A 72,089-nucleotide genomic window follows, 5' to 3' on the forward strand; every position below is an offset into this window, starting at 1 on the left:
AATTAAACTAACATCTCGATATCAACAAAGCATAGTTAAACCTCATCATCATCATCATCTAAGCCTTATCGCAATTAACTGGGGTTGGCTACATGAATCCTATTCCTCCATTCCACTCTATCAAAGGCTGAGTTTCTAATGTCATATTGTGATTCATGTAGGAAAAGCATAACGACACCCATATATATATATATATATATATATATATATATATATATATATATATATATATATATATATATATGATTTAAAATTAAAACTCTAAATTCATAATCGATAAAAGTCATAGTATAAACCCAACATATATCCATCCATAAATTAAAATCAATAAACAACTACAATTGTCCAAAGTTGTAAAATCATTAGGTAATAGGATCACTAAAAATGTATAAATGAGTTGAAGAGGTCTACTCAATGTCAACAAAATCAAATCCCAAATCATCACACACACACACACACACACATGATGTCAACTTATTTCTCTTTTTTCTTTTTTTGGTCACTTGAAAAGCACTCCAATTTCTTTTGCAAGTTAATGAACTACATAGTTAGCTAAAGGTGCAAATAAACCTTTTGAACCACAAGAATCTTGCATCCACATATTTCTCACCAAACACATATTTTATTAGAAAATAATTAGTCGCAAGCTTATTATAAAATTGTAGGTAAAATAAAGTACTTAACTACATTTGGTTTAAATGATTACGAGATGGCCGTGCATCATCATCCAATGCAATATTATTGATTTTTTTTCTCAAGATCAAATATCATCAAATGTCATCGAATATTTCTGGATTACATTCAACGTAAACTAATACTCAAAAATGAAGTGATTCCTTTCACCGACTTCAATCATTTCTTGGGTAATTTGATTAACCCCGTTTTGGTAACCTTAAGATAACCATTTTTTTAACATTTTACGATTATCCATTTTAAGTTGCCAAAGTACATTTAAAAAAAGGGTTAAGAAAACTTGCAAGTGCGTAAAATCCGTAAGCATATTCCCAACCCACTTAAATCAAATAGTGTGATGCAGGACAATTAACCACTTGCTCTAAAAGCTCAAATTGATAGAGCATGGCGAATTAATCCCTTTATCTCATAGCCTAGGCCCCACATCTCATGGGTTAGGACCTCACACGAGCCACAAAACTCACCCGGGCCGCCCACCCTAGTGTGCCCCTACATCCCCCAGGGAACCCCACTCGAGCCCGGTGTGAAAAGCCCCCTGCATTAATCACTCTCGGTGAGGAGTCTCGAACATGAGACCTCCCGCTCTGATATCACTTTGATACAGGACAATTAACTACTTGCTCTAAAAGCTCGAACTGATAGAGCATGGATCCCTTTATCTCATAGCCCATGCCCCACATCTCATCGGTTACGACCTCGGCCGAACCCCCCTTGTGGGCCCCAAATCACATGGGTAACGGCTCACACGGGCCGCCCACCCCGAGTGTGCCCCTGCATCCCACAAGCAACCCCACTCGAGCCCAGTATGCAAATGCCCCTGCATTAAATAGTCTCATAGTTTTAGATTTAAACTGATCATTATTGTTGCACGCTTTAATGGTCTCCAATGACGGCTCCATTACTTCACACAAGTATCCCATAGTTGATCCTCCACTGTCAACCAATCAAAATTATCTAATAAGAGGCTTTAGAGTAGTAATTACATTCATCACTTTATTCAAAATAAAGTCTTAATCTTCCAATTAGAGTCTTAGTAGAATCAAGCGCAAACCATCTCTTACCTGTATAATTGACAGAATTATCAGAAAATTCTTACAAACCTAGTCTTATAGTATCTTCATAGCTCTCTTCTGCATGTGTGCCTTCACATTAGGTCTACAAAAATAGTCAACTATCACCTCTGCATTTGTAATAACCTTTTTTTAATCTATTCATCTTCTTTATCAATATCCTTCAAAATTAAGCAAATTCTGTGAGCAGCGCAGCGCATCTTAGTTTTAAAATGTAATGAAATTTTACAGTTATTAGTATTCTAGAAATTTTAATTAGAGGCACTGTTCGTTATAAAGTACACGACATTTTTCGGACCCATCTCATCAATCATAGAAGAAATCAACCGTTCTAGATAAATATTATTCATGTCTTTCTATATCTCTGAGCATTCAAAAGATTTTTAGAAAATTGATCTCTTTAGACAACCTGCAACTACATTCACAATATGCCTATATGCATACCATTAATGTACATCTTGATAGTTTTCAGAGTTCATCAACTGAAAAAACATAGGTATCAATGTCATTTCTGATATCTTGTACCAATTTGATATAAAGAGCTGACATATCCAACACCATGACCAAAGCATGTTTTAAACATTACAATAAATGATAGCTGAATCAATTACTGAAATGGAATATTGTTCAATATCTATATCTTTGTCACCACTTTATCTACATCTTTATCCTTTAAGGATATTATATTGATCAAAGACGTCTGATGTTCCTAATTTGAAGACCCAAATATTCTTTGAGATATGGAAGATTGGCGAGAAGAAGAATGCATTGAGCATTACTGTCACAATATTCCAAAAACAGTCAGGGAAACTAACATTCTTGGGTCTCATTAAGGCTGGCTTCACAGCAAATAACCTCATTTGATGAAGGCGGATTCAGCTAAGTGTTCAAGGCTACTCTAATAAAGTATCAACAGCCATGATGAAGCAGCTCCTGCACTTGAGCAGCTAGGCATTACTTATGGCGGGAATGAGGGTTAAAAGTTGGCAAGATCAAGCAGTGCAATCTCATCCTATTCATGGGCGCTTGCAAAGTGCCCAAGCAGCAACAGCTAGTGAACCAGTCGATGCAATAAGGGAGCCTAAAAAACAAGCTGCATGGTGAAAAGAGAGCTAGTAATCACGCATGGCATGACAAAATTGGTATACTTCACACAGCATTGCATTTAAGCAAAGCAGCATGCTCCTAGACGATGAAATGGAGATGAGGATACTGGATATCAGGATGACCTGCCTATGCTCGCGGGCATACACATGCTTCTAGAGTGGCGCTACCATTCCTCTGATGCACTGCGCAAAAGGTGACAACTGTTCATTCAGTTTAGTATTGTTAGTGCTTAGTGGCAAGCGACTGAGCATTGACACATTTGGTGGGGTGGGCGGAGATTAGATGCTGGTTTCAGCAGAGAAGGCAGGCCATGAAGAGGAAGAGGAAGAGGAAGAGGAAGAGATGTGCTCTCTGGAAATTACATTGCAACGCATGGATGATCTTCCTTCCATGAGGGCTAACATGTTGCGGGGCCCGGCAAGTTGATGCATGTGTCTGTGGTGACAATGGATATAGCATGATCTTACTTTGTGTATGTTGCTTAGATCTGATTATCGGCACAAGGTAAATGATTACAAAGTGGATAATGGATGGCAGAGCTGTTAACATTAGAAGAAGATGATTATGATAATTCTCCATACTCCTATGTTACTTTTGCACCATTTAGAATTGGTGGTGGCTCACCCTCTACACATATGGCACTGATGTACATCTTATCCTGAACAAACCAAACTGCCGGTCCCAGTGTGGATGGAGATTATATCCAAAATCACACTTATGAAGCAATCCTAACCATCCAATTAATGGCTATCAAATGAATGTTTAAAAGTGAAATAGTGAGTTTGTCTGAATTCGAAGGGGAAAAATAAGGGGTTAAAGTATCTTCTTGGTGCAATTTTTCTATTTTTATCCACCACAACTGGGTCAGCAATTTGGATGATCTGGATTGCCTCACAACTATGCATGTGTACATTTGGAGAGTCATGTGCAAAACTAAGGAATCTAGCCCTGGAAAATATCTAAATTCTGAAGTGTCTTTTCTACATGATTACTGGAACTTCTTTGTTGAACATAACTTTAGATGGCGCTGCCACATTTATAAAACAGCCTTGACTCAATTGCTCACCTTCCCAGCTTCAAACCTAGACAAGCGACTGAGTTAACCATGAGAATGCACAACAAAGTAACATCACCTTCTCTCAAAGTCTTTTGTTTTTTTTAAGGTAACTATTTTTATCAAGGCATCGATGAGCTATCTACTCTAAAAATACAAGCTCAAACCAAACACCTGAATATGCTAAAGCACAACTAACAAGGAATTATAAATGTGGCCCAAATCCCAATACATTACATCCAACTTCACCCTGCTAAAAAACCACATCTGGCAGCTTGCACCGGTTACAAAAGCATCCGCCATTCCTTGCATCTATGTTGTTACCCATCCAAAACTAATGAGGGCACAAGAATCACCTATAGGACTGGCTAGCTCACACAAAAGCATGAATAGAGATCAAACTCTATTGTGTGTGGCTAATCTCATTGGCTTACGTAACTAAAAGTGGATATAGACAGAGTCAACACCCCTCGGTGTTCATCCTGAGCAGTCATACTATGGTCACAAAGGCTAGGGAAAATCTGAACATGCATGTCTCTCTTTTGCTTCAAATTAAGGGTCTGCGCCAGGCCTAAAGCCGATGCATGGCGATGACAACGACGGTGATGATGATGGCAACGGTGATGATAAATCTAGAACATAGATGAGACAATTATCATATGATTCGATACAATTCGTATGATATTCACAATTCATGCAGATTTGAGATTTTGGGCTACAATTTGCATCATGTATGATACTACTCAAATCATACAATTTGATCTGCAAATCGTATAATTTTGACTACCTCGATCTACATATCCCGCATGGATTTATTGCGATGGAGTTGAGTGTTTTCTGCTTTGGGGAAAGAGGGATTTGGTCCCTATCCACGTCGCACGGAGTTTTATGCTGCAGGTTATACACTCTTAGATCAATAGATCCTGACGGTGCATAGAAGTGGTAAGAGGAAACAAAAGCACAAAACCAAAGCTCAAGTTTACCCAGCTTATCATGTTATGTGACTACAACCATGAGGGAAGATGATTGGAGAGTACTCACTATGCAGAATGGTTCTGTAGTACAATCAAAGACCACCTGTAAATAAGTTTTTGTATCCACATAACCCTTCTGCCACTCAAATTCGGTTACATATTGTCTATGTCAGTGACGCTGCCCCAAATCCCTCAGGATCGCCCAGTTGGTGGGATGTCCTCATGGGTAGAGGGTGTACAATAAACCTAGTGTTTGAGTTGTCGGTATCACTACAAGTTTCGCTGGCCGGAGATAAGGATATAATATCGTTATCATCGATAACATCACCGATAACCGGAAATGCAAGGAAAAAGTGGGAAACATGGGAAAAACAGCGGAATTATTTAGTGAAACTTTAGGACATGCCTAAATATACATATTTGCATATTTAGGAATAAAAACAATGTAAAAAAGAATGCATTAAATAATAAGTTTTCATTTAATGGGACCCAAAGGCATGCGTTGCCGTAAAATATCACTCCAATAATTTTTTTAAAAAAATGAGTTTATATAATAAAAATGCAACTTGCATACAATAATTAATACATGTAATAATAAATGAATTCAAAAAGTACACTTTTCTGGCCATATTTCATTCCACATGGAGTGACGAGGTGGCTCGTAGTCATCATCTAGATCCCGTTGCAGTTGGGGCATGGTACTGCTGCCCAATATGTTGGCAGTATTGTTACCAGGTCATCCTCTGCTCATATAATGGTTGATCTGAGATTTAGATATGCTTCAAGTTTTGGATCATGCCCTAAATTTTGTTTTTAATATGGATGGACGGCATAGATTTAGTCACATAATCAAGGTGGCCCCACACTTAGGGGTCCCATGCACCTAGTGGATTTGGGGATCCACCGAAGCCACTCCCATGTTAACTAGGGAACACCATGTTACTCTTACTGTGTGGGGGCCCAATTTTATCATTGTGACAAAGCCACTCCATTCATCTGTTTCAGAACATCATTTTAGTACGTGGTCCCCAAAAATGAGATAGATCCAAATCTCAAGTGGACCACACTAAAGGAAACAGTAGTGATTGAATCCCACTATTAAAAACTTTTTATGAGCCATGATAGTTTTTGATCAAGATGATAATTGTGTTTTTGCTTCATCTGGGTCAGTGTGACCCAATCAAGAGGTTGGATGGTAGAAAGACATTACAGTGGCCCCCATAGAGCACCAAGCCAAGTCGCATACACTACTTCATCGTGAACACACTGATTGGTGTTGCGCATACTGAGGAAACTCTAAGGGGCACACCGTGATTTATGTACTTTATCCACTGTGTCCATCCATTTTACCGTATAATTTTAGGTATTCATGTAAAAAATGAAGCATATCGAAACCTCAAGTGGACCACACCACAGGAAACCATGTGAATTGAACGTATACCGTTGAAAAATTCTTAGAGGCCACATAAGTTTTAGATCAAGCTGATTTTTTATGTTTTACCTTCATCCATGGTTGTATGATCTTATATATAGTATTGATGACGAATAAACATCATTGTGTGCCCTAGAAAGGTTTCAACGGTGGAATCATTATTCCCACTGTTTCCTTTTGTGTGGTCCACTCGAGCTTTGGATATGCTTCGATTTTGGGATTAACCCCTAAAATGACCTAGAAAACGGATGGACGGCATGGATAAGCCACATATAGTCATGGTGGGCCCAAGAGAGTTTACTTAGTATGATATTGTGTACGAGTTACTCGGTATGCAACAAAAAAACCATTATAGGCTTGACACAGATTAGCTAGGGACGTCACCAAGTTTTGTGGACCCCACCATGATATATCTGTTATATCCATGCCGTCTATCCATTTGGCGAGATCATTTTATGGCATAAGCCAAAGAATGACGCAGATGCAAAGCTCAAGTGGACCCCACCAAAGAAAACAGTGGGGATTGAACGCCTACCATTAAAAACTTAATGGGAGCCACAGAAGTTTTCGATCAAGTTGATATTTATGTTTTTCCATTATTCCATGTCTGTGTGAACTTATGAACAAGTTGAATCTCAAATAAATATCATGGTGGGCCCTAGGAAGGTTTCAATGGTGCGCGTCACTGTCCCCGCTGTTTTCTGTGGTGGGGTCCACTTTGACTTTGGATATGCATCATTTTTGGTATCATGACATAAAATGATCTCGCCAAATGGATGGATGGCATATATATATCTATATATATATATATATATGGCGGGGTCCACAAAACCTGGTGACGTCCTTTAGTACGAGATCGTTGCTGAAGCCGTCCGTAGCTTAATCCGCATCCCTATATCATCGAGCCTCGAATTAAAAAGAGGAAGTAATGCAAGGGCATTTTCACATTGGGCTCGAGTGGGGTCGCCTGTTGGATGCAGGGGCACACTCGGGATGGGTGACCCATGCGATTTGGGGCCCACGGGGGAGGTCTCGTGTTCGAGACTCCTTACCAGGGGTGATTAATGCGCATTTTACACTGGGCTCGAGTGGGATAGCCCGTGGGATGCAGGGACACACTCGGGATGGGTGGCCCATGTGATTTGGGGCCCACGGAGGGGGTTCGGCCGAGGTCCTAACCCATGAAATGTGGAGCCTGGGCTATGAGATAAAGGGATTAATTCGCCATACTCTAACAGTTCGAGCTTTTAGAACTAGTGGTTAATTGTCCTGCATCAAATTGGTATCAGAGCGGGAGGTCTCGTGTTCGAGACTCCTCACCCGGGGTGATTAATGCAGAGATGTGGGACCTGGGCTATGAGATAAAGGGATTAATTCGTCATACTCTAACAGTTCGAGCTTTTAGAGCAAGTGGTTAATTGTCCTGCATCAGGAAGGAAAAAAAAAAAAAAACCTTGAAATTTCGTTCGCGAGAGATTCTTGCCGAAGAAAGGGGGTTTTTGAGGGAGGGTTTCAAAACCCTATATCATTCCCAAATCGCGAGGAAATTCCCAAAATCGCTAATTTTTCGTCAAAATTTCAAGCTTCCAATCGAAAAAAGGGAATTTTTGAGGTTTTTCTTACCTCTTTGCATTGTTCAAAGATTGACAAGAGGCATTCTTCCGAGTTGTGAGTTCCGATTAACTAGGTACGCAATTTTTTTATTTTTTTCCTTATTTTTTTCTATTTATCGAAAAAATAGGTTTTTGGCTACAATTTTCCATTCATAGGTAACATGGTTGGTGGCTACGGTCGATATTCTCGGTGATAATACAAAATTATCAACAATATCTCCGATTTTTCGCCGATAATCGAGAGAGAAACGAAAAATTGGGATTTCGGTATCGCTAGACTAGCGACACCGATATTATCGGCGATAATATTGACATTTCGTCGACAACTGGAACACCGAATACACCCATGCACAGATCAGGTAAAACAGATTACAAGACAATGCAACAATAGGGGTAGTGGAATGATCTACTTTAAGAGGACAGGGACCTTTGTAGCTTCTGCCATGTGTTGGCAAGAAATTCACTGTACAAGATTCCCTGGAACCATATGATGTTTCCACTTTAAGCAAGGAGGGATAATGAAGCCCCTTACGCACTGCAGTTTCAGGCAAAGATCTTCTGTCTTTGCAAAAACCTACCTCAGTGATCTCTGCCGTGGTTGTTGCTTACTGCAACAAAGCAACCATTAGACTTGCATTTTCAAGACCCCTTTGAAAGGTAATTGCCAATGTTTCCTAGACAGAAGGTCGCTTCCCAGGCTTTAACTTGGTGCATCAGGTATCGTATTGCTCACCACCATATGGCCTTGTATCACCCCTGCATCAGGTTGTTTCAGACCAACACAGCCCATACAGCAGTATCATCCATGGGCTATACAAGCACATATTGGGCGATAAGGATTGATTTCGAATGATACTTTAAACCTTGGTTGATCCAGTACTTGGTACTGAAACAAGTATACAGTATGCAACTTCCTCCAACACACAGTGCACTAGGAGTGGGATCATGTGGGTTGCTCCAGTTTATAGACTAAGAACATAAAATGTAATTTTATATGCAAATTGATATTGCAATTTTTATATCAAATGATAACTATTATTGTAGATCTTGAATGCATAATGCTACTATAATTTATGCATGCTACTGTAAAAATTAAAGGGGAAAAAAAACTCTACATTCTAGCTATAAATTCACATCACAACTTAAATCAATACATAAGAGCATAGGACCATTATTTGAAGTTGGTAGAAATAGGGACCCAAATCACAAATGACCCATAATTCAGATTGCACAATCTGGAATAAGAAATGAGGTAAACATTGGCTGTTCCCCACTGAAAGTTTTCTGAGCCCCAACATACTGCATTCATACATATCAGCTACCTTTTGTTTTTATCAATTCAATGACATTGAGCCATACAACAGGACCAAAGGATAGTGCAGCTTGTGGATCTAAATAGGCCCACTAGACATTTGAAATTATGCGCAACTCATGCTTTGGTATCAATTCTAGGGGTAATGGCACGTGTGACACACATGGCGCAAGGAGGGGATAGAGAGAATGAAAAGAGATTCAAAGGGGAGAGAAAAGGAGAAATTGCGGAAGGAAAGGTGGAGCTAAATGCAGGTACGAGTTATACAAAGAGAGAGAGAAAGGGAACGGTGGATGACCCATCCTCACTGTTTCTTTTGCTAGCCCACTCGCAACCCAATCTGCCTAAGTTTTAGGCTGACATCCTAACATGACCCAATGCAACAAATGTACATAGTGGATGTCATGTGGTCATCAAGGTCGGCACCACAATAAGAGAGGTTGGTGCGGGCTACATGGATGCAATCTATACCATCTCTCGTGCGATAAAATCTCAACCATTCCCTACCAAGCAACTAAATTTTTATGCTGAATTTACCCTCACATAACCAATGCTATGAAGACAAATTACAAGGGCCAAAATGTCCTAAGCTAGTGGCATTAAATATATAGTAGAGATTATCACATCGAAGCAAGCTCGTAAGAGGTAGAAAAGGTCGCTCTACAATTACTCCAATCAATTCATAAGAAGTTACAAATAAAACAATGCACATCTTGACTTTTAGTAGTGTTTTCAGGTCTCTATCAAGGCTTTGAGAAACTCAAGTCGTTAAAACAAAGCAAACATAATCAATTACAATAGCCACAAGGCACAAGATACAGTATCAACAAATTTGCCATCTGCAGTTTGCTTATGACACTCTTCTTTTTGTGAGGCGAACGACAACATGGTCACTTTTTTAAGTATGACTATCTGTTGGGCTAAGGTAGTTTCAGGGTTGAAGGTAAATCTGGCCAAAAGTGAGATTATTTGGTATAAATCTAGCTCCTGATATCTTTATGCCGAACCCAAATGAGGCAGATTCTATATGCTGGTCGTGGGTGCAATCTGGTCACTTCTCAGTCCAGTCGATATATAAATCTTTAGCAGCTCCTCAGATCCCTTCAACTCCCTCTCATATGGGTCCACTTTGGCAATATGGTGTGCCCCCTAAGGTTGTGGGTTTTGGGTAGAAAGCAAGTTCCGACGATCAACAACCTAAAGAAGAGAGGAATGCCTTTATCAAATGTCTGTTTGCTTTGCTACAAGGCAGAGGAAATAATGGATCATCTCTTTATCCACTGTCCCTATTATAAGGATATTTGGTGGAGCGTTCTCTGGATAGTGGGAATCTCGTGAACTATGCCAAAAGCAATCAAAGACCTTTTCTGTTTGTGGCACAACGAGCACGGAGGAGCCTTAGGGAAAAGAAAGTGGAGGATCATTCTGCTGGCCATGTGTTGGGCCGTGTGGGCTAAAAGGAACAATCATTGTTTCAGGAATCAGAGTTCCTCATCGACTGGGGTGCTCAATAAAGTCCGAGTGTTGTTTAGGGATTGGGCTCCCTAGCTAGTAGGTCCCCTTGGAATTCTGGTTGTTCTGTTTTCAGGGCTTCTCCTTTCAGCCATGGGGCTGATGGTTGTGTTATAGTTTTAGTTTTTTAATGGTTTTTCTTTCTTTTTTCTTGGTTCTTTTCCTTTCTTCTTTTCCTTCTCCTTTTTGTTGTTTCCCTTCTGGTTTCTTTTAATAATATTCTCACCTTTCAAAAAATTAAATTTAAAACAAAAAAAATTAATTAATTAAAAAAAAAAAAAAACAAGAGAAAGAAGTAACGATCCCCAATACACAATAGGAGCTCAAACTGTAAGAAACTTTTTCACAGCTGAAAGTAGATGTAAGCAACTAAAGACCATTTGATCTCAAATTTTTTAACAAAAAGAGTAAATAGTTGAAACTGAACAAAAGGTGGAATCAAATTGATGTAGATAAAAAGTAAGAGGTTAAAAATAATTTCCAAAGGGAGCTATTTGCACCCGATTTTTTCTGCCGCATACACCCCTTTCTTTCTACTTTGGCACCTAGAATGGCATTTCTTGGTACTATTCTAGCACTAGAAGCAGAAAATCAGGACATATGCTGAAAATGTGTTAGTTGTAAATCGCATTTCCAGTTCCAAAATCCCAAAACAAACCTATTTAAAACTACTTGGGGTGTGTTATGGGCAACGCACATGGAGAGGGCGGAAGAGAGGAATCGGGGGAGAGAAAATTGGAGCTAGAGTTTGGGGAGAGAGGAAGTCAATGGTGCGCCAGGCCTTTTGCAGCTAAAATATATATGCCAGGGCTTTCGTGGGTGAAATCTAAGCCTCCTACGAACACCAGCCACATTTCAAGTTCCTAAAATATCTTTTAACTTTACTTCAAATGAATGTGTCCTCAAAATAGTCTAAGTTCTCCATCCAGGAAAACTAATAGCAGGAGCAAAAATGTCGAAGACCTACTAGCATTATATGTAGTAGAGATGATTTGTGAAAGATCCAAAGCAAAAATAACGTACAATGAATCGATGATTGGTAAGAATGCATAGCTATCCTATAAGAACTAGAAGAAAAACAAGGAACTTATCGAGAAGCTGTTTTGTCAATGGCATTGAAACAAAAGATGGGAAAAAATTATCCTACACCAATTGAGAAAACAAATAAACTGGTACCTACCAATTCCCACATCCTCTCAACAAAAGCACCTCCATTTCCCCTAAAACTACAAGCTGCAAAAAGAGAAACATATCCAAAGAACACAAATGTCTGAATGTAAAATAAAATTTAAAAAAGAAAAAAAAAAAAAAAAAAACATGTAAAACATGACCGAGAAAATTCATTGGCTACAAGCTTTTCAAAAAGAGCCCCTTGCAAAAGGCAATAAAACATATATATACACGAGAAACATACCAAATGCAACAGGAGGCCGAGGTAATGTTATTGGAATTGTACATCTACCTGATTGTAACAAACTTGTTGGTACCATGTTTAGCCCAATGGCTCTTCAAATCAATCGGATTCGAGAGGTTATAGCCTTCACCAGCTAGCTTTTCCAACACCTTCTTAAAGGCGCCCAGGCTCATCTTCCGTCCAGCGATCCGTGCGCCCCGTCTTTTGTTGCCCATCGGCAAGGGGTACATCGAGATGCTGGTGGTACAGCAAGCTGATTGCCACCCACCACAACCCCATCGATAGCACTGCTGAGGTGTTCCCGTGCACGAGCATACCGGTATGGGAATACCTGAAATGTCCACATCAATGCCGTTAATCACAAGGCCCATGTTCTTCTTCACGGGCTTTGCATGCGGAACAGAACCATTCGGTTCCTCATTCTGTACTGCAGGGTTTCTCTTATTCTTCTTTGGCTTCGGCGGTTTACAGGCCCGCCCATTGGGCCGTTTCTTCAAAGGCCCATCTTTTTTGCTATCGGCATCTTCGACCTGCACAGGCCGTTCATCCTTCGATGAATCAGGAATCGGCAGATTCTGCAAAGTGTGAGTTCCCGAGCCTTCAGATAAGGGCGGGAAACTGTGGTTCAAGGGTAGTGCATGAAGAAACTTCTCCCTCTGGTGGATCCAGCTGTCTCTAGCAAAATCCATCGGGACCGTTGACGGCGGGATGCCACAATCACGATGAAGGTAGCTTCCATTAACCGTGATGGTGGAATCACGGCCTGAGAACATGGGCTTTTGATCACGTTCCACGACCCTTGACATGAGCTGTAGCCCGAGATTTCCTCTCAACGATTGCTCGTAATACCCCCAATTACGGATGCCCAATCCGCCATCGTCATCCATAGAAGCAGGCTTATAAGAACTGCAGTGAAGACACAAAAACAAGCACAGAAAACAACCGTTGCAGCAACTCAGATCAGCCCATCTTCTGCAATGCTTTTATTTTAACAGTACCTACAAAACCCATGTCGTGGATCAAACAGAAAACTAAGAAAAATGGAGACTCGCCCAAATAAGATGCAGAATGTATGGGAGATCAGCAATGAAGAAAGCAATGGCTCTCTCACAGAACGAATTATATGATACTCTGATGGAGTATGGGAGATCATACTCCCGCAAGTATCCTCGGTCCATGTGCACGCATCGCTGTCCATTGAGAAGACATGCATGTCGAGGCAGACCGTCCCAGCGAAAGGTCGGCACTGAGGGCACAGCAGAGCCCAACAATCACATTGACCCAGTGATCCTAACCATCAGTTCAGTAGCCATCAAATGACCAGTGATGGTCGACCATCCAAATTCAACGGGCAAGTGTCAACCAACGACGGCCCATGATCATCAGGCGTGATCTCCAGGGCACACTTCTATCCACAAGAAAGCCCACAATTTGAACGATTTGGATGCATGCATGAGTATGATCTACCATACTCTGCCGGACTATTAAATAATCCCTCTTCTCAGAAGAAGAGATCTAAAAGACCCAGATGAGAAAAAACATCCAAATCCCAAAAAAAGACAGCAGAAATATGATTGAAACCCCATTTCAGATCGACCCAAAAAAACCCAAATCAAATGCGTTTGAATCGAGCAAAAAGATTTCAGCTTTTTGGGTTTTGAAGGGAGAACTCGAAACAGAGTAATGGAGAAAGAAAAACCAGAAATTACAGAAATTTCTATAGATTTTATGTTTACTAAGGATGGGGGAAAATGGAAATATTATTTTAATCTGAATAGTTTTGAAGAAGAAGGAAATGGAAAAGGACTTTAAAGTGGGACATTTGAGAGAGAGAGAAAGAGACAGAGAGACAGAGAGAGAGAGAGAGAGACTTACTTGAAGAGGAGATCTTTTAGGGTTCTTTTCCTGAGAGAGCGAGAGAGAGAGAGAGAGAGAGAGACAGGGAGAGATGCAAATACACGTTAAAATACTCCCTACTGTATTATATATTTTCTTGAGAAATGAGTAAGATGATAGTTCGCCACCATTTTCAAAATGGTGGTGACTCATCCACCTTACACGTGCACAGATCGTAAGGTGATCTGGATGGTCCACCCGTGGGGAAAGAATTCTGACGAAGTATAGATTGAAAATCACCTTTTATATGACGACTTCGAAGATTAGATTAGTGGCTATTAAATGGACGGCTAGAACGAAATTCCGTGTATGCTATCCGAATTCAGCAGACATGCCACCGATTGAGTGTTTTTGTCCGTTGATAGTGGTCATCAAATGGTTTCGGCATTCAAACAACCGACGGAGTCAGTGAGATTTAAGTTCTATACTACCAAATTTCACTCGATGAAACGATCCGTCCATCCAATTGGTGGCTATCAAATGGACGGTTGAGACATAAGATGGTCAGCAATCTAAATTCAACCCACGAGATCAATGGTCGAGATAGTTCATTGTGATTTGCGATCTAAGCTGCATCCACATCGGCGGCCATGATGTGGTATGGATATGCCATTTGTATGGTGGATGAGTCACCACTGTTTAGAGCTTGAATCCATGACTGTCATATACATTTTAATTTAATAGAAAAACTTTGATGCTCTGGCAGATTGTAACTGATGATGCGCGGGCAGGTGAGAAAGTAAACAGGCCAAATTGTGGGTCCCAGCTCAGATGTATCATGAAACCAACATTCTGTATTTTTCTTAATTATCTGGTTTTCGGATTAGGGGACATTTCTGGACGGTTAAAAATGGTAAAAATCCAACGGTCCTATTTCAACAATCAAGTGTCCACAAATCACAAATTAATTCTGGGACTGACTTGCTAGTAATTTAATACGTTTCATACGAGCAAAATTAATGCCACGTGTGCAATTTCTGAGAACCTGAATATCAAGCGTTACTCTACTAGAGTATCAAATACCAACCCATCTGTTTGGTACAAATATCGGACTCGGATTGCGTAGCGTATCTCACGGCACCGAGGTCGGTGCTGGAAAAAGCCGTGGGCCCACCATGATGGATGTATTCTATCCACGCTGTGCATCCATTTTGCTCCTTCATTTTAGGACATGTCTCGGATATGAGGCAGATCCAAATTTAGAGGCGGGCCACATAATCAGAAACAGTGGTGATTGGACGCCCACCATTAAAAACTTTCCAAGGCCTACCGTCAAACATTTGCCATCCACCTTCTGAATTAAGTCACACGAAGGAAAGAGAGAAATTGAACACAGTAAACGTAGACGCCACCTTTTACCCAGCCTCTTTTCAAAAGGCTACCGAACTTTACTTTCCCAGAGTAAATCATCCTGCACGGACACACTATTTGCTGGTGAAAATACCCTTGCACTCACAACCGAATATAATCGTAGCCATAGGTATTTAGCCACTGTAAATGCAAGGGTATTTCTGTCTATAAATAGTGTGTCCATCAAGAATGGTTTACTTTGAGAAAGTAAAGTTTGGGAGCATTTTGAAAAGATGCCGGTTAAAAGGTAGCATCTACGGTGGTCAATTTCTCAAGTAAAAATATGAATATCAGCTTGATCCAAAACTTTTGTAGCCCTGAGAAGCTTTTAATGGTTAGCGTTTGATCGCCACCGTTCCTTGCAATGTCCATTTGAGATTTGGATCTATTCATTTTTGGGCTTATTCTCTAAATTGAGGAGACAAAATGGGTGGACAATGTGGATGAAACACATAAAATCATTATAGGCTCATAGAGCTCTTCCAACACCATATCATATACTAAGCAATCCTATTACACAAATACCTAGTGGCATTACACCAGTCAACGAGTCAGAGCTAGATTGGATGAGGGTGGATCCAGAATCAATCTGATTATATACAGATCGACATCTTAAGATCCAGACCCCCGTTGGACTTGTATGGTGTATCCAAACCTACCCCGCCAAATCTGTCAACGGTCGGAGTTTAATCGAATTTTCTAACCACTTGTCCAAGTCCTGTCAACGGATCGACATATGCCCTTGCAAAACTTGGAACTAATTTAAAATTCCAATAAAATATATCAAATATCAATTCCATTAAGTTAAATTAATAGTCTAGAAGTAAACTAATACAAAAAGGAAACAAAGTTATGAAACGTTATCAACTCTGACAAAATATCATACACATTTTTCCTAATCAAGTTGAAGAGGCTATAACCATGGTATTTTTAACTTGTGCTCGTACCCGTACACATGGTAGGAGAAGAAACACGTAACATATACATAAAAATGGTGATTAGAAAATTTTGTGTGAAAAAAAATAAAAAAAAACTAAATAAATTTAAAATCTACTTCTTTTTTGGATGTCGTAACCAATCGTATCCACATGTTAAAGCATCCACAACGTCTAGAAGTAAGTAACTATGAGTCTTATCAAGCATTCTACCACTGGTACTAAATATTGATTCCAGTGCAACAGTAGATATTGGAATCATCAAAATGTCATGAACCATTCTTGAAAGTATTGAAAACTTTAGATTGTTGATTCGCCACCAACTTACTATGTTAAACTCTTGGTCGCAAGGAAATAATAGCTATTCCAAATATTGATCTAGTCCCAAAATTTAGAAGAAAGCTTTACTGTCAAGACTTACATGGGAATACCACTTATCAAATCCTCTAAATTTATCTTCAGTATTATAAAAAACACCACTAGATGACGAAAATTTGTTATTACAACTGCTTTCACCAATGACTGAAAATGTTATCATTAATTTATCATAGTCAAAACTTTATACTATGAGAAAAGATCAATCATTATATGTCAAATTTTGCTGATGTATAAATAAACACGACCACCATATATTTGATAGTAGTAGTACTCCATCAACTTCATTTTAAACTGAGGATCAAGAACTAATGTCATTGCCAAAACCAAACTGCATTCATGCCATTATTTATCAAACTTTGATTTTATTTTATTTGGCATTGATATAACATAATCGTAATCACTTTTCTTCTATTCAACTAATTTCAGATGAATTTCATAAACATCAGAAAAGTATATATTAATTGTTGGATATTTAGAATTTAATGTTATTAGTAACTTTATAAAAAACTTTCAAACACTTAGTAATAATTTTTCCCATCTCTCATTTTTCATTGAAGGATTTACTTTGAAGTCACGATTACATTGCTCCAATCAAGAAAATACTTCTCTAAAGTCCAAAACAACCTCAAGCACAAGATATGTGAAATTTCACCTTGTTGGAACATCCATATGTACACTCTTTTTTCCCAACAGTATTACTTAAGCCACTACAAATTAAAACTTTTGCTCCATTGATGGTGATGAATTAATATACTTCACACTTTCTTGTAATTTTTGGAGCACACATACTATCTTCCGTAAGCTATCTTGCACAATTAAATTAAGAATATGAGTAAAACAGCATACATTAAACAACTTCCCAAATTACGAGCAATCCTCAATAAAAAAAATACAAGTCTTCATACTTTTAACCATGGCGTCGTTAGTGGAACATTGTCCATAGTGATAGTGAATAATTTTTTTTATCAATATTTCACTCTAGGACTCTATACATGACAATTCTTTATAGAGTTTCTACATCATGGGGAGTTATGTTGTAAAAGCAGGAATTGTCTTTTGTAATTCCCATGCATCATCAATGAAATGCGAAATTATACAACAATACTTAATATTTTGTTGGTCCGATGTCCACAAGCCAGTAGTAAAGCTAGTTCAGGAAGAGAACTTATCAAAGTACTCGTACTTGCAAACATGCATCGCATTAGCTCTAACTGTGTTGCGAGAAACCAATTTAAACATGAGTTGAATATTTCAAAATGCTCGTGTTCAACCATGTTAAATGGGCACTCATGCTTCATTATCATGCAATAAAGATCCAAATGACTTCATTCTTGATTAAACTTAAAGTTCTTAAAACAATATATTTTTCTGCCTACATTCTTGTTCAATGATATTAATTGTTGAAAAAGATTCATATGTTTTTTTCTCAGACATCTTGTCAAGTGCTTATTCAAATGGCTAGTTCTACTATTACTAACCTCACAAACTTTCCTTTACAATGTTTGCAAATAACCACTTCTTCACCACTTGGGGATTGATGTTTATCAAGGTCATTTCATACTTTAAATGTCAATTTTCATCATCTAAGAGAACTACATTAGCTTAACACCTCAGCAATATTTTTAACAAAAGGTTGATTGGATTCAGACATAATGATCCAACAAATTACTTGCAATCCTAATGCAGCATTAATGAAATAACACAAAAATGAATAAATGAACAATATGCATTATATTTTCTTGGGTTAAGCATAACAAACGAAAAATAACTTCAATAACAATTTCAGGCACAAAAAGTAGTATACTCCAACTCCTCATTCTTAAATTTATTTTGCTCAACAAGCAAGTTAAGGTCACTCTCCTCGCATGGTATTTTTGGATTAGGCTGAGATTTTGCTAAACAAGCCTCTTCCTCATCAATGAGGCGTGACTGAATTCTTTAAACGGATGATGCAAATATCTCTAATGATGTTCTGATATCTCGGAATATTTGTATGGTGTTTTGATTTACTTGTTGTTAAGCATCTATGAATCTCTTAATCGAATCCTCTTGGGTTGTTTTCGGTTGGATCTCATAAGTAAGAGGCCCAAGGAGATAGTTGTTAGAATCCATAATTGGCACACCTCTTTAATTTACGCTCCGATGGTTCCACTAATTAAGATCATACGGGTCATAAGTAGGGTATACTTGATGGTTGTTGATAGATGTTCTCACCCATAGAATCACGCACTGTTTTCTTAACTGGTGGTACATCATATCTTGGTCGACCCTTGATCGTGGTTCCAATTAATTTATGAGACATAGGGCATTTCCTTACATAATGATGTAACAGCCCTTCAACTTATATCTCATCTATTAGAAGTTGATTAGAGTATTCTCGTATCCACTCTTTCATAAACATGATGAAATCCTAATTCTTAACAATAAAAAATCTAATGAAAATAAAATCCTACAATAATATGGAAGAGCAAGTAGATGAAATAAGGAAAGATATTACCGGTAGGAAAGAACTAGATTGAATATCCTACAGACAAAAACAAGCAAATGATGTTAGAAGTGTTAATAAAAAAAAAAAAAAAACTAAAACAGTATAAACCTTAGAAAATTCTGAAATGAGGAAATCCTACAAAAACGATAAGTTAGAGAAATTCAAAAAATAGAAAAACCTAACCTAAAATAGAAATCAAACTAAAAAACCTAGACCCAAGTGTGTTCAACGCCACTCCCCGGCAAAGATGCCAAAAACTTGATTAAACCCAAAGTTAGCAACCTCAAGTGCGGGACTACGATGTAGTAATAACTGGGTGAGACCGAGGTCGAATCCTCAGGGAATGGGGAACATGACCTACAACTAGTTTAATAGTAAAGGTTAGTCTGGGTTTTTAATCAAGTAAGATAAAAGGATTTTGAACAAATAAATAAATAAACGACTAAGGATTTAAGAATCCACTTATAACAATCATAATATCTCATTCATTGATTCAATATATAACTCAATTGGAATCGAAGTCATATCATATCCAATCGGAAGATAATTCGGTTAAACCATTCATGAACACTGATAAGAATATGATTTCAATTGAACGATTCACTTATGAAATACTCAAATATCAATCATAGGGAATTAAAAGCATCTAAAGTACCCTTAAGTAACAATAGATTAATTAATTATACAAATTGAATTTTTCTCTAGTTTGGGCTAAACAATTGTTAAATCAAAGCATTCATTATACCCGAAGTGCATAACAAATCCAGAAATAAACAACTCAAAGGCTTTAAAGTAAATCCAAATCAATTCAATGTACTATCATTATTCAAATAATTATCATTTAATCAAATAAACTAATTACTATAATTGAACTACAAGCTTCATCCCTTAGCCTTAACTTACAGATTAGCCTAACATGGCTAACATCTTAGAATGAAAAACAAAAGAAAAGATAAAAAGACAAACTGGATTTAAGGGATCTAAAAAGAAGGGCGGCTCTATGGAAGCTTCGCCACCCCTAGGTCTTTCTCCCAAGCCCTAATTCATGCTTTGAAAAGCCTAAAATACCCATTTAAATAGAAAAATCTGCACCGACTTGAAACTGACTCTAAATTTATGCATTTTTATTACACTTCAGTCCACTGAACGTTACTTCAATCGCACTGAATTATTTTCTCGATTGTAGATGAATTTTCTCAAAATTATTCCGAAGTCCCTATCTCCCTTAAGTCACACTGAACTTTCCTTCGATAACACCAAACATGGCTTCAGTTGGACCTAAGTATCAAACTGAATTATCTTTGAAAATTACTATTTCTTGCTGGACTACTTTAGGTACTTTTAATCAGACTAAACCAACCTCATGTGGGACTAAACTGTCTTTTATTTATGTTGATGGACTGTGTGATTTTTCAGTCTTTTCTCCATCCTTTGTACTTTATTTTCTTAGATCTTTGATATTTGAAATTTTCAATAATGTCCTAAAAATCTCTAATTCTTCATTAACCATTCTTTTAAACTTTAATCTATCTTTTTAAGTACATTTTGTTCTTTAGGTCCAAAATTACCTTACATGAAGTAAACATATATAATTAGATCAAATTAGCACTTAAATATTGAGAAAGCTTATGCAATATTTAGACATTATCAGGTGAAAACTCGAGTGTTACAGGGGGTGTCGCACATGGGAGATGGGTATTTCTTATGAGCCTACTTACTCAGATTAACATTCATCACATAAATAAAAATCAGAGTAGCACATATCCATACAATGGTTATTAAGAGATAAGTTGAGATAATTAAACCATATAGTAGTTGGGCAAACATCCTAATAAAAGTGTACGAATCCAAAAAGTGCACATAGGGACCACCACAAACCATAAACAATCCCAATGTATAAGATATACAAAAGTCAAAAGTATGCTGAGAATCTATCGACTCAAGCTCTTATAGTTCATCCAAGCTCTACTCAGATACCCTCCAATCACTCAACTCTCCAATCCAATCACTTAACTCTCCACCAAGCTCTACTTGGACATTCTCATGCTTCACACCTCCATCTACCTACATCAATTTTTTTTTTCGAATTTAAATCATGAGTGGTCAACTTAGTGAGAAATTCATCTAAGATTACACATCGACATATTAATCAAGTATAGTTTCGAATAAGAAAGCATATAATACAGTAACATTTGTAATACAATCTTGTTTAAATGCATGAATATATAAATGCACGTCAGCCTGGGGATGTACATCCAACTGGCTTTTGGGGGTAGCCACTAGCAAAAATACCTCTAGATACATGCATCAACAATTACTATACTATAACGCCCTGGTTTTTGGAACGTGAGTATATGACGCATTCTCCAAAAACCTGAGTGTTAGCCTATAAAATTCGGTGTAAATTTGAACCGTTTATCATTAATCAGAGTTAGCAACAAACGAAGCTAGAGTAAACCATGCATTGTATAAAAAAATATTCCAACTATAATAAAAATCCAAATATAGCGTCCATACAGGACTTATACAACCCTCAAATAGCAAAGTTCATTAATTAAAAAAAACAGAAATCTATCATCTAATGATGGAGCTCAAGATGGGCCGCAGGGACTCTGTCTAGCTCCTCAACTACTCGATCTGCTCTAACAACCTATGAACAACATCGGCTCGCTGTATACCTACATCAACTAATATGGTTTGATAGCGTTACTGGCTATCGCAGTTAGGAGCACCCTCTGAGATTATGCACTCATCATTCATAATCCAACATAAATCGCAATATATGAGAAGAGACGTATTAAACAACGCAATTCAAAATCATAATCATATATTCAAAAATAAGCTAGTCAACATAATCTCAACATTAAGGAAACATATTCAGATGGTCAAATATCAATCTTACAAACTCCATAAAATGACTAAAAAATCAAGCTTTAAACCTTACTTCACCCAGAAATCATATCGTACGTGAACACCAGAGATGACTAGAAAATCGCTAAGTGAACACCCGCTCCACCCGAAAATTACAATACGACTGAACACCACAAGATGAAGAGAGAACAACATACAAACATGTACTTCACCTAAAATCATATTGTACATGAACACCGCAAAATGGCTAGGAAATCGCTAAGCGAACACCCGCTCCACCCGAAAATCACAATACGACTGAACACCGCAAGATGAAGAGATAAACAACATATAAACTCTAAACCACCCAAAAATCATATCGTACGTGAACACCGTAAGATGACTAGGAAATCGATAAGCGAACACTCGCTCCACCCGAAAATCACAATATGACTGAACACTGCAAGATGGCTAGAAAATAATAAGATATGCAAATACAACCAACAAGCCACAAAAGGGCACATTAGTCCAAGCCATGTAAGGTAAATATACGGTCCAAGCCATGTAAGGTAAATATACGATCCAAGCCATGTAAAGCAAATAGGGACCGCAAGATGGTGGGTTCATGACAGGTTTCATTCAATACATCACTTAGTCGCAGACGATAAACATATAGTTAATTAACAGTGTATAACTAAAGATAACATGTTATTATCAATCATTTATGTTTGCTATAATTAACAAGATATATTCATTATCTAACATAGGAATCAGGTGTGCAACATATTAATATATTCATATATTCACATAATAAGTTAAGTAACTCAATCAAGTAACTTAGGAGATACTAAATAGGAGGGATTAAGGCATTATCTATGATTAGATTAATGAATTTAAGTGGGAAGCTCAAAGGGTGAGTCATCACCTTGTGAATGAATCACCTGCACTCGATCTAGTGTAGAGTCACGGTGAGATTAGAAGTGGAATTGGAGAGGGTAAACTCCTATATTCAAACAAAGATATTAATGATAATAATTAAATTTCAATTAGAATAACGGTGGAAGTTTTGAGAGGCACATACCCAAATGATTTGGTTCTAACTCGACTTAGCCAATTTCCAAAATCCAATTGAGATGTTGGAAAGCTTCTAATTCCTTCTCGAGAGTAAATCTCGTCTTACAAGCTTGATTTGTGCTTGACTCAGTTTTAAACTAAGTCAACTCAGAACTCTCCTTCCTTCCTTCTTCCTTTCTTCTATTCTTTCTTTTACTCCCTAACACCCTCCTTTTGCTGGAATATCTAGCTAGGCTTGAACCAGGCCCACGTCCGACTTGACACAGTCAGACTCGGTTCCAACCGAGTCGACTCGATTCCAACTCAGCAGCCCCAAGCTTCCTTCTCTCTCTCTTTTCTTCCCTTTCTCTTCTTCCTTTCTCTCTCTCTCTCTCTCTCTCTCTCTCTCTCTTTTATTTCCTTCTTCTTCCTTTCCCTTAGGCTGGAACGTCCAGCAAAACCTCCAACTCGAACCAGGTCCGAGCTCAACTCGACTCGGCAGCGAGTCAGGGCTGCCACTTGAACTCTCTCGTTCTCTCTCTGCCCTTTCTTCTCCTTCTTCTTTCTCTTTTCTTTATTTTGCACTATCCAGCAACTGCTGGACCAGACCAAGAACAAACCCCGACCCAGCCTCTGTTGGCTCAACTTGAGCTCGAGCTTGGCAGTAACTTTTTCCCGGCCCAACTCGGTATGGCAACATAGTTGTACTCTCCTTTTCCTTCTCCTTCTCTTCTTTCCTTTTCTTCCTGGGCTTCTTAGATGGTTAGGCATCCTGAGAAGTAACTGGACTCAGCAGGACGATATGGACATTGTGGCTTGATGTGCGACTCGTTATGTTGGATCGACCCGACTGAAAGTTGCTATCGGAGGGAACGAGCGTCACTCTTTCTGAACTGCAGCAACTCGGGATGGGTCTAGACTCACCAAACTCAAGCTAAGGCTCGGCCCAGATACCCTACACACACAGAAAATGCGAACAAGTCACTCGACTTAGTGTAGCATGTGGACAACGACTCTCACTTCTTTTTTTTTCTTTTGGTTTTCTTTCTTTGGGAAAGGGCTACCCTAAGAGGACTTCTTATAGGCTCTATCGCCCCTATTGTAGCTAGTTTTGAATCAAACTAATCATAGATTAGTTACAGGATCGGGAGTTAATCCGAGCTTAGTTTTGAGATCTTTGTTGCCAAAATTGGCTGATTTCGGCTGCCTAAACTTGCATGATCGTAATCCAACCACATGGGATGGTTTCTGGTAATCTCAGCCATTGTTCAAACGACCCGGATCAATAAATGGGTCCCACCCTGCGCTAATGGGTTTCGTGCTTAAACGAAGGAGATGACCAAGTGTTAATGGCGGGTCATCATCAGATGGCTGATCCGATGATCAGCAACATATGGATGGTTTGGATTTGTCCCCTAATCGCAGTGGGACCCACTAGATGGACGGTGATTAACATATTTCAATGATTTGGCTTCAACAACGGCGGCGAGTTAAAGTATAAACAATAGTTGAGAAAGCCCTACTTTGAAGGGTTGTGATTTGCTGAGTGGAGGGCTGGGATGTCTAGGAGGGGATTTCACACGGATTGCCAACGTGGAAAGCAGAAAGAAAAATGGAGATTTTCCATTTTTGGAAATGGGTGTGCTTGTGGCATGACTTATGGCTGATACTGTTTGCACATGTGTGCAATCCAATAGCTAAAACCAACAGGGATTGGTCAGACCAATGTCCTGAACATTATGAACGGTTTGGATCAGCCAAAGGATCCCTGATGGTGGGCCATAATTCATCGAGAACGGACTCTATCCGTCCGTTTGTTTCGGCGGGAGAAATTTCAAAAAGGAAGGGAGATTCTTTCCTCTTTTGTAGCTGGCGGGTCAACCAAGTTTAACCAATCTCCCAGATCTAATGCACCTCGGGTGTGCCCTAACCGTGCACACACACCACACAAAAGTGGGGTCCACAATGGTTTGTGATCCAATTCGCTCCGTTCATCTGTTTTGTCAGCACAAAATAGCTCCTAGTCCAACAAATGAGGCAGATCCTATACTCAGGTGGGCCATATCATATGACAGATGGCCTTTGAGTGCCCATTTATACACAATCCAATGATGATTTGTTGTCCAATCTGTAAGACCCGTATCCTAATCCGTACTGTTCCGTCGACTCCCGCGATCCTTCTCGTCGAAGTTCGGCAATCCGCGACCTATAATCGACGTTTGTACACGACCCTGAGTCATATTCCATAGATCTGAGTCAACTTAATTCGAGACTTGTACTATTGCGACCACACCGTCGCCACGGTTTCGACGCCGCGTCTTGCACACCGATCCGATACCCTGGTAGGGAGATGTGAGTCGGCGTTTATTTTAAAGAAATGTCGTGCGTTTGCAATCCCAAGAGAATCTCTATATCATGTCCCATCAATCAATCACTCAAATCAATCAATCAATCACCTTATGTCAAGTACAAGAGCAACTCATGCTTTCTTTCTCCACAAGTCAAGCAAACCCCAAAAGTCAACAAGTCTCTCACCTCACCCATCACTCACCTCACATCCATCACCCATCACTCTCTCTCTCTCCCTTACAACCCACTCTCTCTCTCTCTCTCTCTCTCTCTCTCTCTCTCTTTCCTACAATTCCAAGCAAGTGGTGGACGTCCATGCATTTCTAAGAAGAAAAAGAGTTATGTGTGGCCCACTTCCTCTCCAAAAACAACCTTCATCCTAGCCATTCATTTCTTATCTTCCACCATCAAAGTGAGATATAAGGAGATCGACTTTTCATCGGGCCAAGAAGATCAAACGATGGGTGCTTTATAAACTAGATTTTTCATGTTTTGATGATGGGCCAAGCGAGGCCTACCGATTGATGGTATGGATCTCACTTTGGACCCTAAATGTGGCAGATAGCCCACCTTGATTCTCATGATCATTCCATGATGGGGCCATTCTCCATAGACCCCGTCATGATGTTTATTTTTCTTGCATGAAAAGAGGTCATCTAGACCGTCCATTTTGGGTGGAGAAGGAATCTCCACCGTTGATATTTGATTTGGTGGGCCCACATGTATTGGGACCCACTTGATATATGATTGAATGCAAGGGAGGGCTCATAGTGGCGGAGCCCTCCATCACACGTGTCCCTCTTTTCTCTCTCTCTCTCCCTCTCTCTTTCATTTTTTTCCTATTGTGTGTGATGATGTGACGTGCGGCCCACCTGGATGGACCCCACCATGAGGCATGTATTTTATCCAAGCCATCTATAGGTGGAGTCCACTTTATATATGTATTATATCCACACCATCCATCATTTGGTGGCCCACCCGAGCAGGGCCCACCTTTTATACCAAGTATACCCAATAGCTTTGGTTCCAAGCTATTTGGGTGGACCACTTGTATAGGCCCCACAATGAGGTATGAATTCAATCCACGTCGTCCATCATATTTCCCAACTCATTTTAGGCGTTGAGCCGAAAAATGAAGCTGATTTGACTATCAATGGGCCATAACATAGAAAACAGTATTGTTACCGTTGAAAGCCACTCCGATGTTTCTATACTCCGAAATATGCTCTATATTGGGCTTGTTTGGCTTGTCTTGAGCCATAAGGGCCATTAGGTGAGGTGGATTCACCTAATACGGGCCCCACATATGAAAAACCATAGAAAAACCCCCCCTTTTCAAAAAAAAATAATAATATATAGCCTGCAGCTGCTGCATTCTGACGGACGGACAGCAAGGACCCATGATCCCAGTCGTGGGCCCCACCATGATGTGTGTTCATCATCAACACCGTGCATTTTGATGGGACCCTTAGGGCAGTGGGCCACCCCCAAAATCAGCCGTAATTGAAGCTCAGGTGGCCCACAACATAAGAAATAGTGGGATTGAACGTTTGCCATTGCACCCCTTTTGGGTGTCCCAGAAGTTTTAGATCAACATGAAATTTGTTTTCCCTCTTCATCTGGGTCTACGTGACCTTATCAACGGATTGGATGACATATAAACATTATGGTGGGACCACCAATGATTTATGTGTTTTATTCACACCACCGTCCAGTGGTGTGGACGGTGGGAGTGGGACCCACCATGATGCATGTGTTACATCCAATCTGTCCAACCATTTTGAAAGCTTAATTTAGGGCTTGAGACCAAAAATTAAGACAGATCTAGGATTAGGTGGACCACACTATAGAAATCAGTGGGTTTGACCATCCACCATTAAAACCCCTTTAGGTCATTGTGACCCTATGATCAGATTGGATGGGAAGTAAATGTTATCGTGGGCCTTGGGAATTTTAATAATGGGAATCATTATCACCACTTATCGTTGGGTACAGCCCATTTGATATGCATGGGCCCCAATTGGTGTGGCCCATTTGATATACATATGGCTCATGTGATGTGGCCCATTTGCCATATGAGGGCCCATTGTGATGTATTCAAAGGCCCATGGGATATGGCCCATTGCAATGTACATAAGGCCCATTGATGCGGCCCATTTGATGTATCTGAAGCCCATGGGTCAAGGCCCAATGTGGTGTATATAGGTCCATTGCAATGTGTGATTTCATCGTGGTATATATAATGATGTTTTTGGCGGGCCATGCCTTGGGAACAATGTTGGTTTGACGTCCACATTATAAGAATAATGTTAGTTAAATGTCTGCATTATAACTCTCCCTAGGGCCCGTTGATAGGCTTGTACTTGTTGTGTGTAGGCCGTCTAGGCCCATCTTCATTATAAGGACAGTTCATCACTTTATAACATGCTTAGTATAGCTTCATGATTCATGCCCATACACATCATATGTATGTTTGATATGAGGAATGTTTGATCATAGCTTAAGCCGTTAGGCTGAGACATTTATGGGACTCCTTATGAGACGAAGTGCCCCACATGAGCGTGCGATACGCGCGGGATTGCTACATGATTTGACGGTGTGACTCATGCATCTCGCATATTTATGACTTGATCATTATACTTCCTAGCGACATCAGGGCCGTGGCTCCACAAGTATATCATGGATGGCCGTATCAGATACCAAAAATACTTGGTTTTAGCACTGTGGGCACTTAGGACGTCCTTGGATGAAAATTTCAGAACCTTTTTGGTATCAGGAGCTGCTCCAACGTTTAGACCGAGTGGATACACGAGCGCCAGAGTGCTGAATACCAGTAGGCCGCGTCTGCCACTGTGTCGTAGTCAGTTGGAAGGGGGTGTGGCCTTATCTGCCCGAGTGAGGGGGCTATAAGCTAGGCTGAGTTTGACTAGCTCACAAATGAGTCCGCTATCTACGAGCAGGGTAAGTATTGGCAGACTACTAGTCAGGCAGATAGAGTAGTCTATTCCGCTTGTTGGGCTGTGCGGCTAGGGAGGCGGTAGTCAGTGTGGAGTGTACTAGACCCCGGTGATATCCTAAAGAAGAACTATAATGATATGTGTACTTGATGAGTACTGACATACTTGCTTTGCATCTCGCATATGACATTTGGCTACATAGGCCTCGCATCGGATGGCCTTGGTATGACCGATAGCATTCATGCCTTGCATCACATAGCTTTGGTACAGCTGATAGTATTCATGGACTTACCACATATTTTTGCATTACTTTGATATTGTACACTTGGTGCTTGGCTTGCGCATACACTTACACCATCCTCTAAGCTTTTGTAAGCTTATGCACGACCGTTACGTGCAGGTGGCATTGGATCGCAGTAGCGCTTAGGCAGGAGCGCACATTAGATCATTTTAGAGTTTTTCATCATCTTATATTTCCCTTTCCGCACTGTACTTAAAGTTTTTGTTATAGTCAATATGTGGTGATGTTGTTTTGTAACTTGGTTATGCTTGTGGTTATGCTCCATTATAAAAAAAAATTATACTGAAAATCTTCCTTATAGGATCCCAGGATCGGAATCTGGGAATCCGAGAATGGGGCACTATGGAGGCTATCGGCGCCAGATTCGGCAATCGAAAATTTTGTGAGCTTAATTTTCGAGTTTGAGAGCATAACTTGGGAATATCTGAGGATAACATCACATATCTGCTGATAGCTACCTTATACTGTATGATTGTTACGAACTTAGAACGATTAGATTCTTGAATTCGAATAACTTAGAAACTTCCTGATATATCTCCCTATCGCGTGTGCATTCGAGAGTGCCCAAGGATGATAGGCCCATGTTCCTTCCTATAGGACATGACACCCAAGCGAGTGACCCGAACGACTTCTGCTTCCCCGCCAGAGACTTTTACACCCCCACCCGAGTTTAGCGCAACACCAACCATGTCCCTAAGTGTGGAACAACTATAACAGATGTTACAAGCAATGACCGCCATTCTTCAGAGAAGTGGCTGGAATAGGAAGGCCCCCTCCGGTAGCTCCCAGCAACAGCGATGTCGACGACCCCAGAGGCATAGGAACCGTCCATCCTTTCGAGCATTTGCACCACCTATACGTCAGTCCTCCAGTGTATGCTTCAGATGTGGTGTGACGGGGCACCGCATCTGGGAGTGCCCCCATCCTCGACAGCCCCTGCCACCCCAGCCATTCTCAGGTGCTTGCTTTGGATCCGGTGAGATAGGGCATCATAGGAGCGAGTGTCCCCGTCCTCAGCAGCAGCCTCCACATCAGCAGCAGTAGGATCCTCAGACATTAGGAGGAGTCGTCGACAATTCGTGTGACTTGGCCCCTACACCTGTTGAGGGTCAAATATTGCATATTAGACCCTATTGATTGCATGGATTTACGATTTTGTTATTGCTTAACGGCTTGAATTAATCGTGTTTGTAATGTAGGGTGTGTTTAAGAGCTTGGACTGAAAAGAGAGCCTAAAGTATGGATTTAATGCTCTGATGACACTAAAGGCAAGGGACGGACTCCAGGGGACCAAGATTGATGGAATTACACGCCAGGGATCTGCGAAAATCGAGAAACTGAAGCTCAAGTGGCCTGAAAGTCAGCCAGAATGCAAGATCACAGGGTTCTCACCATCTATTCAGCTTGAAACTTTATACATGGCTCGAGGACCAAAAACTAACCGTACATGTCAAATTTCAGTCATTGGATCCTTCTAAAAGTGGCCCAACAGATAGATTAGCCCATAAATCAGTGATTTGGGGTCCGCCTGGTATCTGGAAATGCGTTAATTTTGGCTTCAACCCCTTAAATAAGGTAGCAAAACAGATGGACGGAGCAGATTTCTCTCGAACATCACTATGGACCCCACATGTGTATTGCATGTACACAGGTACATGAGCACGAGAGGTACGCCGTACTAGGGATCCGGTCAAAACTCGGTTTGACCGAGTCCCCTGCTCAAAATAGGAAACCACGTTTCCTGGCGTGAAACAGAGTCTCGGTTGGACTCCTATGGGCCACCACCATGCGTCGAAGGTCCGATCCGGACCGTCTATCAGAATTCTACAGGTCCACTAGCCCTGACCTAGGTGGAATTTTTCTAGGAAGCAGCGTGTAGCGGATTTCGACCGTCGAAACTCAGGATGGACGGCGGAATACAATATCCACTGGATATCTACAAGTCCAGTTGATTTCCATGATTTTTTAAGTAGGCATAAGATCTCCCTAATCTCTACTAGTGGATCCTCTGAATCCCTAGTTTCCTTCCTCTGAATTGTTAAGTTTTAGATAATTATTTCACAATTATTCATCAATTTATATTTGATTTCGATTTCATCTTGGGCTATTTCTATTTCTACCTAGCTTTAAATAACGTACAGGTTCCAGTCCCTTGGGATTCGACCTCGGTCTTACCGAGTTTATTACTACATCACAACCCTATACTTGGGGAGTGAACAAGTTTTTGGTGCCATTGCCGGGGACTGACGGTTGCGATTCTCTAAAATTAATTAGGTTTAGAATTAGTTTAATATTAGAATTTGACTAACTTTAGTTCTAGGTTTTTAATTGATTTCTATAACTAACTTGTTTCCATGTTTTGTAGGATCCTGACATAAGTTCCTAAATTGGTAATTCCTTCCTAATTTCTCTACTTTTTTCACTTTTAAAATTAAGGTTTAAATTTTAGAAATCTTCTAATTCTAGTATTTTCCTATTTGTAGGAAATAGTTTATTTTTGAAAATTTTCCTCTTTTGTTTTTAGAAACTAGGTTAGTTTTTTACCTTTTTAGGGATTAACTTTCTATCTTTATTTTTAGTAACTTTCTAATTTTAACTCTTTTAGAATCTAATTTTGTTTCCTAATTTATTTTTAGAATTTTTGTTTAGAAACTAACCTTCCTATTTTGTAGGCCTGTAAGATAGAAATTTCTAATTCGGTAAGCTTCTTCTCTACTTTTTATTTTTCAGTTCTCTTTTAGTAATTTACTTTCTAGTTTAGGACTTTCCTAATTTATTTTAGAAATTTCCACTTTCTTTTAGGAATTCTTTCTTTTAGAAATCAGTTTACTGCTATCTTTCTGTTAAAGGATTGTTCTTCTCTTTTTATAATCTAACTTATTTTGTTTTATTTTGCAGGTTTTTAACTTAGGGACTCCAATTTGGTAATTTCTTTCCAACTCTCTCTTTCTTTCTAAATTTTCTTTTCCTTTCTTAGGATTAGGTTTTGAATTTAATTGAGGTCTGTGAGTGTTTCATGCCCAAGTGGGCCTGTGACAACACTCGATGTCTCTTGACTGAAGGAGGATTGGTTGAGGGGTTGACTATCCATCGCAAGACTAGACACCACTCGAATTCTCCTGAGTTAATTGAAGTTATGGCTGAAGACTAACCTCCCCTACTTCCACCCAGGGTGGAGGATACCCAAGATGAGAACGAGGTGCATCAGGCACCCCCGTCTCGTACTTTACGAGATTATTTATAACCGGCGGGAGTGAGTACGCCCTCATGCATGATTTTCCCTGAAAACACAGGACTAATGGACATCAAGCCAAGAGTTATCCAACTCCTTCCCAAATTCCATGAACTTGAATCAGAAAGCCCATATTTACATTTGAAAGAGTTCGATGAGATTATAGTTACATTATGTTTTCCTAATGTATCTGAGGATACAATCAGGCTGAAACTCTTTCCTTTTTCCTTAAAAGAGAAAGCTAAGACGTGGTTACATTCACTGCGTCCTAGATCCATTGGCACATGGAACAACATGCAGAGGGAATTCATAAAAAAATTCTTCCCACATCATAAAACGATTACCCTCAGAAAAGCAATCATGAACTTTGCCCAAAAGGAAGATGAAACATTCTTCCAATGTTGGGAAAGGTTCAAAGATTTGGTCAGTTCATGCCCACAACACGGATTTGAAACGTGACGCATTACAAATTTTTTCTATGATGGACTGACATCTTTCATGCGCCAAATGGTCGAGACAATGTATAATGGAGAGTTTAATAAAGATGTTGACGAGGTATGGGATTACCTCGATAGTCTTGCTGAAAAAACACAATCATGGGACTATTACCCAAAGTCGAACACCACGTCTAGGCCGACTCAATTAAAGGAGAAAGGTAGATTATATCTCTTGAAAGAAGAGGATGATCTCAAGTGTAAAGTGACTACGCTCATAAAGAAAGTTGAGGCCATGGAAGGAAAGAAGGATAAGGTTAATGAAATTGTTTGTGCCATCTGTGATTGCAACATTCATACAACTGAAAATTGTCCTACAATACCCGCCTTTCGAGGAGTGTTGAATGAACAAGCCAATGCCGTAAACAACTATCAAAGACCTTTTACTGGACCTAACTCCAATACGTACAATCCTGGTTGGAAAAATCATCCAAACTTTAGTTGGAGGAATGGACAAACGGCTACCCCTCAAGGTTTCTTCAATCAAAATCCAAATCAAGTGAAACCTCAAGAGGAACCGGTTTAAAATTCCATACAAGAGCTGGCTCAGGCAATGCGGAGAATTACAGATTTTATGCAAAAGATAAATTCTCGTATGACGGTTATAGAAAAGGGGATGCTTCCTGCACAACCTCTCCCCAATCCTAAACCGCAGTATGAGATTAGTGATCCCAGCTCTTCAAATCAGATGGGGCACGCTAAATCCATTACCACTGTTAGGAGTGGAAAGATCATTGATAACACTCTTCCGGTTAGGCCCGAAAATCCTCAAGAACCAGAAGAGGACAACAATGATGGATCTAGTGATGCCCCACAAAAATTAGAACCAGAACTTCTAGAGAAGCCAGTTGCTCCGTTCCCCCAACGGTTGGTTGCACCAAAACGTCTTTCTAACTCTCAGGATATCCTAGAGGTGTTGAAACAAGTGAAAGTCAACATTCCTCTACTTGATGTCGTGAAACAGATACCTTCATATGCCAAATTCCTGAAAGACTTATGCACGATCAAACGACGGCAGAGTATTCAAAAGAAGATCTTCTTAACCGAAAAAGTGAGTACTATCCTAAAGCAAGACGTGCCACAAAAATTCAAGGATCCAGGTAGCCCAACAATATCATGTGTAATCGGGGACCATCGAATTGATCATGCACTTCTTGACTTAGGAGCGAGCGTCAATCTGATTCCCTAAGCGGTATACAAACAGTTAGGTTTGGGTAAATTAAAACCCACCCTAACTACACTACAACTTGCTAATCGCTCTGTTCGTGTACCAAGAGGGATAATTGAGGATGTGTTGGTCTAAGTTGATAGATTTTACTATCCTGTAGATTTTATCATCTTGGACACCGAACCCATCAACAACATAAGCACTTAGATCCCCGTTATTCTTGGCCGCCCATTCTTCGCCACTTCAAATGTAATTATCAATTGTAAGAATGGTATCTTGACTATGTCTTTTGGGAATATGACATTGGAGTCAAACATCTTTTTCAATAACGGCAGAAACTTAGAGGAGGATGACGATTTTCACGACATTAACATGATTGACTCTTTAGTGGAAGATACGACACCTCTAACCTTATCCTCTGACTCTCTAGAGACGTGCCTGGCCCACTCCCATGATTTTGATGATGACATGATTAGGGAGATGTGCGCCTTGCTTGATACTGCACCGGTACTTGAAGTTAACCGGTGGAGGCCACAATTTGAAGAATTGCCACAAACTGATATAGTGCCTCTACTGTCTAATCTCAAGCCGCCGAAACTTGATCTAAAACCTTTACCCTCTGATTTGAAAAATGCTTATTTAGGTCAAGATGAGACATACTCGGTGGTGATCTCTACCCACCTTGAGAAAGAACAGGAGAGTATGCTCATATCTACTCTCATTGAGCATAAAGGAGCCCTGGGATGGACGATAGCGGACCTCAAGGGAATCGATCTCTTGATTTGTACTCACCGCATATATCTTGAGGATAATGCAAAAATCACTCGGCAACCACAACGTAGACTAAATCCAAACATGAAGGAAGTGGTTAAGGTCGAGGTTCTTAAACTATTGGACGTGGGTATTATATACCCTATATTTAATAATCAATGGGTAAGTCCAACTCAAGTGGTCCCTAAGAAGTCCGGAATCACCATCGTAGCCAATGCTAATAATGAACTCGTGCCAACTAGAGTCACTACTGGTTGGAGAATGTGCATTGACTACAGGAAGTTGAATACCGTCACGAGGAAAGACCACTTTCCTTTACCATTCATTGATCAGATCCTGGAAAGGTTAGCTGGTCATTCCTATTACAGTTTCCTTGACGGGTATTTGGGCTACAACCAGATAAAGATAGCCTCTGAAGAACAGAAAAAGAACACATTTACATGTCCTTGCGGCACCTTTGCCTACCGAAGGATGCCATTCGGACTATGTAATGCCCCTGCCACCTTTCAGCGATGTATGCTTAGTATCTTTTCTGATATAGTGGGGCAATATCTAGAGGTCTTCATGGACGATTTCTCTGTTTACGGTCCATCTTTCAGGAAGTGCTTGGAAAGTCTTAAATATGTGCTGAAAAGATGTGAAGAAAAGAACTTGGTACTTAATTGGGAGAAGTGTCATTTCATGGTTCAGAAGGGAATTGTCCTTGGGCATATCATCTCGTCCAAGGGAATCGAGGTAGATAAGGCAAAAATCGATCTTATCTCTAACCTACCTCCACCCAAGAACATCAGAGACGTGCGATCCTTTTTAAGACACGCAGGATTTTACAGGTAATTTATAAAGGACTTTAGTCTCATCTCTCGTCCTTTATGTAATCTTCTTTAAAAGGATGCTCCGTACGAGTGGACTGAGCAATGCCAGGAAGCTTTCACCAAGCTTAAGAGCACGTTAACCACTGCACCTATCATGCAGCCACCCGACAGGAGCCTTCCTTTTGAGCTTATGTGCGATGCTTCTGATTATGCTCTTGGAGCGGTTCTAGGCCAGAGAAAAGATAAGAGACCCTATGTTATCCATTACGTGAGTAGGACTTTAAATCCGGCCCAAGTGAACTACTCAACTACGGAAAAGGAGCTCTTAGCCGTAGTATTCGCCTTGGATAAATTTAGGTCCTACCTAATCGGATCCAAGATCATTATCTATACAGATCATGCGGCACTGAAGTATCTTCTTTCTAAGAATGATTCTAAGCCCCGCCTGATACGATGGATCTTTCTACTCCAAGAATTTGATTTGGAAATTAAAGATAAAAAGGGAGTAGAAAATGTTGTGGCTGATCACCTTTCTCGCCTTAATACCTCTGATTCCCTTGAGACGACCCATATCAACGACATGTTCCCTGATGAACAACTGTTCAGAGTCTCCCATTCACCTTGGTTTGCTGATATTGCTAATTATCTTGCTACAGGTGCCATACCGACATAGTGGACTGCTCAAGATAAGAAGAAATTCTTCACTGAGGTGTGTAACTTTTTCTGAGATGATCCTTATTTATTTAAATATTACCCGGACCAAATCCTAAGGAGATGTGTACCAGATAATGAGCATCAGAGCATCATCTCCTTCTGTCACTCACAGGCCTGTGGTGGTCACTTTTCTGCTAAAAAGACCACGACCAAGATTCTGCAGTGTGGCTTTTACTGGCCCACTATGTTTAGGGACACTCATGAGTTTTGCAAAGCTTGTGAGCGTTATCAGAAATTAGGAGCATTGTCCCGTCGAAATATGATGCCTTTGAATCTCATCCTTATCATTGAAGCATTTGATTGTTAGGACATCGATTTCATGGGAGCATTCCCCCAATCATTTGGAAATCTATATATTTTGCTCGTCATGGATTATGTCACTAAATGGGTCGAAGCGATCCCGTGTCGAACTAATGACCATCGCACGGTCATTAAATTCCTAGAAGAAAACATCCTTTCTCGATTCGGAACGCCTCGAGCCATCATTAGTGATGGGGGCTCACACTTTTGTAATAAACCATTTGAGAGCTTAATGAAGAAATACGGTATCTCTCATAGGGTGAGCACCCCATACCACTCACAGACAAGTGGGCAAGCTGAGATTTCTAATAGGGAAATTAAACACATTTTGGAGAAAACGGTTAACCCTGAGCGTAAGGATTGGTCAATCCGATTGACCGATGCCTTATGGGCATACCGTACTGCCTTTAAAACCCCTATTGGAATGTCTCCCTTTAGACTTGTCTATGGGAAAGCTTGTCACTTGCTTGTGGAGCTGGAACATAAAGCGTACTGGGCGATCAAAAATCTTAATTTCAATCTGGACAACACTGGCTCGCTACGCAAACTTCAATTGAATAAACTTGAGGAAATCCGGAATGATGCGTACGATAATTCGAGAATTTACAAGGATAAGATGAAAGCATTTCATGACCAACACATTTTGCGAAAATCATTCACACCTGGTCAGAAGGTCCTTTTGTACAATTCTCGATTACATCTCTTTCCGGGTAAGCTTCGATCTCGTTGGACCGGCCCTTACATTGTTGTTACTGTTTTTCCTCATGGGGCCGTTGAGATAAGAGATCCCGACAATGGCAAGGAGTTTAAAGTCAATGGACATCGATTGAAACCATTTGTCGAGAAATTTGATTTAGAGGACAGTCCATGCCCCTGACTGCTCCTGTTTACCAGGATTGATCTCCTAGTCTGATGGAAGTATAGGTAGGTTTATCGCTTTCATAGGACTAGAGTAGTTGCTTTATTTGTCTGGCTGAAGACGGTAAACTTAGCGCTCCTGGGAGGCAACCCAGCTCTTCATTTCTTTTCGTTCTTATCATTAGTTAGTTCAATGTTTGTGGGTAACATTACTGCAAACCCTCACGAGACTACAACTCGTCTACTAGGGGCAACCTAGGGGTTTAAAGGCTTGTTGCATACGCTAAATGCAATCGAGAGCACCTACAAAAGTGGTATAGGTAGGATTTTTTTTGTTATTTTTGTGTTGCCTTCTCTCTTGTACTGACCGACGCCCATGCTGCGATCTCTTGGAAAGTGTCTCTCGATTCATCATCCAGGTACTATCTTCCCATCACTTCATATTTACTTTTCGTTGTCCCAGGTGCATTGCATGCTCATATCATTTACATTGAGGACAAAATAGATTTTAGGTTGGGGGTGGGAGATTAGGTTTCCTAATCAGTGTTTTCTTAGTCTTAAGCAGAAATTGTAATAAAATTTTTAAATTTTGCTGGAATTTCGTATGAATTCAAAGCGATTTTTACGGTTATCTTGGATTTAGGATTACAAGAAAAGTGATGTTGGAATTTATGACTCTTGGATTCAACTATTTGTTAGATTTCACAGTTAAGTTCGAACTATTAATCCATGACTAAAAGTTTTAAACATTGATTGAATCATAATTTTACATGTCACATCTCACTTACACATTAAGGTTTCATTCTATATTGAAGGATTAATTTGGTGATCACTAAGCTTAAAAGGAATCAACCTGAGAAATTGAAACGATTTGGTGAATGGTCTTCACCATAGGTTTGCTCCCTACGGGTGAAGGTTTGATTCCCCAAGATTGACATTCAAAAATTATTGAGCGACTGGTCTCTACCATAGGTTTGCTCCCTATAAGTAAGGACTTGATTCCCTTCCTTAGTGTTACTTTGAATAAAAGAATCAAAAGCTAGAAGAATGAAAAGACAAACTATGAGACAGGTTTTGGTTTTGGTTGTCATGAATTCTCTTGTTGGTTACCAATGATATCCTGAAATAGAGAAGTGAATTGTAATAATGTTAAGCCCAGATTACACTATACATTCATAGAACTCAATGTTTAGAATTGTTCTAATTGATGGATTAATATTTGAACTTGATTATGAAGTTTACCGTGAGCTTGATTTCAGGAGAAAGTAATGCTAACAATCATGAATCTTAGACTTCTAGTCCTGGATTGTTTTCAAAAATCACTTGAGTCTATACGAATTGTCCTGGAATTCTCAACTTATTTTCACATACTTTGCTCAGGACTAGCAAAATGCTGGTTGGGGGTTGTGTTGAGGGTCAAATATTGCATATTAGACCCCATTGATTACATGGATTTACGATTTTGTTATTGCTTAACGGCCTGAATTAATCGTGTTTGTAATGCAGGGTGTGTTTAAGAGCCTGGACTGAAAAGAGAGCCTAAAGTATGGATTTAATGCTCTGATGACACTAAAGGCAAGGGACGGACCCCCAAGATCGACGGAATTACATGCCAGGGATCCGCGAAAATCGAGAAACTGAAGCTCAAGCGGCCTAAAAGTCAGCCAGAATGCAAGATCACAGGGTTCTCACCATCTATTCAGCTTAAAACTTTATACATGGCTCGAGGACCAAGAACTAACCGTACATGTCAAATTTCAGTCATTGGATCCTTCTAGAAGTGGCCCAATGGATAGATCAGCCCATAAATCAGTGATTTGGGGCCCGCCTGGTATCTGGAAATGCGTTAATTTTGGCTTTAACCCCTTAAATGAGGTAGAAAAACAGATGGACGGAGCAGATTTCTCTCGAACATCACTATGGACCCCACGTGTGTATTGCATGTACACAGGTACATGAGCACGAGAGGTACGCCGTACTAGGGATCCGGTCAAAACTCGGTTTGACCGAGTCCCCTACTCAAAATAGGAAACCACGTTTCCTGGCGTGAAACAGAGTCTCGGTTGGACTCTTGTGGGCCACCACCATGCGTCGAAGGTCCGATCCGGACCGTCTATCAGAATTCTACAGGTCCACTAGCCCTGACCTAGGTGGAATTTTTCTAAGAAGCAGCGTGTAGTGGATTTCGACCGTCGAAACTCAGGATGGACGGCGGAATACAATATCCAGTGGGCCACACAAGAACTTACCAAAACCACTCGTTCCTGACTGGATTTTCACGAGGATTTCAATGGTCGGTGTGGATTTCTCATAAAACATCACTATGGGGCCTACCGATCACGTCAGCAGGTCTGCGTGAGCCTTATGTGCGTCCGAAAAATCCAGAATTTCTGGATGGCTGTGGGCCACCGTCCTTGATCGGATGAATGATCTGATCCATTCATGTGGAGCCTAGGCTAGTCTTGACCCCAACCATGGAAGCAACGTTAGAGTTTGGGACGATCTTTGGCCCCAAAACTCAGTCCAAACACAAGTCAGTGCGTTGTGCTTCTGCTGCGAAAGGTGTTACGCACGCTGCCGTGCGTAAAGAGGACTGGCGCATTCTCCAGCCACAGGTGGGAAGACTGATAAAAGGGAGATCCAGGAGGAGGAAAAGAAAGGAAGGAAAGGAGGAAGATTTTGGGCTGCCGGAACGTGAAAGAGAGGAAGAGATAATAAGTGTATTTTTTTCTTTTCTTTTATATTTTTATTCTTTTTTATTTGCTTTGTTCAAAAGGTTCAGCCCATTCATATGTGACTAAACCTCTTAGCTAGGGCTAAGAGGTGAAGCCTGTAGCGAGATGGGAGATTCTATTTTGTGCCTTTAATTTAAATTCATGAACTGAATTTGATTTTAGTTGATTATTAAAGGAATACTTTTCTTAGTCTTTAATGGTCTGTTGTTACTGAAATTACAATGGGTTTGCAATGGCTTTGAGTATTTCTTTCTCCTTTTTATGTTTATGAAGTCAGGAAGCCCTGTTGTTCATCATTGTTCCATGGGCATGGTCGGATGACAGTACCCTTCCTGATCTTCATACATTATTGGTTGGTTGGGAATTAGTTTAATTCTGTTGTTTACTTTGTCTCCTGGGCATGGTTTGGTGATGGAATCCATTCTAATTCATATACCTTTCATCTCTTGAAAACTAAATCAAAGAAAGTCCAGTTGATTTCCATGATTTTTGAAGCAGGCATAAGATCTCCCTGATCTCTACTAGTGGATCCTTTGAATCCCTAGTTTCCTTCCTCTGAATTGTTAAGTTTTAGATAATTATTCCACAATTATTCATCAATTTATATTTGATTTCGATTTCATCTTGGGCTATTTCTATTTTTACCTAGCTTTAGATAACGTACAGGTTTCAGTCCCTTGGGATTCGACCTCGGTCTTACCGAGTTTATTACTACATCACAACCCTATACTTAGGGAGTGAACAACACCGTCTTGCTAGATTGCCCATGAATGATGCATCTTGAGAGTTAGAGCTTGAGATTTGTGGGCGTTATCCCCATCTATTAGGTGTTTGATGATACGTTGTGTTTTGATTATATATAATGTTATGTTCCATATTCTCTTATGAGTTATGTTTAGTGCGATGGTAGTATAAATTTTGAGGATAAAAATTTTATTAGGTGGGGAGAGCTGTAAGACCCATATCCTAATCCGTATTGTTCCGTCGACTCCCGCGATCCTTCTCGTCGAAGTCCAGCAATCTGTGACCTATAATCAACATTTGCGTATGACCCTGAGTCGAATCCCGTAGATCTGAGTCGGCTTAATCCGAGACTTGTACCATTGCGACCTCATCGTCGCCGTGGTTCTGACGCAGCGTCTTGCACACCGATCCGATACCCTGGTAGGGAGATGTGAGCCGACGTTTATTTCGAAGAAACACCGCGCATTTGCAATCCCAAGAGAATCTCTACATCATGTCCTATCAATCAATCACTTAAATCAATCAATCAATCACCTCATGTCACGTATGAGAGCAACCCATGCTTTCCTTCTCCATAAGTCAAGCAAACTCCAAAAGTCAACAAGTCTCTCACCTCACATCCATCACTCACCTCACATCCATCACCCATCACTCTCTCTCCCTTACAACCCTCTCTCTCTCTCTCTCTCTCTCTCTCTCTCTCTCTCTTTCCCTTCACATTTTCCAAGCAACAATTCCAAGTAAGTGGTCGACATCCATGCATTTCTAAGAAGAGAAAGAGTTATGCGTGGCCCACTTTCTCTCCCAAAAAAGCCTTCATCCTAGTCATTCATTTCTTATCTTCCACCATCAAAGTGAGACACAAGGAAATCAGCTTCCATCGAACCAAGAAGATTGAACGGTGGGTACTTTATAAGCTAGATTTTCATGTTTTAATGATGGGCCAAGCGAGGCCTACCGATTGATGGTATGGATCTCACTTTGGACCCTAAATGTGACCAATGGCCCACCTTGATTCTCATGATCATTCCATGATGGGGCCATTCTCCATGGACCCCATCATGATGTTTATTTTCCTTGCATGAAAAGAGGTCATCTAGACGGTCCATTTTAGGTGGAGAAGGAATCTCCACCGTTGATCTTTGATTTGGTGGGGCCCACATGTATCGGGACCCACTTGATGTATGATTGAAGATAAGGGAGGGCTCATAGTGGCGGAACCCTCCATCACACGTGTCCCTCTTCTCTCTCTCTCTCTTTCATTTTCCCATTGTGTGTGATGATGTGGCCGTGCGGCCCACCCAGATGGACCCCACATGAGGCATGTATTTTATCTAAGCCATCTATAGGTGAAGCCCACTTTATGTATGTATTGTATCCACACCATCCATCATTTGGTGGTCCACCTGAGTAGGGCCCACCTTCTATACCAAGTATACCCAAACCGTCTAGCTCCCTAGATGCTGGACGTTACTTGAAAACACAAATAATAGCTTTGGTTCTAAGCTATTTGGGTGGACCACTTCTGTAGGCCCCACAATGAGGTATGAATTCAATCCACGCCGTCCATCCTATTTCCCAAACTCATTTTAGGCGTTGAGCCGAAAAATGAAGCTGATCTGACTATCTGGTGGGCCATAGCATAGAAAACAGTATTATTACCATTGAAAGCCACTCTGATGTTTCTATTCACCGAAATATGCTCAATATTAGGCTTGTTTGGCTTGTCTTGAGCCATAGGGGCCATTAGGCAAGGTGGATTCACCTAATACGGGCCCCACATATGAAAAACCATGGAAACACCCCCCCTTTCAATAATAATAATAATATATAGCAAGCAGCGCCTGCTGCTGCTAGAGCTGTACACGAGTCGAGCCGAGCCAAGTATCACCCTACTCGTACTCGACTCTTAGTGCCCAAGTCCTACTCGTACTCGGCTCTACTCAGCCATCGAGCATGGATTCTCTGCTCATACTCTACTCGCCCGAGTACGAGCAGAAAATAAGTCGAGTCAAGGCCGAGCATTGTATAGTGGGAAAGCAGTGTATCATACGTACTATGGACTGGTACATCATTTATTAAGCAAGAGTATACTGAGGTGGAAATCTTATCCATTCCATTAGGAAGAACCATCACATTTGAGCAAGGTACCACAACTTTTGGTACGACACCATATTTTCTGCCAATATGGATGCTTTTTAGGTAATCTTCACCATGAAAATAGTAGGCCCCACAGAGTTGATAACTTGGAAGAAAAATCAAGTTAGTATGCTTATCATGTGAGCCACGCCAATGGAATCAATTGACCATGGACAATCTGACTCAACATGCAGGTATGGTCCACCTAGTTATCAGATTGCAGTGATTTTCTATAATAATTACATTTATGTTGAGGTCTGTTGATTTCATGGAACTGATCTTGTATGTAAGTGCCACGTCGGCGAAAAAGATGGTACGGTACCACAAGCTGTGGTGCCGTTACTTATAGGTGTCATTTCATTGAAGTCAGAGGACTTTATTTCATGCCTTGAACTGAACATGCGGGATTAAATCTTTAAATGAAATTTCAGGTTATACGTGCTATATTAGATCACATGTGAAAGATCCAACCTGATCATCATGTATTTCGTACTACTTAAATGCCTCGACCTGAAAATCAGATCAGTCCACTCATCACAATGGAGATAAACCAACGTAAAATATCAACCTTAAAAAAGGAATGCCTAATTTTCATTATCCTCTGTACACGTGTATCTCGCTTTATAAGCACAAAACTCATATATTTGGTTGAGGGCATTCATCCAGTGGGAGCACATGTTTTTAACGAGTCGAGTATCGAGTATCGAGTCGAGTACCGCCTTACTCGTAGTCTACTCGAAATTAAAATGAGTCTTAAAAAACTGACCGTACTCGGCTCTAACTCATGACAAGTCGAGTCAAGTCGAGTAATTTCGAGTCGAATCGAGCGAGTAACCGATCATACTTTGCTCATGTACAGCTCTAGCTGCTGCTGCGTTTTGGCGGACGGACAACAGGGACCCATGGTCTTAGCCGTGGGCCCCACCATGATGTGTGTTCATCATCAACACCATGCATTTTGATGGGACCCGTAGGGCAGTGGGCCACCCCCAAAATCAGCCGTCTTTGAAGCTCGGGTGGCCCACAAGGTAGGAAATAGTGGGATTGAACGTCTGCCATTATACCCCCTTTGGGTGTCCCAGAAGTTTTGGATCAGCATGAAATTTGTTTTCCCTCTTCATCTGGGTCTACGTGACCTTATCAATGGATTGGATGGCATATAAACATTATGGTGGGACCACCAATGATGTATGTGTTTTATTCACACCACCGTCTAGTGGTGTGGACAGTGGGACCACCAATGATGTATGTGTTTTATTCACACCATCATCCAGTGGTGTGGACGGTGGGACCCCCAATGATGTATGTGTTTTATTCACACCACCGTCCAGTGGTGTGGACGGTGGGACCCCCAATGATGTGTGTTTTATTCACACCACCGTCTAGTGGTGAGGACGGTGGGACCCACCATGATGCATGTGTTGCATCCAATCTGTCCAACCATTTTGAAAGCTTATTTTAGGGCTTGAGACCAAAAATTAAGACAGATCTAGGATTAGGTGGACCACACTATAGAAATCAGTGGGTTTGACCGTCCACCATTAAAACCCCTTCAGGTCACTGTGACCTTATGATTAGATTGGATGGGAAGTAAATGTTATTGTGGGCCTTGAGAATTTTAATGGTGGGAATCATTATCACCACTTATCTTTGGGTATGGCCCATTTGATATGCATGGGGCCCAATTGATGTGGCCCATTTAATATACATATGGCCCATGTGATGTGGCCCATTAGCCATATGAGGGCCCATTGTGATGTATTCAAAGGCCCATGGGATATGGCCCATTACAATGTATATAAGGCGCATTGATGCGGCCCATTGATGTATCTGAGGCCCATGGGTCGAGGCCCGATGTGGTGTATATAGGTCCATTGCAATGTATGATTTTACCGTGGTATATATAATGATGTTTATGGCAGGCCGTGCCTTGGGAACAATGTTGGTTTGACGTCCACATTATAAGAATAATGTTGGTTAAATGTTCACATTATAACTCTCCCTAGTGCCCATACTTGTTGTGTGTAGGCCGTCTAGGCCCATCTTCATTGTAAGGACAGTTCATCACTTTATAACATGCTTAATATAGCTCCATGATTCATGCCCATACGCATCATATGTATGCTTAATATGAGGAATGTTTGATCATAGCATAAGCCGTTGGGCTGAGACATTTACAGGACTCCTTATGAGACGAAGTACCCCACATGAGTACGCGGTACGCGCGGGATTGCTGCATGATTTAGCGGTGTGACTTATGTATCTCGCATATGTACGACTTGATCATTGTATGCTCTAGCGACATCAGAGTCGTGGCTCCACAGGTACATCGTGGATGGCCGTATCGGATACTGAAAATATTTGGTTCTAGCACTGTGGGCAATTAGGATGTCATTGGGTAAAAATTTCAGAACCTTTTTGGTACCAAGAGTAACTCCAATGTCTATACCGTGTGGATACACGAGCGCCCGAGTGCCGAATACCAGTAGGCCTTGTCTGCCACTGTGTCGTGGTCGGTTGGAAGGGGGTCTGGCCTTATCCACCCGAGTGAGGGGCCTATAAGCTAGGCTGAGTTTGACCAGCTCGCAAATGAGTCCGCTATCGATAAGCCGGTTAGGTATTAGCAGACTACTGGTCAGGCGAATTGTGAGGTCTATTTTGCTCACTGAGCTGTGCGACTAGGGAGGTGGCAGTCAGTGTGGAGTGTACTAGACCCCGGTGATATCCTAAAGAAGAACTATAATGATATGTGTACTTGATGAGTACTGGCATACTTGCTTTACATTTTGCATATGACATTTGGCTACATAGGCCTCGCATCGCATGGCCTTGGTATAGCTGATAGCATTCATGCCTTGCATCACATAGCTTTGGTACAGCTGATAGCATTCATAGACTTACCGCATATTTCTGCATTATTCTGATATTATACACTTGGCGCTTGCCTTACGCACATATTTACATCACCCTTTAAGCTTTTGTAAGCTTATGCACGACTATTGCGTGCAGGTGGCATTGGATCACAGCAGCGCTGAGGCATAAGCGCACATTAGATCATTTTAGAGTTTTTGATCACCTTATATTTCCCTTTTCGCACTGTACTTAAAGTTTTTGTTATAGTGGATATGTGGTGATGTTGTTTTGTGACTTGGTTATGCTTGTGGTTATGCTCCATTACCAAAAAAAATCATACTGAAAATCCTCCTTGTAGGATCCCAGGATTGGAATCTGGCATATGAGTGTTGGAATCAGAGAATGGGGCATTACGGAGGCTGTCGGCGCTGGATTCGGCGATCAGAAATTTTGTGAGCCCAGTTTTCGAGTTTGAGGCGTGACATAATCCCACCATCAGAGTCATTCATCCAACTAGTGAGTCAATCAGGTCCACTACCCATTTTTATTGGTGTCATCTTACCTATATGAGCCAAAACGTTTGCCCTTGATTTTGTTACGGATTTATGTCGATTGGATGGTCAGATCACCTCTAGATCTGATATTCATACTTCTTGTGGATTCCTAGTCAGCTTTAAAGGGAACTTAATGACTGGTTAAGTGCTGATTAGTTAGCTTGCATGGTTTTGGTGTAGTTTGATCATTAGGCTGTCAAGGATATAATGAACGGTGGATCTTATGATCTGGAGTTCAACATTGACAATAGATGGTTTGATTTGCTTATCAAGTGGACTAAAACTCCAAAAGTAGGTCCTCTGTTGTATGATGGTCCCTCTTGAAAATTGACGGATGGATGCATTAATTTCTAGTCTTAAATCACTCTCAATGGTCAGATTTAGGCTACAGGGTGTGAATGTTCACACTAATCAAGTTTATGTACATGTTGGGTGAGGTTTCCATGTTAACACCCGAGTACTAAAAGACGGGGTGTTATATACACACAAATAATAGTGACTTGGAACTAGCGAAAGTAAATAGAGTACATGCTACCACAATATATAACTCACAAATAACAGTAGCTAGCTGCTAGCGAAAGTAAACAATGTATGTGCTCATAACGGCTAGCACACCAAAAGACTTGTTCAAATGATGGACTAGGAACTAGCGAAAGTAAACAATGTACATGCTGTCACAATATTTATTCACCTAATAATGCTCATGTGCTATGGATCCATGATTAATCCAACCTTTATTAGCCCAATTCACAAATAACCTATTCAAATAAAACTTTTATAACTAGTGGCTAACTTTGATCCAACAAATAGACCTTACTATCACCAATTTATACATAATCTTAACAAAGAAGGCTCCTCCAACAAATCCAACTAGGAAATCAAGTTCATTCAATGGCACAATAAAGGGGGTTACACCCAACAAAATCAAGTAGGGTACAATAAATTACATGGATGGTAAGTCTACAACTAGTTCCATTTAAGTCACTCATAGGATGGTCAATAGTTTAATGTGCAAATTCAAGTGTACATTACAAACCGTACAAATCAGGTATAGCTTACACTAAGGCATATTATAATTCATGTCCACATGCATCTCATAAAGAAATGATTATATTCAAGTGATTAAACATTTTTACGAGTGCAGGTGTGTGGATTAACCTATGCACAGGGCCAAACATGTTGTGTTCTTATATAAATTTTTAAAATAATTTTTTTTCAAATGATCATAAAATTAACACATGTAACATAAATTACAAGAAACATTGCATGATTCACAAGTTTATCAACATGATCATCAAATATTGAGACTATCGTAAGATTTTAAAAAATGTTATAGGAAAGCTTGAAAGGTAGATATGATCACCTTAGAATCAGAATTTCTCGGTTCCAATGTGTCGTACGCATTGAAAATTTGGAGAAAAGCTCCAAACCCTGGTTAATAGCAAATTTATCATTAGTAACTTCGAGTTCATCCTAATTAAACTTTCAATAAGGATTTAGGGGGTTTACCTACCTTGATTTGAACGATCCCCGACTCAATTTGACGAACCAAACCCAAGCTTAGCACGAATCCGAAGCTCACGGAAGCTACACTCAAATACGACTCCCCGATGAGGCTAGGCCACCTCTAATTGCTTGTTACGACCCTGAGACCTAACATGCACAAACCATAACAACAAGATTTCTAATATTCAAATGGACAAGAAGGATTTCTTATCCTAATAGCTCCAAACTGCTAGAAATAGGAGGAAATGATATGCATGCATGGCTAGAGAAGCTCTTACCCAGCTAGTTTGAGGTTATCAGGCCTGTGATCAACGGTTTCTGATTGAGGAAGATGCGAGACAACTCACACAATCCAAACTTATAGAGGAGTAACCTAGAGCAGTGATCCGCTTCCAGTCATTATTGATCTCTCTCTCTCTCTCTCTCTCTCTCTCTCTCTCTCTCTCTTGTTTAGGTCTAAGACATGAAAAAAAGGAGAAAATGGGCTTTTATAGCCCTAAATAGAAGTTTGGTGGTTTGTAAGTTTTTTGAATTTCAGAGACTGTGAGGTCAAACTGACAGGAACAGGCAGTTATGGCAGTCGAATCGACATAACATAAAATTATACACACACACACACACACACACACACACACACACACTATTTAAAGGCCTTAAGGTTCCAACCTATGTACTCTATTGGCTATTCGCACAAATTGAACATTCTATTTAATACGTGTTAGCGTGGATTTTATCTAATTGTGCATTAAGGTCTAATGGACCGAGGATCTGATGACCCGGGTCCCACATATTTTATAATATAGTTTGACCTATAATAGTACGGAGTTTAATTAAGTTATGGGCTTCTGGGTTTAAGTTTTGGCTCACGATCATTAAGTCTTCGAGTTTAGATGCATGTAAGCATGTGTGATTACCTTATTTTAATCGAAAATAATCTGGTAACACTCGAGGACATCCAATACTCGAGTATTGGAGGGTCGGGGGTGTTACAATTGATCAAAGTACAAAAATGTTATAGAAAACAATGATAGTTATCCAATTGTTTGAATGTAGGGAAACAATGACTTATGGGACCATTCTCTATAAAAAATAATAATTTTTTCTTAAAATTAACATCACTAAAGGCGGTAAATTGCATTTTCTTATGGATTATCTTTCCATATTTCAACTCAATTTTGCTTTCTTTTTTAAAGTGATGAAGCAAAATTCTAAAGAAAGTAAATATTTGCCAACATCTAATTTTTTGAAAGCTTTTAAACCTCTTCCAATATCATGTCTTTTTAACATGTAGATGTTCACTACCCCAAGTATAGGGTTGCGATGTAGTAATAATCTCGGTAAGACCGATGTCAAATTCACAGGGACTGAACATTGTACATAGTCTGAAAGTAACTCGAACTAGAACTAGGCGAAGATGTAAACTAAATCAGGAAAAATTAAGGGAATAATTGTGAATTTAATTAACTAAAATTTGTAAAATTTAAAGGTTGAAAACTAAGGTTTCCAAGGATCCACTTGTAGAGATTAGGGAAATCTTTGCTTGATTCAAGAACACAACTGAATTTAGAGTCCCATCTTCATCCAGTTGGAAGATATAACCTTAAAAATCAAATCTGAACTTCTTTTGATCCAGTTTTCAAGAGATGAGAGGTATGAGAATTAGAATTGATTCCATCACAAAACCATCCCCATGAGATAAAGTAAACTACAAAATTTAACCAATCCACATCCAATCTGAGAGAATTATGAACATAGGGAAGGATTCCATCATCCAACCATGTCCATGAGACGATGGTGAACAACAGCGTTCCTACGACCATAACCTCTATAAATACATAGAAAATATCCAAAGCTATTGTAGATCCATTGTAATTTAAGTCACAACAAACCATTAAAAACTATGAATATTCTATATAATCAAACTATAATCAAAGTGAGTTCAACATATTATGAATCAAAGCCATAGAAAACTACCCATCACACTACAAGTTTCACCTCTTAGCCCTAGCTAAGAGGTTTAGCCTGACATGGTCATGCTAAAACCAGGAAAAACATGAAAGGAAAGAAGAAAAACAAAGATGAAGAAGAAAACTCATTGAAGCCGGCCATGATCTCGCCCTCTCTCTTGTGCTCCCACACTCCACGGTCCAAGAATAGCTGTTCTCCTCGTCCTCCCTCTCCTTTTATATAGTAGGAAGAGCAAGGTCGGTGGTTGAAGTCGGTGTTCTCTTTCGCAGCATCGTGCGTAAGAAAGAAAAGCATGAACCTGCGTTTGGATTGAGTTTCTGGATGGTACACGACCAAGAAACCGGTTTTGGCTTCATGGTTGGGGTAAAAACCCCTTACGAAAGAAAAGCATGAACCTGCGTTTGGATTGAGTTTCTGGATGGTACACGACTAAGAAACCGGTTTTGGCTTCATGGTTGGGGTAAAAATCCCCTACCCGATCTTTTGGACGGTTCAGATCATCCAATCGACCACAAATGATGGCCCACAACGTCTGAAAAAACCAGACGTGTGTAGAATGCAAATTTTATTATGCTGATGTGTTCGGTGGGCCCTACAGTGGTATTTTCGGAGAAATTCACCCCGCTCATTAGATTCCTGGCAAAAAATCAGTTAAGAAGAAGTAGTTTTGGTCAAGTTTTGGTGTGGTCCATTATATCAAATCAACTCACCGTTCATCCTGCATTTTTCGGCGATCTATGTGTGTACTTGTGCATGGGACCATAAAGACTCCATGGCTAGGGTCGTGCCTCCCCTCTGAATGCAATGAACAGTCCTGATCGTCCAAATGGATGACGGGTGGGGCCCACTGCTCATTGTAGCTTCCAACTACAGAAACGAAAATGGAAAATCCATTTTTTGAAAGAAGAAGCTCAGGTCAACGTGCGCTGACCCGTTCTTGATTTTTGGTGCATAAACGGTGCACTTGTGCACTATGCACACACTACTCAAGGTGGGGTCCACTGTGATGTTTATGAGAAATTCTCTCCATCCATCCATTTTGCTACCTCATTTAAGGGGTTGAGACAAAAATTGAAGCATATCCAGATATCAGGTGGGCCCCAAATCAGTGTTTTATGAGTTAATCTATCCTTTGGGCCACTTACAGAAGGATCCAATGGCTGAAATTCGATGTGTACGGTTAATTTAGAATCCTCATGCTAGAAATAAAGTTTTGAACCAAACATATGGTGAGAACCCTGTGATCTTGCATTCTGGACGACTTTCAGGCCTCTTTATCCTCGATCTCTTGATTTTCTTAGATCTCTGCCATGTAAATTCTTCAATCTTGGTCCCCTAGGGTCTATCCCTTGCCTTGGTGACTTCTGAGTGTTAAATTCATCCTTTTAGTACCCATTTTCAATTTAGGCTCATAAATTCACCTTACTGCACAAACATGATTAAAATAGGGATTAAACAGTATCATGTTCGTAAAATCAGGTAGTAACTGAGGTCTAATATGCAATATTTGACCCTCAATAGTAGACGAAATACCTCTAATAGGTGTGTAATAACTCAAAAAATTCCTTGCATGAGTAGGTACACAAGTGCACATATACACACTTGTATACATCCTAATCATATAAATTATGTCACACTTGATCTACCATCGATCCAACCATTGGAGATACTCTTCGTGGACCAACTAAGCTATCCAACCACTTGATTTTAATATGGACCATTACTTCACTAAAAAATTAATTAAGAATTAATCTAAGTTGTTTATATCCAATCATCCATGATTTTGAACCCCTCACCTTATCCTAATATACCAAGGAATGTTCTACACCATTAAAGTCAAATTCCAATGGCTTTATAGACACCAATGATTGTCTAAAGTTTTCTACAGTGTACACGATCCTACTAGACACTAATCCTTCAAAAACTTATTTATGGAAATCTGATCACGGTGAAAATTTAACTAATGTCTATTCAAATCACTTGAACAATACATTGTCAAGTTCAGGGTCTAACTCATAAGATTAATCGCTCATCAAAATCCTCATCATATTTGTGGGATAACCTTCCTGAAAATCAGGTTGAGACCGTCATTACGATTCATAGACAATCCCCAACGAATCTACCAATTTATATTCTACATTGGAGCATGTTCATATTCATATCTGGAGTTTATAGATCATCTGGGAAGAATCTTATGGATTTTCCAATTTCCAAAATAAAAAAGATTTGAAATTTGCATGTATACCTTGTATCATACACCCTCACTCGTGAAAATCTCAATCCAATGATCCATCTATAAATTTGATCGTACATCTACACCTAAACACCCTAGAAAACCCCATGGGCCACTAAATCCCTTATTTTAAATCCATCGATCGTTAATTCTCAAACCCGACTCCTTATAGCCATTCGATCAAGAATAAACGAATGTAATCATCTTTTTAAAGAAACACATCTATATTGCATATAAGATTAGAAATCAGGCCATCTAGTTGATCATAACCATCCATCATCAACTGCACTCTATCCCGATATTTCGCGCAGTTGAGGATCGACCCAACCTGCACTTGACATTGTGTTATCAATGAATGTTTTTCTTCCTTCTTCGGATAGCTAGTGGCAGACTCTTGCATCGAAGGACCCAAAACCATTAAATCTTAACAATTCATTTCTATGAAACATATGAAAGGAGTTTGTGTGTAATGCGATAAAATTTCCAAACCATCCTCTTCCACACCTTTTTCGGCACCTCCAAGATTCTCGAAGTTAAAGCTTGCATTAGTCGAGATTCCTTCTTCAAAACCACAAGTTTGGAATCAATCTTGACCGTCAAATCTTTGCTCGACACATCTTACAATTTCAATAGGATTCCAACAAGGCTGAGAGTATCAAATGATTTTGTTTCTTCCACTGGTTTTGTCGGCAAAGTGCGGTAGTGTCGAAGCCTTTCAAGCTTGGAACCCACTAGGATATAACTACATATCTTCGATTCTTGGTCCTTAAGCACCATCATGATAATTTGAGCCATCCATGAACCTTAGGATGAAGAAATACATAACTTGTGGAAAACTGCCATTAAAGGCACACTACTTCTTCAATTGAGAATCTCGATCACAAGATTGTGTAGGGCCACTAATTCAAAATCAAATCTGATTAGTAAATGGCCATATGAATCTATATATGATCACATGGAAGTTAACAAAGAATTATATCTGAACTGTGTTTACAATTCACCCATTAAGTGGTCACGAAAGAGAAATGCTATTACTCAACGCAACTCAATCATAAAACCTTCTACGACTTGATATTTGAAACTGAAGAAAATTATTTAAACTCCATTCGACAGTGAGGAGAGATTACAAGCAAACATAGTATTCAAAAGTCACAAAATAAGAGAGAGGGAGAGAGATATCGTGCGAGAAAGAGAACGATTAAAGGTGTGACTCGCTGAGTCACGAAGTCGAGCTGGGTTCAGCAATGGGTCTAGTCCAATACTTGTTAATGGAAGTGGATAAGGAGAAGAGATAAGAATAGAAAAGAATAGAAAAGAGAAATTGAGAGGGAGAGGTTTCAAGTCGTTGAGTTGACTCACCAAGTCGACTTGTTGTGATATAGCTTACCTTTTATAGGTTGAGTCGGGTCAGGTCAACAACACTATAAAAGGTAAGCTATATCACACAATTTTCCACTTGTAGACCTGAATTTGTGTTTTTCTTTTTAGATGATTCATTAACTCATAAAGCTATGGCTGAGTCAACTCACTGAGTTCGGGCTAAGTTAAATCTAGATCGAGTATAAGTCAAATCTCACAATATTCAAAACCATTTCACACTAAAATAAGTGAGTGATCCCTATAATTTTATTATGTTCTGAATTTTAATAACAATATTAACATATTCGAATACTGAATATTATTCAATTCCAAACCCTTAATCTTGTCTAAAACTGTAACCTTGAAAATAACCTAACATCAATTTAATTAAGACGTTAAAATTAACAAAACATGTTCAATTTATTAAGACTAAACTATAATCCTAATTAGATTCTAAATGTCAAGTGCTACATTGCGATTTGTATTAAGGTCGAATTTGGTATATCATTTTAAATAAGATGTGTGGTGATGATGATTAGTATTTTGTATCTCTAAAAAAATATTGATTATAGGGTTACATTTATATCATATGCATAATGTTATTGAATGAAAATTGAAATTAACAACACATTGTTGGGGGACCGCAGAAGCACACAGAGTATAATCAAGAGGAGTAATCCAATCCCATAAACCAAGCACAATAAGAATACAACGATTTAATGTGAAAAAACCCTTTCGGGTAAAAAATTACGCCACAAAGCGACAAATGATTACTAGGAAAGTAGAACTTACAGAGAGAGAGAGAGAGAGAGAGAGAGAGAGCTTACCTGATTTGATCAACCTCGAATCTCACCCTTGCTATACCATTTGAAACCCTTGGACGAACTCAAAGCCCTAATAATACCTTCTAATCTCGTTCACACACACACATATAGAAGGATCCCAAGCAAAATAAAAAATAAATCCCGCAAATTTGTAACTATGCGTAAATCTTTGCCGAATAGTTGATGGCATTGAACACACTTTGATGTCATTGAAACTTATCCTTCGATGGCATCGAAGCCATGTCGATGACATTAAACTAACACCCAAACTGTCAAGAGGCAAAACTAGAAAATTTGATTTTCTTCGATTGTCATCGAAAACATACCAATGACATAAAAAAGACACCCAGTTAGTCCAACGACCAACTGGAGAAAATTCAGAAAATCTCGACGGGATCGAGCACTGTTCGATGCCATCGAAAGAGGCATCAAACAGACTATTGATGGCATTGATTAGCCTTATATCTGACTAGATTTAAGATATCAAATGCAACAATCTTCATCATGTCTTCAATCATCAAACGTGTAGCTTCTAGTCCTCTTTTCTTATCTCTGTCTTGCATCATAGCTCCATCAACGCTTCTTGTGCACACTCCATCCTCTTTTTATGTCATCGCCAAGCCTAAAGAAGTCACACAAAATGTCATGCCCCAAACTTGAAGATCGGACAAACAGGAATCCCGATCGCCGAATCTGGTGCCGACATCCTCCGTAGTACCCCATTCTCGGCTCCTAGTGCCCATATGCCATATTTCAATCCTGGGATCCTACAAAGAGGATTTTTTTTTAATGTACATTTATCTCATAAGAAGCATAACCATAAGTATACCCAGATCACAAGAACAACATCATCATCACATATCCACTAATATAAACATTTGAATACAGTGCTGAAAGGAAAATACATATGTCGAAAATCAAAGCTCTAGAAGTCCGCTGCATGCTCCAAGCTCAATGCTGCTGCGACCTAACATCACCTGCACGCATCTATCTTACATAAGCTTATAAAAATATTAGAGAGTGGTGTAAGTGTGTGCACAAGATAAGTGTCAAGTATTTAAAGCAATGTCATAATCATAAAATATTGAAAGTATTGGCAAGATCATGAATCATATGATAACAGAGTAAGCGGAAATACTGACAAGTCCATGAGTCATACAAGATCAGAGTACGCAATACAGATCAGCTATGCAAATGAGGAGTTATAGAGAGCCAAATATCAGATGCCAAGGGTACAATGCAATATGTAAATCTTACTAAGTCCGTCTAGGCCATATAAGTACAGAAAATATAACAACCCAAAATGCCATATGCCTGTGGATGTAATATGCAATGCGAATGAAAGGCCAAGTTGGAGTATGAGATCGGGATGATAGTACGTAGTATCGCAGGCTACAAGGTCCATTACAAGGGACTTCTATCCAAACCAGTCCCATACCTAAATTTGGATAGTTAGACTCAATGTGGTAAACTCCTGTTCTCAGGTTAGTCACGTGCCCAACTGAAATCCTGGCCATTTGAAGGTACACGTAACAAATAGTTGCACACCACCAGCCCGAGTGGATAGTGAATGAATGAATGAATGAGTATGAAATTCCTACTCAATAAGTCCACATATCAGTACGGTTCCTCTCTGGGATCATCACTGGGGTCTATTACACTCTACGCCAGCTTGTCGCCCCTATCCGAGAGCACAATTGGGTAAGTGGAAGAGATCTTACTATCCGTCCGCCAATATCGGGCCCGATTCGTCGATAGCGGACGCATTCCTCAAGCTGGTCAAACTCAACCTAGACATTGCCCCCTCACTCAAGCGGGTAAGGTCACACTCATTCCCAACCAACCACGACATAGTAGGAGACACGACCTCCTGGTATTCGACACTCGGGCGCTCATATATCCACTCGGTCTCGACGTTGGGGTGTCTCATGGCCACGGAGGTTTAGAAATTTTCACCCAGAGACATCTATAACGCCCATATGCTAGAACCAAAAATTTTTAGTGTCCCATTTGACCATCCACGATATGCCTGTGGAGGCCACGACCCTGATGTTGCTAGGGCGTATAATACTCACAACATACAATGCAAGATGCATGAGTCATACAATTCAGTCATGCATCAATTCTACACATATCGTGCGCTCACGTGAGACAATCTTCGCCTATCAGGGAGTCTCATAGCAACCTACTGAATGACATATGCAATGGTCAATCACATCTCATAACAAATATGCAGATGATGCGTATGGGCATGTATCATGATGCTATGTTGCCACATACTTGTAATCGGTATCAATAACCGGCATCAACAATCAGCCTCGACAATGTGGACATTTAACCAACATTGCCTCTAAGGGATAACCTACATAGGGCCTAACATATAGTGGACCCATGGCCTCACACAAGGACCTAATATACAATACCATGGGCCTCACTTAAGAGCTTAACACATCACGATGGGCCTAACATACATCGCATTGGACCACATCGCCTGGCCCTCAAATGTATCACAATGGGCCTCATCACATAGGCCTCATATACATCACATTGGGCCTTAAAGACGGCTGAATACACACCACAACGGGCCTCAAATACGGGCTACATATACATCACATTGGGCCTCAAACACGGGCCGAATGCACATCACAATGGGCCTCAAATACGGGCCGCATATACATCACATTGGGCCTTGTCAATCGGCCTCGATATCTGGCCTCGACAATCGGAATCAGCTTCAACAATCGGAGCTGGAATCGACAATCGGAGTCGGAATTGGCCTCAACAATCGACCTCGACAATTGGAATCGGCAAATCGGCCATGTCAATCGGAATCGGCAATTTACCATGACAATCTGAATCGATCGATAATCGGAATCGATAAATCGGTCACGTCAATCGGAATCGATTGATAATTAGAATCGGTCACGTCAATTGGAATCGATCGATAATCGAAATCAAAAAATTAGTCACGGCAATCAAAATCGATCAATAATTGGAATCGGCAAATCGGTCATGTCAATCAGAATCAACAATTGGTCACGATAATTGGAATCGATCGATAATTGGAATCGGTTAATCGGTCACGTCAATTGGAATCAGCAATTGATCACGATAATCGGCCTCGATCGCTAATTGGCAATCGGCCATAGTAATCAGAATCAACAAATCGATCACGTCAATCAGAATTGACAATCGGTCATGATAATCGGCCTCAATCACTAATCGGCAATCAGTCATGATAATCAGAATCGATCGATAACTGAAATCGACAAATCGGTCACATCAATCAGAATTGGCAATCGGTCATGATAATCGGCCTCGATCGCTAATTGGAATCGACAAATCGGTCACATCAATCAGAATCGGCAATCGGTCATGATAATCGACCTCGATCGCTAATCGACAATCAGCCACGATAATCGGAATCAATTAATAATCGGAATCGATAAATCGGTCACGTCAATCGGAATCGACAATCGGTCATGACAATCAGAATTGGCCTCGACAATCTACTCGGCCTCGGTAAGGTGGGGTCTATAGATGAGCGGCCGATGATGGACTAAGCAATATCAATAGGGCCCAATCATCTGGGTTAACCCACTAGAGAATGATGAGAATGGGCCTAATCAGGCATAAGGGAAGGTCACAATGTGACATTTAACCATCGTTGCCCATCAATGTGGCCATTTAACCAACATTGCCCCCAAGGAGTGGCCCACATAAAGGCTAACATATAATGGGCCCATGGCCTCACACAAGGGCCTAACACACATCGCGATGGGTCACATCCATGGGCCTCACATACATCAGGTGGGCCGCATTATATGGGCCACATAAACATCAAGTGGGTCGCATCAATGGGCCTTATATCATCACATCAGGTCTCGCCATCTGGGCCTTAAATACGCACATAACGTGGGGGCCACATAAATGGATGACAATGAATGAAACACATCCATCAAGGTGGTTCCCATCTATTAAACAGATGGACAATATGGAGTGAAACATGTACATCATGGCAGGCCCACTGTCCCATGCTGGACGGTGCAGCAGTTACATCACCAAGGTGGGCCCCACATCCAAGGATGGACGATGTGGATACAATAAATACATCAAGGTGTGGCCCATCATCCAGATCCGCTGGGTGATGTGAATACAATAAATACATCAAGGCGGGTCCACGGCACCACTGGATGGTGCGGGAGAAACACGTACATCACGGTGGTGTCCCACCATCCCACGTCCGGATGGACGATATGTACAAACATCATGTGGGTCCCACTGATCTAGACAGTGTGCACAGCAGGTGGGTGTCCACCATCAAGACTATGGACGGTATGGATACAACATATGCATCATGGATGGGTCCACGCACATGGCCCACCACAGATTTGAAACTACCACATTAGATGCTGTGGATGTGCACATCAAGTGGGGCCCACGACCTAAATGGTTTGATAAAGCACAAACATCACTGTGCAACCCACCGTCCAGGGAGATAAAACACATGTATCATGGTATGGTCCATGACTCAAATGGACAGTAGTGATGAAACACTTACATTATGGTGGAGGCCCACTAGGTGGGTGGCATGGATGTTAAGGTGGGGCCTACATAGCACCGTCCAACAGCTGGACGGTGCATATACAAACATACATCATGGTGGATGCCACAACAGTGGAGGTGTGGATTTCACACACCAGAGGGGTGGGTCCAACATACACATGGCCCATCAGATGTATATAAAAATATATATTTATTTATTTATTTATTTATTATTATTATTATTTCCAGCGTCCAGGCCCTGGATGGCCTGGATGAGAAACACATAGATCATGGTGGTCCCCACCATCCAGACCATTGGACGATATGGATCAGTATCACGTGTGGGGTCCACACAAATGAACGGTATGGAAATAACACATACCTCATGATGGGTGCCACGGAACACACTGACATGGAGCAGCAGTTGCTGCATGCTATGTGGGACCACCATCAGGATGGACGGTGTGAATACAACACATCACGGTGACCCCCAGAACTGCTGACATCAACCAGTAGCCGCGGCAGTAGCTGCTACGAGGTGCTCTAGGAAAATTCACTCAGACGGTGTGGATTTCACATGCAGATGGACTCCACCATCCACGGACGGTGGATGGCTTGGATGAAAGACATGTCAGGTGGGTCCACACGTGTGGCCCTCCAGAGATATGATATAATATATATATTACATTATTATATATATAAGGACAAACTAGCGTCCAGGAAGTTGGACGTCCATTGACGAACGGTCTGGGTAAACAATCAAGGTGTGGGTAGCCCATCCATCATGGCTGGCCCCACAGCATGGATGAAACGCATGCATCATTGGTGGGCCACACATCAAAAGTAAGAGAGAGAGAGATAGAGAGAGACCGGTGAGATAGAGGGAGGGACCCCGCCACTATGGGCCCTCCCGATACAATGCATACATCAAGATGGGTCCCACCAATGTGGGCCCTTAAATCACAAAAGACAAATACAAGATCACCCACCTATGATCTTCTCATCCATCTTTCGCCAAAGTATGCTAGAGCTCCAAAGGAACAATTCCAACGGTTGAGATGAAACTTGGATGGTGGAGATGGGAGATAGAAAGTGGGCCACACAAAACTCTCTCTTATGGAGCTCGCTTGGACGTGAGTTGCTTAGGAGAAAATGAGAGAGAGATGAGAGAGAGAGGTGTGAGTGATGTAAAAGGGTGATGGGTGAAAAGGTGAGTGATGGGCGATGTGTACTTTGACATGTGAGGGATGGGTTGCTTGACTTTAGGGTTGCTTGGGGATGGGGGTTTGTACTTGATATGAGAGGTGATTGATGGGATATTTCTCTTGAGATTACAATGCACGGCGTTTTTCTCGAACTGAATGCGGGCATACGTCTTCTAGCCCGGGTATCGCCTCAGCGCGCAAGACGCGGCATCAGAACTATGGTGATAGCGCGGTCGCAAGGGTACAAGTCTTGAGTCGTGCTGACTCTGATATACGGGACATGACTCAGGATCGCGCACAAATGCCGGTAACAAATCGCAGGTCATCGGAATTCGACCGAGATGACCGCAGAAACCTACGGAACGGTACGGGTTAGGATACGGGTCTTACACAAATCTTAAACTTCTTTACAAGGATCACCTTGGTTAGCATGTCTATCAGATTCACGCTGGTGTGAATCTTCTCCAGAGTTATACCTCCTTTCTTAAGCACCTTTCAAATAAAATGGTGATGAACATCAATGTGTTTAGTACGTGAATGATAAACTAAGTTTTTAGTTAATTTGATAGAGCTCTTGCTGTCATAATTAATCGGTACAACTTCCTGCTGAAGCCCCAACTAATTTATCATACCTCTCAACTAAACACCTTCCTTGAAAGCTTCCGTAACTACCATATACTATGCTTCGGTCGTGGAAAGAGCCACCACAGATTAAAGCTTTGACATCCAACTGGTTGCTCCACCCGCAAGATCAAACGAGTTACCTGAAATCGATTTTTTAGAATCTATATTACCTGCGTAGTGTGATCCACATACTTTACCAATTTTACCCCTGTCTTCTCATAAGTTAAGACAGAGTCTTTTGTACCTCGAATGTATCGAAGTAGCCATTTCACTACTTCCCAATATTGATTGCCAGGTTTGACATGTATCTGCTCACAACACTGAGCTTGTAAAATATCCAGTCTCGTACAAACCAGACATAGATCAAACTGCCAATAACATTCGAATAAGGCACATGGGACATTTCCTATTTTTTCTCATCTATTTTGGGATATTGTTCCGAGGAAAGCTTAAAGTGAGTCACGTGGGGAACGCTGACCGGCTTTGCCTTGTCTATCCTATACTTGATTAATACCTTTTCAAGATATTTTACCTGTAATAACTATAATCTGCTCATTTTCATGTTTCTATAAATATCTATACCGAGAACCCTCTTTGCAGCCTCCAGATCTTTCATCTCGAATGTCCCTGATAATTGAGTCTTTAGTACGTCGATTTTAGATATATCATGACTAGCGATCAACATATCATCAACATACAATACTAGGATGATGAACTTGCCATCACTCAGTGCCTTGTAATATACACAGTGATCGTATTCACTCCTAGTAAATTTATGACTTAACATGAAATAATCAAATTTTTTATACCATTTCCTAGACGACTGTTTCAGGCCATGCAACGATGTCATTAACATGCAAACCTTATTCCCTGCCCTTTTAACTTCGTAGCCTTTTGCTTGCTTCATGTAGATATGCTCTTTCAATTTCCCGTGCAGGAATGCAGTATTCACGTCCATTTGTTCCAGCTCGAGATCATATTGAGCAATCAGCGCCAACATGTATTTGATAGACACTTGCTTAACCACTAGCGCGAATATCTCTGTGAAGTCGATTCCTTCTCTCTGAGTGTAACCTTTCACTACCAGCCTTACTTTGTATCTACATTGTTTCCTTTTGAATAACCACTTGCATCCGATTGTTTTTCGGTCCACTTAAAGTTCCATCAGCTCCCATGTATTATTCTTGTGCAATGAGTCAATCTCATCGTTCATTGCCGCCTTTAATTTTTTTTGTATCTGGCTCATCAAGAGCCTCCTGAATAGTAGACGGGTCCCCCTCATTTGTAATGAGGGCATATGCGATATTAGAATCGTCCCTGTATCTTACTGATAATCTGCAATCTAGTGGCAGATTTCTTCTCACATATGGCTGCTCCACCTGCTCCTGTACCTCTGTCTACGCATTTGTCTCAGCCTGAGTAACATATGTGTCAACATGAACGTCTACAATCAATTTTTTTGGTTCCTCCTGCTCATTCTTGCGGAATAGGGAGCCTTCATCAAATCTGACATCAAGGCTAGTGATGACCTTGCATGTGACTTTGTCGTACAACCTGTAGCCCTTCACACCAACACCATAGCAAATAAAGATGTACTTTTTGGCTCTTTGGTCAAACTTATCTCTCTTAACTGATGGTACATGAGAAAGCCTCACAACCAAATATGCACAAATCTGAATAGTTAATCGTATGACCACTCCATACTTTCTCTATGATTTTACAATCAGTTGCCGTAGAAGGGGACCAATTCACCAAATAATAAGTTGTGTTAACGGCCCTAGTCCATAGGTCCTTACCCAATGCAACTTTACTTAACATGCTTTGGGCCCTCTCTGAGAGTGTCCGATTCATTTGCTCAGCCACACGCTTTGTTCGGGCATGTTGCACATTGTGTTGTGCCTAATGATCCCTTCATCTTTACTATATTCATTAAACTCAGTAGAAGTAAATTTACCACTACTATCAGTTCTTAAAACTTTTATTTTTCACTTTGACTATTTTTCCACAATGGCCTTTCATTATTTGAATTTAGTGAAAACTTTGGATTTATGTTTCATGAAATAAACTAAAACTTTTCGAGAGTAGTCGTCAATGAATGTGATAAACCATCACGACCCTCCAACAAAAATCACGGGCGATGACCCCCATACGTCAAAGTGCACATAATCAAGCACTCCCTTACATATATGTTTACCAGTTTTAAAGGATAGCCTAGATTGTTTGCCATATACATAGTGCTCGCATATATTTAAATCTGAATTCTTAAAAACTGAAATTAAACAATGATCGAAAAGTACCTTTATGCCCTGCTCGCTCATGTCGCCCAGACAAGCATGCCACATACGTGCAGATATGGAATTTGCAACAGTCGTTGCCGCTTCACCTATAGAAGTGCTCCCGACCAACCTGTAAAGGTTATTGTGCCTCTGACTCTCATAACGATGAGCGCCCCCCTTTGATAGTTTAATGACACTATTAACACTGGTGAACTTGCACCCTATTGCCTCGAGTGCACCTAGAAAAACGAAGTTGTTCTTCATGTTAGGAATGTGCTTGACCTCAGTTAAGGTACGCTCCATCCTATCAAACATCTTGATGCACTCCGCACCAGCAACCACAACATTACAAACATTGTCATTGCACATAAATACCTGTCCACCATCGCACTCCTTGTAACTGGCGAACCAACTTCAATGTGGAATCATGTGATATGAAGCCGCTGTGTCAAGGATCCACTCATCTTACGATCATCGTACACGTGTCTGATCATAGAAGCTGACAACACATCACCTCTACTTGTCTCTTCGTCAGACGTAACAGTGTTGACCTCCTTGGAAGAAACCTCTGAGTTTTCATTCTTTGCTTTAGGATTTGTACAATCCTTATTCATGTGTCTAGCCATTCCACAGTTCCAACACTTTAACTTTCCTTTGCCCTTGCCTTTGGATTTAGATTTTGACCAAGAAGATCCTGTATCTTGTTCAATATTCCTGCCCCTCATAAGCAATGCATCAAAAGAAGCCCACATGCTACCTTTTTCTTTCTCATGACCTTTCCTTGAAGGGATGAGATAATGGTGTCCGCACTCAGGAATGTATTACCATTGCACAAAGAGTTCCTGAAAGACTTATACGATGTTGATAGAGAATTCAGCAAAATACATGCATGATCTTCATTCTTGACCACTTCTTCCATATCTAGCAACTTGCAAATCAACTTGTTAAAGTTACTGATGTGGGCCTCCACATCTCCACCCTTTGTCATCTTGAAGCTGAACAACTGTAACTTCAAGTGTAGGTAATTTTCAAGGGATTTTTTACCATAAATTTTCTCTAATTTCACCCACAACTCCACTACGGTTTTCTCCCTCACGACGTTGTAGAGAACCTCATCCGTTAGACATAATTGGATTGAGGATTTAACTTTCTTATTCAGAATCTTCCAATCATCATCATTCATAAGCTCATGTCTCTCCTCAAGATCCTCATCTAGCCCTTGCTGAGTTAATAAACTCATTATCTTAATCTTCCATAACTCAAAGTTATTTTTTCTTGAGTACTTCCCAATATCATACTTCAAATTTCCAACCAATGATACTTCTCCTTACAGATTCAAGTCTGTGCCCTAACATTTGCTCTGATACCACTTGTTGGGGGACCACAGAAGCACATAGAGTAGAATTAAGAGGAGTAATCCAATCGCACAAACCAAACACAATAAGAACGCAACGATTTAAAGTAGAAAAACCCTTTCAGGAAAATACCATGCCACAAAGTGACATATGATCACTATGAAAGCACAAAATTATAAAGAGAGAGCTTACCCGATTCGATCAACCTCGAATCTGACCCTTGCTGCACCCTTTGAAACCCTCGGACTAATTAGAAACCCTAATAATACCTCCTAATCTCGCTTACACCTCGAACTTTTTAATACCCAAGTATTGAAAGTTCTCGAGTGTTACCATAAAATTTAACTTATTATGTACATGTGTACGATACCAATCTAGCTATCCTAACCTTACATCCATTCTCCAACACGAATATGACCGTTGGGAATAATCTTCATTCATAGATCAAGCCACCTGACCGTTAATTTTGAGATAGGATCATCATATACTCAAGTATTCTCATTTTTCCATCATAACCAACCGTTCAGTCAACTATTCACCTCTAAGTAAAGATATCTGACCGTCCACTCTAAGTTTGGACCACTTGATCATAGTAAACTAGCTACTTGATCTTAGCATCCACTCGTACACATATCAAATTGAGATTCTGATCTGTTCATCTTGTTCACCACCTATGAATATGCTAAACCCAACATAAAAAGTACAATCTGAGAAACTTACACATGTGAACAAGTCACTTGAATCTAATGTTATGCATGTTCTACCTTTTGATCACTCAAAAAACTCACTTGTGATCATCCATTTACAAAACTGACCGTACGCGCACTAACAAGATCAGAGTACTAACCATCAAACTTTTCTATTTTTAACATATCATCTGACCATCCATTATGTTTGTTGATATATGTACATTTTCTTAATTAGTTTGGTGAATAATTCTTTATTCATAATGATTTAGATATAAGTTTTTTATAAGAATTACTTAGAAATGTGCCTATAACCATGTAGATTCATTAGATTTCCCAAAACTCTTGTATCAACAATAATTACCAAAATGTCATTAACCTAGACCCCTGAATTCTAGATCACATGGTTCTCATTATCTATTTGATATGAAATTTTATACTATGTACATGTATCATAAATTAATCATACACGTCAAATTTAAGCCCTTAAATCATTGTAAAAGTGACCCAATTGACAAATCATCCCCTTAACCGTTGATTTTGGTGTCCATCGAGTGAAGAAACCGCGTAGGTAGTCGTAGTGGAATATTTCTCTTCATATGAACGACTTTAATTTCCCATAATATGGACCAAATGTGAAATATGAAGACCCCACTTTGGTAAGCTTTTCCTTAGGTGTGAAGTTATTCTTTCGCAGCCTACCAACTCCTTATAAATCTGGATCTTCTGATTAAACCGCTTCCTGTTGTCTATCACAACTCAAATTTGGACCACACTTTAGTCCCATATGACTACAAGTTTATATAAAATTTAGGTCCGATCTATGATCCTACACCGTTAAAGGTTAAAGTTAGTTCCTTCATTTTGATGCAAAAGGTAAGATTTTAGATTTAGGCCTTTTCTACCATCAATCAACCATCGAATTTTGTCCAACCATTTACCTATCCTTACTACACTTTTTTTGTCAAAATTGAGCCATGATCATTAAGTGTGGACCGTTAATTGAAATCAAGTTCGTTTTAGCACCTCTAAATTTTGGATTACCAAGAAAATCATATACCCCAACCCCATTCGACGACCCTAACACAATGGACTAATTATATTTAAATAAAGATTGTTAAAAAAGAAAAATTTTGAGAAAATCAATCCAAGTGGGATGAGAAATACATCCCTCTCACACGCCCACTCCTTTTAAAAGGGGTGTGCATGCCCTTCTTTACTCACACGCCCATACCCCCAACGTCCAAGGAAGAGAGAGAGAAAGAAAAAGAAATAAAGAAAAAGAGAGAGAGATAGAGAGAGAGAAAGAAAAAGAAAAATAAATGGAAAGAAAGATAATGAGAATGAGAGAGAAGGAGAAGGCTAGACGCCCTCTTCCTTCTCCATATGTATGGTGTCTCTCTCTTGCTCAAGCGATGTCATGATTCATGTTGAAGCTTTTTATGTAGAAGCTTTTCTACATGGATATCTGCCTAGGGTTTAAGTCTAAAGCTAAGGTAAGGGATTCCTTTAAGCTTATAGTAATTTAAGTTGATATGTTTTATCTTGCCTTTTACATGTTATGCTTTTATATTACTAAGATTCTCTCCCTACAATTATTTAATTTACCACCAATAATTATTTATCCTTTAAGAATTATGGTTAAGGTGTGAATTTAATTACGCGTGATCTTTATTAATTTATGTGGAGCGATAGATACAAGTTTTGCCTTTGCCTTTACCAATTACTCTTGTTACTCTCCTCTTTATTGAGTTAGTCATTGCTACTCTCCTCTTTATCGAGTTAGTCATTGCTACTCTTCTCTTTGTTGAGTTAGTCATTGTTACTCTCCTCTTTATTTTGTTAGCCTTGTACTATCTATGTTTATGGCTTGAGCATGTGTCTTGAAAATCCAAAACTCTCATGATTCAAATTATTTCTCTATCAATGCAAGTGATGTGTTAGAGGTATCAAAACTAGTGATTCAAATGTCGCAAATAATCGCTTCATGAACACATCGTATTACATAAATCTCCCAATTGCGTTGTTGTGTCGTCCTTAGATGTTCACATAAATCCATGTTAATGTTGGACATGCTGTGTAACGCCTTAAAATTCGGGGGTCGAGCAAAACTCAGCTCTCGAGTTCCAAAACATTACTTATGCAACATATTTAATGATGGATGTATGTTGTCTGTATTAGTGCATAAAACACGGAATAGATTAAGCCAAATTGCAAATATAATTCAGAGATAAGTGAAGAACGTAAGCGGAAGACTTAATGAAATATATGTGTATATGTGCAAATCCCTGAAATACATATACATACCAGGTCGTATTACAAGTGTTGCTATCAAAATTACAAGTATCAAATTACATCATTTAATTCCCAAAAGAAATTCCAGCATCCCTCGCATCAGAACAAGGCTCACTAGAACCCGTCTGAAAACTGCATGAAAGAGAATACAGCCTCATCATCCTCGATCTCCTGCTCTGCCTCAGAGGTTGCATCAACATCTGCAACATCAGCAACTAAGACAGAGTCTGGTGGGTGTTTAACGCCGCCCCAGAACGTGGGAGTGAGTGATCAACTTAGTGGAACAATAAAGCAAAGGTTAACATGTTATCAGTTCAATCAAGCAGTAATGATAAAGCAGAACAATCAAACATGTCCTAAGTACTCTTGTTAATACAAGAATGTATGAAAAATTTATACATGACGTAGTGCAGGTGTTTGTGGAAATGAATGAATGAACATGGAACTTGGATAATCTACAGATTTTGAGTCATGCAGATCCAATTTAAAGTCATTGATGCAAATTTCACAAGCAATCGAGTTTAGCGCTAATTACCCCAAAAAGCTACTAAGGAAAGAATAGAGGTAGTACTCGGGTCTTGACACAAAATTTTCCAGGTCATTACATGCCGGCAAATCTCAGCAGTTATAGGATGTGGGGCAAGTCAGTTTTTTTGTTAATTATATTCCATATTGTGATGATCACTACATATGATGAGCCGTATACACTGTGCTGGGCATGTATTCATATATATATATATATTTGTTGTACATACTGATACCACTCGTAATGGTGAAGTACGAGACGTATCAGAACCCTTACATTACTTTTATAAATCTCTTAAATTATTGTTAATCTTAAAGAATAACCATCATTATGAGTAGGGCATTGACCCTCTTTAATCATACAGATGATGCAGGTGATATACAGATTGAAGACCTAGAGGACCATATCCCTATGGAAGATTATACTGAATGAATAAGAAGATAGTTTTATGATTCAATTTTATATTTCCACTAAAAACTCAATAATGTAATAAGCTCTCATCGAGAGGGCATTTGATAATTTGTTGAATTCTTTTACTCTAATGAAATAATAAATACAGTCGATTTTATTCTCGTGAATAGTTACCTTTATGAATATAACTAGATGTGATCTAAATGATATATATATATATATAGTGTGTGTGATTTTTAAAGCATCCAATTAATATATTATTAGCATCCAGAATTCTCAGATACGAGTATGTACTCAGGCCACAGAAATTTTGGGATGTTACATTTTGAAACCCTTGGACGAATTAAAAACCTTAATAATATATTCTAATCCCACTTACACCCACATATATAGTTGTAACATCCTGGATTTTTACTGTTTTAGATTTTTTAAAAAATTCTTGAATTTTTTTTCTTCTATTAGTTAACTTATAATATCACTTAATGACCATTAGCACTAAATGTTAGTTTATACAGGGGTGGTACCAGTAAAGAACCGCACAAGTCCGATTAATCAACCGTCGGAAGCCAACAAATCCGCCCGATCACTTGAACATTAGGTGTAGCCCCATCATTTACTCACATAGGACCCAAATCTAATTAACTCATCACTAACCAATCAAGACGATCATGTCCAAATTAAAGATCTAACCGAAGTCGAGTCAGATAAGGCCCGGATCTTGGCTAATAGACTAAATCAACCCCGTTACTCATTTAGCCTAAAAACGATGATTTAGAGTAATCATGACCAAATCTCCACTTTCACTAGTTATAAATAGGCCATACTATGAACATAATTAATCCAAACCCTAATCATTGCCCACGAGAAATCTCAATACCTAATTCATTCCAAAAATGCTCTAATTTCCCGAACAAGCTCTAGACTGCTTGTTGGTGGGCCACTAGTTACAAAACTATAGAATAATGTTCGTCTTCCTGGGCTTAACGTCCATCGCGGGAGTCGGATCTGGGTACTGTCCAGAACTGCTCAACTTGAGCCAAAGGACGAGTGTATGAGAAGTACAAATACCCTAAAGGAAGAAGCTGAAGTTTAAGTGAATTGAGTTGTCCACTCTTGCACAAAGTTGAGGATTTTGAACCGTCGGTTTGTGACCGAACTTCACACATGGAGTAAGGATATTTTCCTACTCATATCCGTATAGTCGTGACCCCGATCGACCATCGGTGATCGTTAAACAGACTTCTAATCATATCCGTTGATTGGCACATCCAAATGGTGGGCCGATCATATACATACGTAGATCATCATTAGGACCAACTATTTAACAATGGGTGTCAACTCTTACACCCCATAGTGGGCCCTAGAGCTTAGAAAGACCCTCCCATAGGTCTAGTATAGTAAAAACCTAACCCTTGAGGCCATTTACACCAAATCTGGTATTATAAAAGGGCCTCATTTAGGCACCCCCTCTCCCCATACGATTTTGCCCTAGAGAAAAGAAAGAGAGAGAGAGAGAGAGAGAGAAAGAAAGAGGGAAGAAAGAAAAGGGAGAAAGAAGAAAGGAAGAAGAGAGGAAGGGAGAGTGAATAAGGGAGAGAGTGTTTGTGTGGGTGAGGAAAATCTTGATGCTTGTAGGGTTGGTATTTTCTCAACCAAACTGGTGGCTACTACAAAACCTCTACCAAACTCACCCATGCCAAGAAGCGGAGGTAAGAATGATATATTTTCTCTTCAATAGAGCAACCTAGTGTAGATTTCTAGGCATCAATGTTGTCTTTCTTGATTTGATTTAGGAATTGACCATTTTACCCAAACCCTAAGATCTCAAAGAATGGAAATCTCTTCTTAAGGTGCGGACTATTATCCTTAGGTGGCCTAGAACCAATTGTATCATGAGTTTAATGATTTTGATTGCTTGGATGTTATATTTGGAGAATCTAGAGAAAACCTGGGATTTCGATGTTTGTTTGGGATTGTATGGAATTGTATGTTTTGTTTAATTCTCATATGATGTTGTTTTTATCTCTTACATGATTTAGTACATGGATGATTACATGTTCATATCTTGTTTAATCTCCTCATATAGTGTTGCTTTATAGTATGTATGATTCATTACTCTTGCACATTTGATTCTGTGAGATGTAGGAAGTGCTCAACTTCCTCACTAACCCACACAACTCACATGTACCTTTGGTCATGATAATGATAGCTTGCTTGATAGGAGTATCTGAATCGTATGTTGAGATGCATGAAAACATGGTACTGTTTATGCTAGTTAATACATTGATAGTTGGCATGTTATGTATCATCATCCAAACCTTTGGGTTGGTCAGGAATTTAAGGAAAGTAAAGGTGGCTCCGCTGGTAGAACTATCCTGAGGTTAAACCCATGGATTTGGGCATATGCGTGTAGGCAATAGTAGTTAGACTATATGGGTCGCTCGTACCCAATGTCGTCTGTCACGTATTTGCCCGGACTCGTGCGGTCTAGTTTAGTAGCTGACCAACCTTGTTTGTTAACCGTGTTTGCTCGCCTATATATGGAACCTAGAACACCTTTCAACCATTGTAGCCCATTGCTAACCATTTGAAGCCGATCCACCTACTCATGAGCCGGGCATGGTGGAAGGGGACACTGTGTTTGAGCTGTCGGCCTACGCTGGGGGGACGAACCTCCCCATAGTGACTGCAAGTGATCCCTTTCCTTAACACTCCCCATGTGCTGGAAGTCGGGGATAGGGAACCCGACGGGATCAAGGATCGTGGGGTCTTGGCCTCACACGTTAGGGGGCATTGGCCTCGCAACCAGATTAGGGCATTAATACATGGGGTGTATTAGTTTCTCCAACCTGCTGAATGAATGGAATTAACTAAGAACTTAGCTAACATTATCATCGCATCGCACTAGCTAGGTTGGCGACTCGGCAGTCGAGGTCGATCTGAGGGAGTGTTGGTCATACGCGATCGTTAGATGGACTCGCTCATGGGAGTGTTGTGGCGAGGGCATACATCATATCATCTATCATACATATGCATTAATAAGATTAGTTAGGTATTTATGCATGATTATTTTTCATTAAGTTCATAATGCAATTGATGCCTGTTACAACTTAAGATTAATAACACCTACTGAGTTGATCACTCACTCCCACTCTGGGACGGTGTTTTAAAACACCAACCAGACTTACCCGTAGATACAAGTGATGCTGAGTATGAGGAGCCCGACGACGCAAGTCTCGAAGAGGAGGATGAGTTCTCCTACTTCCAGTTGGTGAGCGGGTCTTCATCGGCTCAATAGATGGGACATTGGATCGCTGAGTAGTAGACTCAGCTTTATTCTTTTGGACATACTATTCTTTTGTGATTTTTTTGGGCAACGCCTGGTGCGACTCGTGTATATTTTTGGACCTGTATATATGTACTTGATCTCTTTCATTCCAGTAGACATGTGTGGTTGTGCTTCATGTCCCAAAAAATTCTAGGCTGCGTATTTAAACCTGATTAATCGTACTTTAATAAAAAGAAATCAGTTATAAGTGATACCCGGGAATCGGGAGTCGAGTGTATGCATGACCCCCGATTTCCAGGGCGTTACAATAGCCTATAGAAGGATCCCAAGCAAAATCAGAAACAAATTCTATAAAATCACAACTCTGTGTAAATCTGCACTGAATGATTTGATGGCATCGAACACACTTCAATGTCATTAAAACTTATCCTTCGATGGCATCGAAGCCGTGTCGATGAAATCGAACCAACACCCAAACTGAAAATTTGATTTTCTTTGATTACATTGAGCGCATCAAACAAATCTTCGATGTCATTAAACACATACTGATGGCATAAAAAAGACGCACAATTAGTCCAGTGACCAACTGGAGAAAATTCAGAAAATCTCGATGGGATCAAGTACTGTTCGATGCCATCAAAAGAGGCATCGAATAGACTGTTGATGGCTTCGATAAGCCCTATATCTGACTACATTTAAGACAACAAATACAACACACATGTGCTCTGCCTTGGGTTATCCTCTAAAAGTAATTCACGATGATTTACCTTGGGTTCCCTAAAAGTATATTCACAAGTGCTCTACCTTGAGTTCCCTAAGGGCCTATTTGTTTCCCATTTTACCCCTATAATTACCCCATAATTACAATGGTTTGT

At 40.1% G+C, this 72,089-nt stretch overlaps 1 protein-coding gene and 1 non-coding gene across 3 annotated transcripts; both read right to left on the bottom strand.

The window, feature by feature from the left end:
* Window positions 1-11,958: 11,958 nt before the first annotated feature.
* Window positions 11,959-14,133, bottom strand: LOC131251613 (protein BASIC PENTACYSTEINE2-like). Of its 2 annotated transcripts, none has more exons than XM_058252451.1 (2): window positions 14,057-14,133; window positions 11,959-13,179 (listed from the first exon to the last, which is right to left on the bottom strand). In XM_058252451.1, exon 2 carries the CDS (start codon window positions 13,066-13,068, stop codon window positions 12,226-12,228), a length of 843 nt encoding a protein of 280 aa, XP_058108434.1. In that variant the 5' UTR covers window positions 13,069-13,179; window positions 14,057-14,133; the 3' UTR covers window positions 11,959-12,225. The 2 variants fall into 2 exon arrangements, with proteins under 2 accessions (XP_058108434.1, XP_058108435.1); XM_058252452.1 differs by lacking the exon at window positions 14,057-14,133 and adding an exon at window positions 13,293-13,978.
* Window positions 14,134-32,312: 18,179 nt separating this feature from the next.
* On the bottom strand, window positions 32,313-32,419 carry LOC131252214 (small nucleolar RNA R71). The gene has a single exon (XR_009174246.1). It is a non-coding gene; the product is annotated as a small nucleolar RNA R71 (small nucleolar RNA).
* Window positions 32,420-72,089: the final 39,670 nt, after the last annotated feature.

This window comes from Magnolia sinica, chromosome 7, assembly GCF_029962835.1.
Source record: "Magnolia sinica isolate HGM2019 chromosome 7, MsV1, whole genome shotgun sequence".
Classification (NCBI taxonomy): Eukaryota; Viridiplantae; Streptophyta; class Magnoliopsida; order Magnoliales; family Magnoliaceae; genus Magnolia; species Magnolia sinica.

Excerpts from the sequence above, each read along its gene's own strand:
- LOC131251613 (XM_058252451.1), bottom strand. The coding sequence starts at position 13,068 with ATGGATGACGATGGCGGATTGGGCATCCGTAATTGGGGGTATTACGAG.